This window comes from Theropithecus gelada, chromosome 3 (genome assembly GCF_003255815.1).
Source record: "Theropithecus gelada isolate Dixy chromosome 3, Tgel_1.0, whole genome shotgun sequence".
NCBI lineage: Eukaryota > Metazoa > Chordata > Mammalia > Primates > Cercopithecidae > Theropithecus > Theropithecus gelada.
Genome location: NC_037670.1, coordinates 130,448,116 through 130,520,204, shown reverse-complemented (window position 1 = coordinate 130,520,204; position 72,089 = coordinate 130,448,116). Strand labels below are relative to the sequence as shown.

Below are 72,089 nucleotides of genomic sequence, written 5' to 3'. Positions count from 1 at the left end.
AGAAGGAATACATTCTAATGTTTGTAGTAGAGTAGGGTGACTAGAGTTAACAACAATGTGTTATATATTTCAAAGCTGCTAGAAGAGAGGACTTGAAATACTCCCAACACCTAGAAATGACAAATGCTTGAGGCAGTGGATGTCCTAAATACTGACTTGATCATTACACAGTCTGTGTAACAAAATATTACACATTCCCAGTAAATATATACAAATATTATGTATCAAAAAAATTAGGGCAGGCATGGTGGCTCACACCTGTAATCCCAGCATTTTGGGAGCCCAAGGCCAGTGGATCACTTGAGGTCATGAGTTCGAGACCAGCCTGGCCAACATGGTGAAACCCCATCTCCACTAAAAATACAAAAATTAGCTGGGCATGGTGGCACATGCCTGTAATGCCATCTACTTGGGAAGCTGAGGTAGGAGAATTGCTTGAACCCGGGAGGCAGAGGTTGCAGTGAGCCAAGATGGAGCCCCTGCACTCCAGCCTGTGCAACAGAGCAAGACTCCATCTCAATTTAAAAAAAAAAAAAAATTAAGACTCAACCTTCTCTAACCGCTTTTCTTTTTAACATGGCTATTTTTAAGATCTCATCTTTGTGGTAGTGTTCCATGGTTTGTTTATGGTGTGTCTCGGTAGATTTCTTTTTTTTCTTCTTTGAGATGGAGTCTCGCTCTGTCACCCAGGCTGGAGTGCAGTGGCACAATCTCGGTTCACTGCAAGCTCTGCCTCCCAGGTTCATGGCATTCTCCTGCCTTAGCCTCCCGAGTGGCTGAGAATACAGGTGCCCACCACCACATCCAGCTAATTTTTTGTATTTTTAATAGAGACAGGGTTTCACCATGTTAGCCAGGATGATCTCGATCTCCTGACCTCGTGATCCACCTGCCTCGGCCTCCCAAAGTGCTGGGATTACAGGCGTGAGCCACCACGGTGGGCCTTATTTCTATCTATACTACTTGATATCTCTTGGGCTTTCTAAATCTGATGAAATCTGCTTTCATCAAATTTGGAAAATTCTCAGCCATTGTCTCTTCAACATTGCCTCATTGACATTTTCTCCTCAGCCATTGTCTATTCAACCTTGCCTCATTGACATTGTCTCCTTCTGAAACTCTAGCTGGTCATCTATTAGACACTCTTCTCTATCCTCTATGTCCTGTTACCTGTCTCATTTTTGTGTCTTTATCCTTCTGATCTGTTATGGATAACTTCTTTGAATTTATTTTCCCGTTCACTAGTTCTCTCCTCAGCTTCATCTAAAATCTGATATTTAATCTGTCCTTGGAGTTGTTTTCAATTATTAATTTTTTATTGCTAGAAATTTTATTTCATTTGCAAACTTGCTTGATCATGCCTTACAGTCTCTTTTCCAATCATATTTTCAAGTTGCTTTTATTTATTTAGATATATTACATATAGCTATTTTATACTTTGCATCTGATGATTTTAATACTCAAAGTCTTTAGAGTCTGTTTTGGATATCGATTTTTCCAACTGGCCTTCAGTCAGGTGTCTCATTTCCCTTTTCTTTTTAAGATTTTTGACCTTGAAATTCTCACTTACTTAAAAGTAAAGAAATTCACCATAGGAAATCTCAGAAGCCATTGTTCAGGTTGCAATCCTCCAGAAAGTTCTTATGTTTGCTTCTGCCATTTTCCTGAGGACACTATCAACCCAGAACCATTCCTTATTTTTTATTTATTTATTTATTTATTTGATGAAGTATCACTCTTTCTCCCAGGCTGGAGTGCAGTGGTGCGATCCCGGCTCACTGCAACCTCCACCTCCTGAGTTCAATCAATTCTCCTACCTGTCTCCCAAGTAGCTGGGCCTACAGGCGCACGCCACCACACCCAGCTAATTTTTGTATTTTTAGTAGAGATGGGGTCTCGCCATGTTAGCCAGGCTGGTCTTGAACTCCTGATCTCAGGTGATCTGCCCACATCAGCCTCCCAAAGTGCTGGGATTACAGGCATGAGCCACTGCACCCAGGCTCAACCCAGAACCATTCTAAATGTAATTATCTGTTTGGGGTTTTGTTTTCTATCACGTAGGTTACAAAAATTTGGACCACAACTCTAAGAGAGCCAGCTTGTCGTTACAAATTCTCATGGGAGAGATTTTTATTCCCTCCCATCCGGTGTCAAGGTTGAAACAGGGAATTCTCCTTACTATCCTCTTCAGCATATTAGGTTTATTTCTTGCTCACTCCTGCCATCACATTGTAGCCTGCTGGGTTCTCATCCTTATGCAGAAGAGTCTCCTAACATACACTCACCCCTTGGGCATGCCCTAGCCTTATCGCCTACCCGCCCCCCATCTCCCCTGCAACTAACAAAAAGGAAGCTGAAAGTCTCCTGTCTGTAGCGGAAACCCTTGGCATTACTTCACAGGATTCCTGCTTCCTTCTTGTTTTTTGACCTCTCCAGATTTCTTTTAAAGAAGCTCAGTATTACATGTTTTAAAGACATTGTTTTGTCTAGCATTTCATTTCTGGTTTCCAAGTGGAAGATAATTTAGAGTGTTTAATCTTCCATATGGACAGAAACAGCTATCCCAACCCATGAGGAGTAGGTCACTGGAAGAGTGGTGGGTGGGGTAGGAGTCCTCTGATTGTGTCCACAAATGGCCAGTGGCAGCAGTTCTGGGCCACTATTCCCGGGGCCATTTTGTCCTCTGCAAGATTCTGAGAGAGCCAGCTACTAAGGGCTCAGCCTTAGGAGGGTGTGACTATCCAAAACTACACAAGATGCTTAGAATTACCTTTTTCTAACGAACTGCTGCCGTGGCAAAGCTTCTCCTTATGGATGTATTCTAACTAACCAATGAAACAACAAAGAGATTATTGTTTCAGAGTATCACCATCCACGCAGACATTGAGAATCGATGGCTGCTAACATCATGCACATAAAAGAGAGATTATGAGATGAAAGAAGCCTCACCACCTAGCATCTTACCAAGGGCTCAAACCTGAAGGTGAGCCAGCCTCTGGATCCAGCTGCCCATCTGCAGGATCACAAAAGTCAGAGGAACATGAGAGATGACCACGTACACGCAATCTAAGATCAAGATCATGAGTCAAGTGGCCCAGATTCTTAAGCCCATACATTTAAAGGGAAAGGAAAAGATGGAGGGGAACATGTAAATTAAAAATAACTTGAGGACATATGACAATATTCAAAAGGGGGAACAATATTAAACTACAGTGTCTAGGACTACACATTTAGATGACAAACTAGAAAGAAATGCAAATAAGTAATTGCTATAAAAGTCAGAATAGTGGTTACTTACGGGTGTGGGAGGCTGCTGTGTTTGGGTGTCTATGTTGTAATCATTCATTAAGCTATACTTGTCTTTTGTGTGGTTTTCTATAGCTGGTTTTATTTCACAGTATAAAGGGTTTTGTTAAACAGTCAGAAGGGGGCAACTATTCCTATCTGAAAATATTATCTCACTGCTCAGTCTTTATTGGTCCAACTCTACCTGAAGCATTCAATAGCTTTTTGAATTAAACTCTAAGGAACCCAAGGCAATCTGATAACACCCTTTCCAAACATATAGGCACAGATATATAGTACTTTATACACACACACGTACATACACACACCATTCTTCCCTCCTGCTGAGACCTTGTCCCTGTTGTTTTCTCCCCAGAATGTTCGCACCTCCTCGTAGCCTGGCTGCATCGGCTGCTTTTCCACAACCTCCCTGATCTCTAGCTGAATGTGAGCCCATCACTATCTGGTACTCTTTCGTGGGATATATCTGGATCTGGCTCATTTTGTAATGACTTCCCCTCCTTCTGAGTTATATGATTATAAACTCCTGCAAGCAGAGAGTATATAACTTGTTTCATGTGTCCCTTTTAGTATGCGCACAATATTTTGCACAATATGGCCATTGAGAAGCATTTCTTAAGTACAAGAAATTTACGGTCTTTCTTGCCTGGTAATTAAGGTAAAAAGCAACTGATGTCTCTATCATTGCCTTTTTTTTTTTTTTTAGACAGTATCTCGCTGTGTCGCCAAGCTGGAGTGCAGTGGCGCCATTTCGGCTCACTGCAACCTCCCCTCCTGGGTTCAAGCGATTCCCCTGCCTCCGCCNTTTTTTTTTTTTTTTTTTTTTTTTTTTTTTTTTAGTAGAGACGGGGTTTCACCATGTTGGCCAGGATGGTCTGGATCTACTGACCTCGTGATCCGCCTGCCTTGGCCTCCCAAGGTGCTGGGATTACAGGCGTGAGCCACTGCGCCCGACCCTATCATTGCTTTTTTAACAGTCATGTTGCTCATTCTATGTTAATGGAGCATTGATTTTACTTAGCATTCAGTTCTAAGTCACAAAGGTCTGTAATTTGCTTGTCAGCTTCTCTCTGTTACAGACCAAAAAGTAGTACCAGGAATTGGCCAGAGCTTCGAGGATAAGCACTAGTGGTGTTGGCAGCAACATTCCAGCAGAGGGCAGCAGAGGGCTGAGCGCTGGGCAACTGCCTGCCGCAGGGCTCCCTGCTCCCGGGATGTATTTGAGAGCTGAGGCAAGGCGGGTGGACGTACCCCAGGAAATCTCCTATTTCAAGGCAGAAAATGTCTAGAATCAGAGAACAAGCAAAGCTAGAATGTACCATTCGGCTCTTTGATCTGAAAGAGATCATAGTTCTAATGGGATCTGTACTTGTTCTAAGTTCAGCCTCTGCTGGGGGTGGGGGTCAGATGACTTCTTGTTTTTTATCTGGTTGGTTGGTTTTGAAACAGTCTCGCTCTGTCGCCCACGCTGGAGTGCAGTGGCACGATCTCAGCTCACTGCAACCTCTGCCTCCCCGGTTCAAGCGATTCTCCTGCCTCAGCCTCCCGAGTAGCTGGGATTAAGGTGCCGGCCACCCCGCCCAGCTAATTTTTGTATTTTCAGTAGAGATGGGGTTTCACCATGTTAGCCAGTCTGGTCTTGAACTCCTGACCTCAAGTGATCCGCCCGCATTGACCTCCCAAAGTGCTGGGATTACAGGCGTGAGCCAGGGCGCCCGGCCTGGTTTTTGTTCTGTTTTAACATAACATCTTGAAGCAACCTTCCTCCTGACTCAACATCTGCCTCCTGGAAAGCCGCCTTCCTTCCTCTGAGGGGCAGCTTCTTCTCTGTTCTCTAAGACAGGAGTCAGTGCTTTGATGCAGCCTCCTGTTTTTCTTTTGTGGACTGCCCCTAATTGCAGCAGTCAGCAAGTTCTTTCCAGGGAAGGGCTGACTCACCTGCGTTTTAGAAGAAGCCATCCTTATTTTCAGGCACAGAGAACATCTATTAGCCCAAAATGTCTTCCAAATTTCAAGGAGTACATGTTTCAAAAGGAAATTTCATCACAGTTTTACTCCAAGCAGTTGGCTTCCAAGAAGCCTGTCTCTGGCCATTGGGGATGTTAAAATAACCTAAATTCGGCCTGAGGAAGCCTTTGCACCCAAGTCCTTACTTAAGTAACTGCAGGCAGCCTGGCTTACTACTTAACCCAATTGAAAGCCCAAATTTTGGAGTATGCTTTTGTAAGAAATAGTTGAGTCTCCGCCATCACAGCAACTGAGCTTCCTTCAATCACAGGCCACCAACGATCAAATAAGGCAAACGCTGAGCCAGAACCAGGTAAACGCTATACGTACCTCACTTCTGTTTTCCGTGCATCCATAACACCTGATCACATTGCCGACCGAGTTCTTAGAACCTGTTCTGAATCAGAGGGCTGCCTGATTTACACGTCATGTTTTTTTGGTTTTTGGAGGTTTTTTTTTTTTTTTCCTCACTTAAACTCTGCTAAACTTGTCTAAGGTTTTTCTTTTTAACAGGGTCTCTGGGACTCGCTGCTCAAAGATCTTCCCTCTTGTTTATTGAAAGGTGACAGGTCCCCTCTAAAAACTGCAAGATCCAGTATGTCTGTGACTTTAGCGACTGTCAAAAGAATGCAGGCAGACCCAACTGAGTGGGGACAGAAGGAAATATAGGGGATGACAAACAAGAACCGTCAGCTCTTGTGCCAGCTTCCTATGGACTGCCTGTGTTGGAACAATCATCCAGGCACTGACAGGTGCCAGCCTAGCTGCAGATCAGGCTAACCCCGACCCCACCAAGCCCTGAGGCTGAATGTGGAGCAAGACCCTGGCTCAGCAACTACAGTCAAAGAACCGCCTTGTCCAGCAAACTCTTCCCATAGGACTCTGTAATACCTTTGGTTTCCCAACTTTTTACAAATTTACTTTGATCCTGAAATCTCTGCAGCACTTAAAGATTATGGACTTTTCTGTGAGAATCAGAGCTTTTGGACTATGTGACACTACTTGTTGCCTGCCCAAAGTCTATTCTTCCTCCTCCTTTAGTAACAGAACTTTGGACAATATGTTTGTTTAAAAAGAAACAAAAACAAAAAACTGCATTCCAAGCCTCTTGCACAGATTAATGTCACTAAATATGCCGGCGAGCCTGGGGATGAGGCCTTTTGGAAGGTGCATCTGCCCCTGTTCCTGTCCAATCCCCACTGAAACAGGGACGCGGCCACAGCACAGATGGTCCAGCAGTCATTCCAGCAGTCATCTTGTGAGCTCAGTGCTGAGAGCCACCCACAGGAGTGGCAGGCGTACACAGGAGGAGTTGACACCAATAACATTTTGGAGCCACCATACCTGCCCTCAACTCCTCCCTCCTTCTGTTACTGGAGAAAGTAACTAAAACATTTATTCCCTAATTTTCTTAAGTCACTGACATCAACCCCACCACTATAAATGGCAGGAGGTTACCCTGCCCCATGCTCCATGAGCATCCAGCTAACAGTCACAGAGAAAACCCAGATGGAAGAAAGACACCCTCTCGCCTTTCCCTGATCCAGATAGGCAGCTTCTGTTTTTATTTCTCTCCCCACATTGAAATAGAAATAACATTAGAACCTTAGAGTGAGGGGCCGGGGGTCAGGAGAGAACTTCACATCTTAGGAGCTGGGCAGTGACCAACTTGTGTAGGCAACAGAGTGAGCCCTGACCATCAATGCCGACTCTAGGAGGAACAGCCCAGCTGGCCTCCCTGCCCTGTCCTCCACCCACCACAAGTTACATCTGAAGTTGAGGGAGGTGCAGCCAAATGATGCTTCTTCTCTTTTAAATTATAAACATAAACTCATTTAACCAGAAAGTTATGCAGATACATAGTACAAATACAAAAAAAAAACAAAAGAGGAATATCAAAAGTGCTAATAATTCCACCCAAAGACAATTTCTTTTAAAGCTGCAGAAATAACCTGGCAGATCTTTTTGGATATACATATACACAAATACGTATTTATCATAGAATGGGATACTATAGATAGAATACTGCAATTGTAAGTGTGCAATTCCAACCCCTCAACAATACATTGCTATTTTAATGTAACTAGAGCTGCCTGCCCTTCTGTCTGGCTCCACTGAGATACCAGACCTAGGTCTGCCCTCCCACGCCACCACCAGTCCATCTCCATTTCTAAAAGGACTTGAAAGGTGGTGGCATTCTTCAGAGGATGGCTTTGAGACCAGAAGCTGAAGCTACTTCTCTGCACCAGTATGGACTGGCTTGGCTTGGGACAATGGTGGGCTGGGCGTGCCGATGATTCTGCCTGACACTGACCATCCAGTGCAGTTCCCCCACCCCAGCCCCCAGCTTTCCCAGGATCACATCACCCTTCACCCTCTTCCAGTGCACTGAGGAGATGCCTCCCTTTTTAGTTTCTTTCCAGTCTTCTAAAGGGGTAAACTCATTGCTCTACTCCACTGGAGTCTTTCATTTTGGCTCTTCAGTAAACTGAATGTAAACTGTTTCTCCCCATGTTTGGCATCTGTAACAACTCTGCCTCCAGCGATGCGGCGCCACGGACCGGGAGAGGCACGAAGGGTGGCCAGTGCCCTACCCACAGCAGCAAGGTGGTCAAGCACAGAACAGGGCCTGGCCTATGCCTCTGACTCCTGCCATCTGTAACTTCTATGACCTCGGAAATGTAAGGTTCAAAGAACAAAAGGAGTCGAGTATATTAGATAACTATTAGCCAGGGGCAGAAAAGAGAGCTTTTATCTGAGGAATGCAGGTCCTTTTAATTATCAGGCCCAGAGAGACACTAAAATGAGACTACAATCATGCCCTACTCCCCGCTTTGAGCTACGTATTCATCTCTTGAGACTATTTGCTTTTTCCACATTTAGCTATAAATTAACCTAATAACGCCACGCCTCACACTAGAATACACACCCTATAGCTTAACAATAGATAGCCAATCACTAATCGATATTTCTGTAAACCCATGAGAATTCCTGACAACTTTGTGTCAGCCCATTCCCCATGCACCTTTTTTGCCTTTAAAAATTCACTCGTGGCCAGGTACGGTGGCTCACACCTGTAATCCCAAAACTTCGGGAGGCTGAAGTGGGAGGATTGCTTGAGCCCAGGAATTCAAGACCAGCCTAGACAACATGGCAAAATTTTATCTCTACAAAAAATAAGCCAGGCATGGTAGCATGTACCTGTAGTCTCAGCTACTCAGTAGGCTGGGGCAGGAGGATTACTTGAGCCCTGGATGTGGAGGCTGCAGTGAGCTGTGATCATCCCACTGCATGCCAGCCTAGGCAACACAGTGAGACCCTGTCTCACACACACACACACACACACACACACAAAATCCACTTGTAATCTCAGGGAAAAAAATTCCACTTGTAACTGCTGCTAATTGGAATGCATATTCAAGGCAACTTGAATCTGTGCTTCTGGCTGCAATCCTCAAATTTGGCCCAAATAAACTCTACTTGTATCAGTTTTGCCTCAGGTCAACAGCCACAAACAACTGCTTTTCTGAGTGCTGAGGGGCAGGTGGTAATGTTAGGACCATCATCATGGCCTGTGCTGAGTCTGCAACAAGTAAAGCCTCTGCACCTCAGAAACACAAGAGGAATGGGTTTTGCTACCTCCTAGGTTAGTCTCAAAGCCCTTGGAGGAAAGATGAATTCTTTTCAACAAAAAAAATCATGGCTAAGATTTACCAAGCACTTATTCTGTGCCAGGCCCTTTTCGTATATAATCACATTTAATCCTCACAAATACCCATGAGGTGGATTCTATTTCTATCCCCGTTTTACTGATGAGGAAACTGAGGCCAAGGTGGTCAATCAATGTCCCCAAGGTCATAGTAACTGATATATCCAGGAATTGAGCCCAAAAACCTGACTCTAGAGTTCGTTCTCTCTACAGCATGCAGCCCCCAAAGGAGGGATCAAAATAGCCTCTAAGGCACCCATTTTCAAAAATCAGGATTTTTCTTAAAAAGGTCACCAGCTATTTCAGATTCTGTGTTTCCTGTACTTCCATCTGTCCCAATAAGTAGAACATAACAGATATGGGCATTCCAAACACTGGACTTCCATGGTCTCAAATCAAACCTTTATTTAATAAGACACAAGTGAGAAGAGTCCCTGGAAAGGACCAACTGGAATATGTAGTTAGGTTACTTCCGAGATCACAGCCCAGGAAAGAATAGTAACCCCATAATCCTATCTCAAAAAAGCCTCATGAGGTTTGAGCCAAGTCTCCTGTGAAAAGGTCAAAATCCTACCCACAGCACCATTAAAGTAATTCAGAGGGAGAGCTTGCATAGGTGGGCATCAGGACTTATTATAAACCTATGGCAGCTAAGAAAGTATGCATTGTTATAAAAATTTAGAAAAATAGACCAATGGATAGAGTGGAGATCTCCAAAACAGACCCACGCACACAGGTGCCCTCAGGTTACAAGGAAGGGAGCACTGCGGAGGGCTAGGGAAAGGACCTTGTTCTTAATGTGGTTACAGGAGGAAATGAAACCTGGCCTCCGCCTCACACCATGCACCAACAACACTTCTCCGAGGACCTTAGACCCAGTTATGGAAGACGATCAGGGAGATAGCTATAATCATGTTTGTAACCCCAGATTAGGGAGGATTTATTTAACAGGTTACAGAAATATTGATAAATTGGACATTAAAATTTAAAACTTCTGCCCACCAAAGGATACACTTACAAAAATAAAAAGGCAGACCAGGCATGGTGGCTCACACCTGTAATCCCAGCAGTTTGGGAGGCCAAGGCAGGTGGATCACCTGAGGCTAGGAGTTCGAGACCAGCCTGGCCAACGTGGCAAAACTCCATCTCTACTAAAAATACAAAAATGAGCCAGGTGTGGTGGTGGGAACCTGTAATCCCAGCTACTCCAGTGGCTGAGGCAGAAGGATCGCTTCAGCCCAGGAGATGGAGGTTGTAATGAGCTGAGAGCATGCCACTGCACTCCAGCCTGGGTGTGAAATTAAAAAAAAAAAAAAAAAAAAAAGTAAAAAGGCAAACCACAGAGTGGGACAAGCCATTTTCAACACATGTGTAAGATAAAGAACTGCAAATCAACAGGAAAAAGACACATAGCGAACAGAAAAATAGGCAAAGACTTGAGCAGTCACCTCATGAGAGGAGAATTCCAAATGGCCACTAAATGCACGAAAAGGTGCTTGATCTCATTACAAATCCAACAGATGGGGCCAGGCACAGTGGCTCATGCCTGTAATTCCAGCACTTTGGGAGGCCAAGGCGGGCGGATCACTTGAGGTCAGGAGATCAAGACCAACCTGGCCAACACGCTGAAACCCCATCTCTACTAAAAGTACAAAAATTAGCTGAGTGTGGTGGCAGCCACCTGTAATCCCAGCTGCTCAGGAGGCTGAGACAGGAGAATCACTTGAACCCAGGAGGCGGAAATTGCAGTGAGCTGAGATCTCACCATTGCACTCCAGCCTAGGCAATGAGAGCAAAACTCCATCTCAAAAAAAAAAAAAAAAAAAAAATCCGACAGATGCGCATTAAAGCCACACTGAGATTTATCTAATGGAGCCTTTAGACCCAACTCCCAGCTTATAGAGAAGAACGAGTGGGACACCATGAGAAAATATCAGACAAATGCAGAACGTGGGACTTCTCAGGACAGCTGGCCTGGGCTTTTTAAAAAGCCCATGTCATGAAAAACAAAACAACAACAACAACAACAACAAGAGATTAAAAATTAAAAGAGACTTAATACACAATGACAAATGCAATACATAAACTTGGGGTGGATCCTGATTTCAAAAAATTAGCTATAAATGCATTTTCAGGTCAAATTGGGGAAACTTGAACATGGACAAAATATTGTATATGAAGAAATTGTTTATTTTCTTGATTATTGTCATAAAATGGTAGAACATCCCTTCTTTTAGGGGAGTTATGAAGAAATATTTTAAAATCAGTGACACACATACAAAATAGATAAACAAATATAATTAGATAGATAAGTAGATCAATTGACAAATAAATGATAGAGTAAATATGCCAGATGTTAATAATTTTTGATGTAGCCAGAGGCATGTGTTGTCTGTATTATTCTGTGTTTGAAATTTTTGGCCAGGTGCAGTGGCTCACACCTGCAATCCCAGCACTTTGAGAGACGAAGGCAAGTGGTCATTTGAGTCCAGGAGTTCAAGACCAGCCTGGGTAACATGGCGAAACCCCGTCTCCACAAAAAAATTAGCTGGGGCCGAGCACAGTGGCTCACGCCTGTAATCCCAACACTTTGGGAGGCTGAGGCAGGCAGATCCTAAGGTCAGGAGTTTGAGACCAGCCTGACCAACATGGTGAAACCCCGTCTGTACTAAAAATACAAAATTAGCTGGGCATGGTGGCGCATGCCTGTAGTCCCAGCTACTCAGGAGGCTAAGTCAGGAGAATCACTTGAACCTAGGAGGCAGAGATTGCAGTGAGCCAAGATCACACCACTGCACTCCAGCCTGGGCGACAGTGCAAGACTCCATCTCAAAAAAAAAAACAAAAAAAAAAACCACACACACAATTAGTTGGGCATGGTGGCATGTGCCTTTAGTCTTAGCTATTTAGCTATTCAGGAGGCTGAGGGTGGAGGATCACTTGAGCCCAGTTAAGCTGGTATTGTGCCACTGCGCTCCAGCCTGGGCAACAGAGTGAAACCCTATCTCAAAAAAAAAAAAAAAGAAAGAAATTTTTAATAAAAAATTAGGCTAATGCAATAATGAAAATTAGGTTAGAAAACCTCTCTCTCTCTCACACACACACACACACACACACACACACACACACACACACAGATATAGCCATGCACACCACCCAGAGTAGCTAACCTTACAGAATAGCATTCTCCAGTGTTGACAAAGATGTGGGGCACGAAGACCCCTCATGTATAGTTGCTGTGAGTATAAATCCACAGAATCACTTTGGCATCACCTAGCAAAGCCAATGGAGCACACCCCACGACCCAGCAATTTTACTGCAGAGTGGACACCCTACCGAAATATGCACAGGGAGGCAGGGACAAGAATGCTCAGAGCAGATCTCTTCATGAAATCCCCAAATTGGTAACAAGTAAATATGTGCAATGATATGAATTTGTGAAAACCTATTGACGTGATAAAATGCTACATTGACAATAAGTGAATAAACTACAGCTATGTGCAACAAGAATGAATCTCATGAACATCGTGCTGGTGAATGAAGTCAGATATGAAGAACACATCCTGTATGGACCTATTTTTATAAATTTCAAAAGTAGGTATAATCAAATAATAGTGGCCATGGACATATATGTATGTAGTAAAATTTTAAAGAAAAACAAAGAAGTGAATGACCATAAAAGTAGAGGCAGTGGGGGACCAGGTACAGTGGCTCACACCTGTAATCCCAGCACTTTGGGAGGCTGAGGCTGGTGGATCACCTGAGGTCAGGAGTTCAAGACAAGCCTGACCAACATGTTGAAACCCCATCTCTACTAAAAATACAAAAAATTAGCCGGGCATGGTGGCAGGTGCCCATAATCTCAGCTACTCAGGAGGCTGAGGCAGGAGAACCACTTGAACCTGGGAGGCGGAGGTTGCAGTGAGCTGAGATCACACCATTGCACTCCAGCCTGGGTGACAAGCACAAAACTCCGTCTCAAAAAAAAAAAAAAAAATAGAGGCTGTGGTTACCACGAAACAGGGGGGACTGAAATTGAGAAGGGATAGGCAGGAGGGCTCCAGGGGTCTTGCAAAGTTCTGTTTCTTGAACTAATAAGGGATTTACTTTATTTTAACAAACAGTAACTGTTCATTGTGTTTAACATACTTTTTTCTTTTGAGACAGGGTCTCACTCTGTCACCCAGGCTGGAGGGCAGGGGCACAGTCTCAGCTCACTGCAGCCTCAACCTCCCCAGGCTCAGGTGATCCTCCCATCTCAGCCTCCTGAGTAGCTGGGACTACAGGTGCATGCCACCACACCTGGCTAATGTGTTGATGTTTTGCTGAGTGGGGTCTCACTACCTGAACTCCTGAGTTCAAATGATCCTCCTGCCTCCGCCTCCCAAAGTTCTGGGATTACAGGTATCAGCCACTACAACCAGCTAGTATACTTTTCTAAATGTGTTTTATAGCTCACATAAAGAAGATTAAAATAAATGTCCAAAACTGCCTGCAGAAAAAAATCTGGCCCCAAAACCCTCAGTGTTATCGGTCAGGCCTCCTTTCCACCATGTTTGTCTCGGGGAAGGAAGATGGCTTTTGAAATGAGACAGCAGGTTTCCGGGCTCTTCCAGAGGAAGCCTTTCTGGATTCAACCAGCCTCACTGAGGAGGGACTGGTTGGTGGTCACTAGACTTTGAGCTTTGGTGGCCATGAGAAACAAGCAAATTATTTATTTCTTTTTACGAATTTGCCCATGCTGCTGGAGAGGAAATTCTCACTCCCTCAGCCTGCAAGCCCCGTGAAGAAAGGTGGAAATCTCCCATATATTTTATGCCCAGGCCTGGAGATTAAGGGGGCCTCAGAGCACAGTGGTCTTGCCTTGACACTGGACTTTTTAAGAGGAAGTGACTGACTCTGGGGCACAGGATGACAGAATGACAGATCTAGACCTCAAACCCAGGCTTAGGCCAGGCACGATGGCCCATGCCCGTAGTCCCAGCTACTCGGGAGGCTGAGGTGGGAGGATTGCTTAAGACCACGAGGTCAAGGCTGCACTAAGCTATCATCACACCACTGCACTTCAACCGGGGGAACAGAAGACCCTGCTCCAAAATTAAAAAAAAAAAAAAAGAAAGAAAAGAAAAGGAAAAAAAACCCAAGCCTGCTGTGTAATTTTGTGCATCTGTAAGGAAAGCTGATCTCCTATTTCTTGTTCACTCTCAGCTTTTCCTTAATATTTTCAGTCATCAGTAAGGAATCTGATCCAGCTGTGTTCAATCCAAAAACAAGGTGGGGTTTTCCTTTCCTCTCATGGAATGATAAATTTTGAAGTAGGTGAGCACTGGTGTTGGTTCAGTGACTGAAGCGGGAAGGGCCATGACTTCTGCAATTTTCATGGCCCCGAAGAGCCAGCTTTAGGGCATGTAATACGTTTGCACCAAGGACAAAAAGGATAAAGTACAAATGAAGCACATGTCTGTCCCTGTTTCAGATGCACAATTCACTAAAGGACACGCTTCCAGTAAAATCAGGGCTTATAGTGGCCAGGTGTGGTGGCTCACGCCTGTAATCCCAGCACTTTGGGAGGCCAAGGTGGGCAGATCACCTGAGGCCAGGAGTTCTAGACCAGCCTGACCAACATGGCAAAACTCTGTCTCTACCAAAAATACAAAAAATTAGCCGGGCATAATGGCGTACACTTGTAGTCCCAGCTACTCGGGAGGCTGAGGCAGGAGAATCACTTGAACCCAGGAGGTGGAGGTTGCACTCCAGCCTAGGTGGCAGAGATTGTCTCAAAATCAGGGCTTATAGGGTAGATGGCTGTTGAATAAGGAACCAGCAGTCTCTGCCATTCTCACCAGCGAGAATCAGGACATCTCAGAGGATCTGCCGAAGTTTGTCATGTGGGACTGAAATCTAAATAATATAAAGCCTAGGACCTGAGTTCTGAAATAAAAATGAATAGCACTCAAGCCCAAACTAATTGCTAGGAATTAAATATTTGGATTTTCATCTAGCAGCAGTTCCTAAAAGAAGGGTACATGGATATGCAAAAACGCATGTGTCTACCATGCTTGCACTAGCTCGAGCTGGGGCTAGTCCTAACCAATGTACTCCCATGTGCACACAAACATTTCAGCATGCATTTGCCCCACCCCCTTGGGGATGTGCGGTAGCTGTGCAGCCCTGCAGTGGGGGAGGCCATGTGGCTGCTCTGTTACTTGTGCTGAGTAGCAGGCACATCCCCTGGAGGTAGGTAGCAGAGAGGACACAGCTGACCCACGCCGTGTAAGGCATGGACTTCAGGTGACCAGGACCAGTTTCATCCACACTCACTTCTCTGCATCCTTGTGACCAGTGAATGAGCTTTCTAAGAAAGCTAGCCGGGATTAGGTGCTAATCCCCAGAAGGGAGGGCCACGCTGAGCCTCATTAGCACAACGAGCTATGCTGCAAACTCCGGCCTAACTCCAGAGCAGAGGCAGCAGACAAGTCTTACCTTCCATTACCAACACACGGGGATCAATACTGCCCGCCCGGAGCAGGGGTCAGCAACCTTTTTCCATAAAGGGTCAGGGAGTAAGTATTTGAGGTTTTGTGGACCATCTGCTCTCCGTGGCAATTACTCAGCTCTGCCTTTTTAGTGTGAAAAAACGTATGGATGATACATAACCAAGTGAGTGTGGCTGTGTCTCAAAAACAGGGGGCTGGCCAGATATGGCCAATGGGCTGTAATTTGCCAACCCTTGGCCTAGAAACCACGTGTCCACTTGTTGTAATGGAGGGTGAGGATGTCTCCAGGCCCATGGTGTTGTAGTCAATTAGCCCTGCCTACACAGGTGTTGTAAGGGGAGTACCAGGCTCTAGATCAGTGGTCTACAAAGTGGGCTATGCCTACCCAGGATGTGTACCATGTGATCCCATGGCATACAAGAAAAAGCATTAAATTTCTGTTCATTTTAAAATCTGATTTTAGACTATTGATCTTGTCTACCCTATCACGGGTCTGTAGAGTTGGCAGTGAGTCATGCCTTATATCTAACGTGCTAATGAGAAGTCAAGCTTATAAACCTCTGAAGAGGATCTCACAGCAGTTGTATCCTGGAATAGCAATATACCCATTGCCACTCCCTGCTTGTCAGGTCTGAGATATGCAGGTCTCTCAGGAATTCTCCTGAAAGGAGAGCAGTGGTCTCCGATTCCTCGAAGGCAGCTTCCTCAGGAACTATGGTGGACTTGCCACACTAAAGGAGTTTTGGATTCAAGGTTCTGTTTTGAATCTGATTAGTGGTTCAGCCATTGGTCAGAACACAAATAAAGGGAACTCCACCCATCCCGCAGCACAAACCATTCATAAGAGCATTAAATAACTTGTGCTTTCCTGATTTCTGGCGGTCTCTCTCTCCCTCAGTAGTTCAGGCCTGCCATATAAAGTAGACAGATTGTACACTGCACGAGAGTGCTGCATCTAACGAGGCATCCTTCACATTGTAGACATGGTAGACTTATATGCCCTGTGATAACTTCCTGGTACATAGCAACGTGTCATTCTAACAAACTCAGTACATTATGACCATCTCTGACCAATAGATGTAAAGTACTTTGAGGGAAGCTTGTCTCTTTAATTCCAGAAGAACTATATGGGTTTGTAGCAGCCACAACTAATAGGTGAAGGATAGAAAATAAGAAAAATGCACAAAGTCCAACAGATTCAAACTCTTCCAGGGCAGGGATGTCTTGTGAATGCCTTTTACAGTGTTGAGGGACCTCTTCAGAGTGAGGCAGCGTTCGAGTGCTCAATCATTAGTACAGACCCCCAAGAGCAAGGACTTGGAGGTAACCATCACCCTTCAAACAGTCACCTCTACCGAGGACTGGAGGTGAAGAGAGAAAAGACAAAAAAATATTTTTCCCCATCCCAGCTGTTCTCCCTCTTGTATAGAGGAGCTGGAAGAAGTCAAGAAAAACAGCACAGATGTGTTTTGATGTTGACTCACATGGAAGCAAGTAACAAAAGAAGAAAAATAAAACCGTACTTCAAGAAGAGCCAGTTGTTTTGTAGCTTCCCACTATTTATTCTCCTTCTACTGGTAACAGGTCTCCACTTTCCCTTTAGGAAATCAGTTCTGCCCCATGGTTCCAGATCTCTACAACTGACAAAATACCCTGCCTTCTACGAGCCAAAGGGGTGGGCACACGACTCAAGCTAGTTGCACTGTCTCTCTCCTTCTCTGTGATGGTTAATTTTGTGTGTAAACTTGACTGGGCCACAGGGTGCCCACATATTTGGTCAAACATTCTGAGTGTTTCTGCAAAGGTGGGTGTTTTTGAAAGAGATTAACATTTTAATCAGTCAAGAAGATTGCCCTCCATAGTGAGTGGTCCTATCCAACTACTTATAGAATAGAGTAGAATTTAATTCTACTAAATAGAATTAAAAGACCAAACTTTCCTCTAAGTAAGGAGAATTCTCTAGCAGACTGCCTTCATATGCAACATCAATTCTTCCTGTCTGATGGCCTTCAAATAGGAACATGGGTTCTGCTTGGGTCTCCAACCTGCCAGACTGGACTTACCAGTCTCTGCAATCACATGAGTCAATTCCTTCTTTTATACACACGGGGAGAGGGGGAGAGATGGTTCTATTTCTCTGGAGAGCCCTGATTAATATACACTCACTCTGTCTGGATTTTGAAGCATGAGTGTAGACACTTACAAATATAAGAATGTTTGGAAAGCAGTTATTACAGCAGTGGTGTCCTGATGAGACTGTCAGGGACCTAGTTCCTGCTACCTTAGCCCCTCCAGAGATGCTCTCATTCTTATCCTTTTCCAAAACTGGTTCTCAATCTTCCTAACAATGCTTTGATCCACCCTATAACTTCTTTTAGTCCATGAATATTTACTGAGCGCTATGATCTGAATGTTAGTGTCCCTCTAAAATTTATAGAACTTAATCCCTAATGTAATTGTATTAAGAGGTGGGACCTTTAGGAGGCCTCTCGAATGGGATTAGCGCCCTATAGAAAAGGTGTAAGGGAACCTGCAGGCCCCTTCTGCCATGTGAGGACACACAGAAGGCACTAACTATGAGGAACGGGCTCTCATCAGATACCGAATCTGCTGGCAACTTGATCTTGAACATCCCAGACTCCAGAACTGTGAGCAATAAATCTGTGTTGTTTATAAATTACCCAGTTTTAGGAATTTTGTAAAAAGTCTGAGCAGACTAAGACAATGAGTACCTACTATATTCAAGATACTGTTCTATTGAGGAAATACCAGTGAACAAGCTAGCCCTTGTTCTCAAGGAACTTATTTTCTAAAAAGTCCTTTTCTGCTTAAGTAGATTAACTCTTCTTGAGAGTTTATTTCTGTTGCTTGCCACCAAAGAATCCCAGCAAGTACTAACAATCTCCCTGCAGAGACTTCCAGCTCCGCCCCTTCCCTGGGTCATCTTAGATAAACCAGATGTCAATCTTCAGGAGTCAGAAGATCCCTGGATCGATGCAATTCTTGAGAGCTACTTCTTTATGATCACCCCATGAAAAAAAAAAAAAACCCCTGAGAACCCACCAGTGCATTTGTCTAATGTCCTAACTTTTGGATATAAATGACTCCACAGGAACATCTACATCAGAGGGGTTTCTCAACAGATGCCCTCCATCGAAACCATCTTTTCTCCTCTCCTGCTTAGAACCTGGGAAGATCCCTTACAATGAATATTACCTTGTTTATGCCTCATTATGACTTGTTTCAGGTTTAATCTTCTTCATCAGAGCCTTTTTAACGTCCTCCCCCAAGACCCAAAGGATTTATTCTGGGATTAGACAGGAGACAAGATCAGAGAAGCTGATCCAAACAGCCAGAGATGGCTTTCTCATCAGGTAGCACCAGGCAGTTATTTAACACAACTGAAACTCTATCTTGAAGCAAGTAAGCATGCTGTTTGGTTCACTGTGGGGGTGTGAGTGACTACGGCTGGGAATTGTCACAGTTTAGTTTAGCACTCCTGGCAAACTTTGGAGCCAGCTTGCATAATGCAGTGTCTAAAGAACATGATTCCAGTTGAACAGAGCATGTTTGCAGTTAAAAATAGAACTCTGTCGCATAACAACTCATATATAAACCATGAGGCTGGGGGAGGAACAAAATTAAATAATAGTCACTGGGGGTTCTTGAACACCTGTCTCAGTCCCTCAGAGCATAAGTTATCTGGGAATTGCCAGCACACTGAAGCCAACCCTGCCCTGAAATCAAACGGCAAAAATAAACAACCAAACTGACCCAGTTAAATCAGGGAACATGACCGCACCTTTAAGCAGGCCACCATTCAGGTGGCCTCTCCAACCCAGGCCTCCTTGGGGATTTAGCTCTGAATTCTGAAAGAATTAACTGCTGTAGATCCCATGACAGCCACGCTGGATTCACAGCAGGATTGAAAGCTGAGACTGTGTTAGGTCTGAATGCCACCCTCACGTTTGCATTTTCACTGCACGCACATGGGTTATACTTTGTACAGAATGCGTGAAACGTGGGCCCTGGCTCCTTCTAAACAGTTGTGGGAGTCTCATGACCCACTCCTCAGACTTGCAAAGAGTTAAGAATCAGAAACGAAATATTTGGGTTTCCCTGCCAGGAAACGCTTTACAACAGTGTGTAGGTCTAACTGGAGGGGTTGTCCAGTGACGGAGTGGAAATTTCATGGCTGAGTACATATAAAGCTAAGCTGTCAGAACAATTAATACTATAATATGCCACCAGAAAAAAAAAAAAGGGTATGGGGATGAAAAAGAAAATGAGGCTACCTCCTTCCCCAACCCTGCCACTGACCCAGGCAAATTGCTCCTCCTCTCAGGGTCCCACTTTCCCTCTTTAAAAATCTATCTATAATGCCTGCTCCCTTCCAAACTCACCGAAATGCTGGAAAGTTTCACTGGACACCTGTGTCACTTATTTGTTTCTGGTTCTGAAACTCTCGAGCAGTAATATGCTCTGTGCTTCAGTCACCTGAAGAGTTTTTAAAAACTTCCCTACCTCAGCCGCACTCCCGGAGGTTTCTGGGTGGGTCCCAGGCACGGGTGGATTTAAAAGCCCCTCAGGTGATTCTAATGTGTCTCCAGGCCTGCGAACCAGGAGCCAGGACTGGGAGAAGCACCGCCCCACTGCTTCCCCAGGGAGCGATGGAAGATGAAAGAGATGCAGATTCTCCCACCTGCTCCAATTCTTCCAGGGATTTCCTTTTATGGGGCTGGACAAATCGTCTCATTCCCAGACCTTTTCTCACCAACATCCCCCCTCACCTCTGCCAGGTTCAATCAGCAAGGAAACTAGCTAAATATCTCTTAACGGTGGTGAGTAACTGTTTGTTGCTTTTTAAAATTACTTTTAATTTTTATTTTAAGTTCCGGGGTACACACGCAAGATGTGCAGGTTTGTTACATAGGTAAATATGTGCCATGGTAGTTTGCTGCACAGATCAACCCATCACCTAGGTATTAAGCCCAGCATGCATTAGCTATTCTTCCTGATGCTCTCCTTCCCCCTCTCATCCCCCTCACAGGCCCCAGTGTGTGTTGTTCCCCTCCCTGTGTCCATGTGTTCTCATTGTTCAACTCCCATTTATAAGTGAGAACATGCAGTGTTTGGTTTTCTGTTCTTGTGTTAGTTTGTTGAGGATAACAGCTTCCAGCTCCATCCATGTCCCTGCAAAGGACATGATCTCATTCCTTTTTATGGCTGCATGGTATTGCATGGTGTGTATGTGCCACATTTTCTTTATCCAGTCTATCATTGATGGGCATTTGGGTTGATTCCATGTCTTTGCTATTGTGAATAGTGCTGCAATGAACATGCACATGCATATATGTTTATAATAGAATGATTTCTGTTCCTTTGAGTATATGCCCAGTAATGGGATTGCTGGGTTAAGTAACATTCAAGTGTATTATGGCCTTTCCGTCAAAGAAGTTCTACCTTTTAGGATTTACTTACTGCAGAAGCATTTGTAGCCAACGAGAGTCTCAGTCTGTGTTCACACTCTCAGTCTGTGTTCCCTGTCTGGAGCAGGCTGCTGCCTTCATAGGGTGTTTCCAGGGGCTTCCCGTACCCAGCTGGTGACCCTGAGCCCTCCACGTGCCTTATGATAGGTCATTGTTGGTAAGGAATGCCTTCGTGTTAAGTGCTGCCATCCTGCAATGAAATGCAAATGATTCAGGCCAGAGGATCCGTATGAAGTCCCCAATGCCTGGATGTGGGTTAATCCAGCCAGCTTTTTTCCAGTCCCCCAGTAGGCTCCATGTCCCTTCTGACTAATGCATCTGTTATTGTAGTGACTAAAAATGTATTTTCCTCACCCATCCTAGACTCATTGTTGAGGCCCCTCTAATAAAAGATAGATGAACAAAAGAAAAACATATAAATTTATTTAAATGTAAGTTTTGTGGGTACGGGAGCCTTCATAAGGAAATGAAGACCCGAAGAAACAGTGAAACCTGTTTTTTCTGGTAGGTTTGATGAAGAGTGGATGGTAATGGAGACATATGCAAGGGAAAAGAGTATGGTGTGACGGTAATAAGCTGGGGGAACTTAGGCAGGCCTGTTTGTTCAGATTTTTCTCTGTGTCCTGTGTCCTCAGAGGTAAGGATGCTCTTTTCCTCCAGATGTGGGGAGGGCACCTCTCACATGAGCACCTGAAGACCTGCTGCAGGGGACAGAGAGGCCTTAGGACCTGCCTCAGGAAAGAAGGTTGGACAAAGGTCACAGAGACCTTCCTGCTTATGTGTTTTTTTCCAATTCCTTCAGCTTACACTGTTCAATATGCCGAGGTACCATATTTTGGGGGTAGCCTGTCTGCACCCCATCGTTACTGTTTTGTTCTGTCAATCCTCATCTGCAGGTCAGTGGTGCTTCCCACTCTTACAAGTCCGGGAGAACCCATTGTTCATTCTCTGTGTCCTCCCAACAGCCTGTAGTTTGGTTCTTTGCCCTTGAAAGCAGCCTGTGTACTTCTGCTGTGTTGAATCAAACATTTGGACGAAGCCAGAAACCTTGGAAGAGAAACCAAAGAGACAACAAGGTCATAGAGTTGCATGTTTAAAAGCACGGACACCAAACAGGTCTAGATTTAAATGTTGTCTCCACCACCTACTAGCTATGACCCCTGGTCAACATACCCCACCTCTCTCAGGCTTACCTACCCTCTCTGAGCCTCAGTTTACTCAACTGTAAAATAAGATCAGTTATTAAGCCTGTATCATACAATTGGTGTGAGGATTAAATGGGATGTACTTGGTATCATGTGAATACCCCTCAAACATTGGCCACTATTACCCTTGTTGTTATTAATAAAAGTGAGAGGAGCATGGTGGACAAATGGTAGCTCCTCAGATTCAACGTGAACTGAGGAGCAACAGGACTTGGGATCAAAACACCTGAGCTGAGAGCCATTCCCTCTCTCTCTGAACTTAGGCAAGTCCTATCATCTCTTTAAGCTTTGTTTCCACAGTTGTGAAACTGTGATGATTATAATAACATAACACCTGCTTCACAGGGTTATTGGGAGGACTAAATGCAATAATGTATGTAAAGCTGCTTTGCAAACTACAAGGAACCATATAATATTGGTGATTATTACTCACACCCAGTTCTCAACATTTTCTGGGACTGGTCCTGGTAAATTGAAAAAGAATGAATGGATTATCTAAGAATAGGAATGGGAAAAAATGAGGCTCAATTCTCATGACTAATCTGGCAGCTCAATAAAGTCCAGGCCAAAGGGTGATCCCCACAGAGATTGAGGATTCTGACTAAAAGGGACCACCGGCACTGGGCTAATTGTGTTCCTAAGTGATCCTTTCCTTTGAGTCATCAATGGCCTACTGTTTACGTACCATATAATCTCATATTGCCTCAGGAGACACCCTAACATTAGTTACCATTATTGAATTTCATAAAAGATGACCTTCATAAAAGATGGACCAGTATCACAGGGCAAAAGAGAAAGAGTGCAAAAAATATCATGGCATGTGTTACCTCCCTCGAGGACCTTTATTCTTGGCTCTCAAGATTTGTTTTAATGTTTACCTTTTTTCAAAGTTGCATTTTGGATAATACTTTTCTGGTGTTTTATTGTTTATGAATTCTCCAATTTCTGCTGGCTTTGCTAACTTATCTTCTATTTTCCATTACTACCCTAAATAAACATTTTTAATTTGAAAGTTAAAGGCTAAGGAACAGCTTACACCTGCAAGGAGGAGGAGGATTTCACGGCCAAAATGTTACTAGCTGTAGGCAGGTCCGGGATGGCTCCTACCAAAGTTGGAGTTCTCTCTGAGTCCTGAGTTACCTAATTCCAGGCTCTCCTCCCCTCCACTCTGGGGCTGTCCTCAGAGCAGCCACTGACACAAGCTGTCTGCCATTCACATTAAGACACAGATGACTTAGTACAATTAAAATGCAGTCCTGGCCAGTGCAGTGGCTCATACCTGTAATCCCAGCACTTTGGGAGGCAGAGGCAGGCGGATTGCTTGAGTCCAGGAGTTCAAGACCAGTCTGGGAAACATGGCAAAACCCCATCTCTACTAAAAATACAAAAAATTAGCTGGGCGTGGTGGTGCACACCTGTAGACCCAGCTACTCAGGAGGCTGAGGTGGGAGAGCCCAGGAGGTTGAGGCTACAGTAAGCCATGATCGTGCCACTGCACTCGAATCTGGGCAACAGGAGTGAGAACCTGTCTCAAAAAAATAAATAAAATGTGGTCCTCTGGCATACTGATTTTTCAGGAACAATCAAATTTAGCCAAAGGAAAGTTCTAGCAGAATTCCAGAATTCCAGAATTGGGCTTTGCTCAAAAGGTCTTATGGGAAAGAGGCAGAAGATAATTTGTACAGTACTACTTTGCACAGTAGTACAAAACCTTTCAACAACATTCTACGCCTTTTACTCCTGCCCACTAGAAAGAAATTGGGGCCAACTGAATCTGCATTCACAAGAAGTGAGCCAGAATGGGGAGGCCAAATAAAATTCATGAGAGCATAAGGAGTGCCTCTTCTCCACAATTTTCTACGTGCTTGTGGAGGCCACAGGATTAACTCAAAGTGAACAGGGTCAACCTAGCGATCAGGAATGTTCTCTGTCCTCGAAACGGCGTCTTGGAGTTGGAGCGTGTATAAACATTACTGATATGAAGAGCTCCCTTTGAAAGTTTCCCCACTGCCCCCACCTAACTTCATTTTACCCCAAATTAGAAAACAAATTAAGAACCAGAAAGGAAAATTTTAACTTACTCATCTAAATCTACAAAATTAAAAACTTCACTTACACAATAGGATACTTCACCAGCAAAATAGCAGTGTGAATTTATTTCAGTCCCTGGTAAGTATTCAAATGCAAGATCCTATAGTTGTATTATGAAATACACGAGCACTTAAACGTATAAGACAGGCAATTCAGGAAATGAACGTTCTTACGTGATCAAAGAGTAAAAGTAATCCTGAATTACAGTGAAGCCTAGCAAGAGCTCTGGCTGACCTAGTCACCCTTTGTGGGGCTCTAGACATATAAGAAACAACCAGATGAACAGGTGGCATGGTAGCATGCCAGAAGAGGGCAGACATAGCCCTGAAATAAATTGGAAATCTGCCATCAATGGCGTTGGGCCTCCATTCCCAACCACTGACATATTGGGGAAAGATGCCTTTGTCCTGCTGGGCCAGTTTTGCCCCCAGCCAAAGTAAATATTAGACAAATATTTGATGAATATTATTTCCAGTGGACAGCAGCTTATATGCCTGCTTGGAGTACCCACCTCTGTTTGAGATCCCTCTTTAAACCCAGGGCACAGAGGAAAGGTGTAGCCTCAGGACTGTTGACCTTAGGAAGGGGGTGCAAAGCGTCTTTCTCCCCTTCATCCTTTAACACAGGGCCCAGTGCTCTTGGGTTGCCCAAGGCCAGGAAATGGGCCAGGTGGGACAAGGAGAGAAGGAGAATTAAGCCAGGTCTGCCTACCCTCAACCCCCAGTACTATCTCAGTTGTGCTTCATGGCAGGGGTAGGACGAAGGGGAGTTACATATTTTTAGCACTTATTAGATGCCAAAGATTCTGCTGGTTGCATTATGTACATTATCCCTTTCTAATATGAGAAACAACACTTGGAGGTAGTTATCACTACTCCCACATTCTAGATGAGGCTCCAGGGAAGTTAAGAAATTGATCCAAGTTCACATGGAGATTCAAACGTGGGTCTGACTCCCAAGCTCCTGCTCACATGGCATCCCATAGACGCTCGGCTGCCAGATATGACTCAGTTGCCTCCATACCACCAACTTACTCTGCCTGGGGCCAGCCAGCGTCTTGCCAGGGAGGGCTGGGACCATGCCCTTGCTGCTGTTGGGCAGCTAGGCAGAAAAGTCACAGGCTTGAGATTCTGGCATCTCCCACCACTTCTAGACTTAACTAAAACACAAGATGTGAGATTTAGTTTCCCGGCTGCCACCAAAAGAGGCCAGATAAGCAACCCAGAGGTAGTGCCCCAGAGAAGTTACCTTCCAGTCAGAGACCCAATCTACTCATTTCCTCTCCCTTCTTCCACCCAAGGACTGCTCCAAGGCAGACCTGTCCCACCTGAAGACTCCCATGTGGCTGGACAGGCTCACCTGCCAACTCACCAGCAGAGCTCTTCATGAAGCAAGGCCAAAGCACCCCCGGCATTAATCCCTATCCTTTCTCCTCGCCTCACTCTCCCCTACTATCAATGCTCTGAGATTGCACTTTCCAAATAAAGCATCAGCCTCAGACAGTTTCCTAGGAAAGTCAGGCTTTCTAGTCATGTTTGTGCGTAGTTTCTTATTTCATTATTCTTAATAAGTACCTGGAAGCCTACCATCCAAAACAAAATCTGGAACCTTGACATAAACTTCATCTAACCATACAATGTCCACATCCCACACCCCACACCCCACCCCCACCCCCTCACCCCCCACCACACACACACACACAGGGTCACCATCATCCAGAGAATTCCTTAGTTTTTTGAAATATAGTTTTATTGCACCTATATGTATTTCTATAAAGCTTATTTTTATATTAATTGTAACTCTAGAAAAATAGATTGTGCATCGTTTAACGACAGGAATACATTCTAAAAAATGCATCATTAGGTGATTTCGTCATTGTGTGAACATCACAGAGAGCACTTACACAAACCTAGATGGTGTAGACTGCTACACACCTAGGCTCACGCTAGCAATGGCATAACCCATTGTTCCTAGGCTACAAACCTGCACAGCATGTCACCGCACTGAATATTGTAGGCAACTATAACATGATGCTAAGTATGTGGGTATCTAAACATACAAAAGGTAAAGTAACAGACAGTATTAAAGATTCATATATTGTATACCTATATAGGGCAGTTACCATAGGTAGAGCTTGCAGGACTGGTAGTTGTTCTGGATGAGTGGGTGAGTGAGTGCTGAGTAAATGTGAAGACCTAGGACATTACTATAGAGTACTGCAGAGATTATAAACCCTGGACACTTAGGCAATGGGAAATTTATTTTAAAAATATTTTCCTTCTTCAATAATAAATTAGCTTACTGTAACTTTTTAACTTTATAAACTTTTTTAAACTTTGAAACTCTCGAAATAACACTTAGCTTAAAACAGGAACACATTGTATTTTCTTTCTTTATATCCTTATTCTATCAGCTTTTTTTCAAATTTTCCATTTTTAAATTTTTATTTTCTACTTCTTAAACTTTTTTGTTAAAAACTAACATTAAAACATGCACTTTAGCCTAGGCCTACACAGCGTCCTGATCAATGTCACTGTCTTCCACCTCCTCAACTTGTCCCAGTGGAAGGTCTTCAGGGGCAATAACATGCACAGAGCTGTCATCTCCTATGATAACAGTGCCTTCTTCCGGAATTCCTCCTGAAGGTCCTGCCTGTGGTTCTTCTTGAGGAGGGTCACTCTTCAGAAATACGTGCATGGTGGTATTCTTGGTTTGTTTCTTTTTTCTTTTTTTTTTTTTTGTCAAAGATTTGCTTATAAGCAGATACTGCACTATGAACATTCCTCTCTATTAATGAAAACTTCAGTGTTGGGGTCTGTGATTTAAACATTTTAAGGAGCTTGTTGAGGTTTGCAAACGTTCTGCTAAACCCTTCATGAATTTTCTTGGGGATTCTTCTTTTTCCTCTCCTGCAATTTCCTTTTCTCTTGCCTCTTCTTCAGCCACGCATTCCTGTTCCATTTCCGAAAACTTCTTGTTAGTCAATTCCTCAGGACATCACTAGGTGATAGGAATTTTTCAGCTCCATTATAATCTTATGAGACCACTGTCTCATAGAGTCCATCATTGACTGCAATGCCATTATGTGGTGTATGACTATATGTCGTATCATATAAATTTGGGGCATTTATTTTCTTCACTTCATGTTATTGCTAGGAGTTTTCCACATTGTTGTGAATCAGTGTGGTTTGTTTGTTTTTATGGTCCTACAATAGTTGTGTAAATACACCGCAATTTATTCATCTACTCTCCTGTTAACAGGCATTTCAGTTGTTTCCAAGTTTCTGCATCAAAAACAGGGCAGCTATGAACATTCTTGTACACATCTCCTGTTTTACATGTGTAAAAGTTTCTATCTTGGTCCTTGTTATGCAGCTATAACACAATATCACACACTGGGTAGTTTATAAGGAACAGAGATTTATTTGGCTCACAGTTCTGGAGGTTAGAAAGTCCCAGATCAAGGGGATGAATCTCCTGCATCACAACATGGTGGAAGGCATCACATGGCAAGAGAAAGTGCTCACACAAAAGAAGGGGGCCAAACTCATCCCTCAGGAACCCACCCCTGAGATAACTAACCCAGTCCCACAACAACAGCATTACTCCCTCACCTCTTAAAAGTCCCACCTATCAACACTCTTGCATTGGAGATTCAGTTTCCAGAACCTGACATCTGGGGAACACAATTGAACCATAGCAGTTTCCTTTGGTCCCATCCCTAGGAGTGAAATTTTTGGGTCATACATAGATGAATGTTCAGCTTTAGGAAATAATGGCAAACTATTTTTCAAATTAGTTACACATATCTATGGCCTTTCTTTCATACAAACAGTGTTCTTTAAAATCCAATTTTGTTTTTGTTTGTGTTTTGAGACAGAGTCTCACTCTGTCACCCAGGCTGGGGTGCAGTGGTGCAATCTTGGCTCACTGCAACCTCCACTTCCCGGGTTCAAGCGATTCTCCTGCCTCAGCCTCCCGAGTAGCTGGGATTACAGGCATGCACCACCACATCTGGTGAATTTTTGTAATTTTTTTTTTGTAGAGACGGAGTTTCACCATGTTGGGCAGGCTGGTCTCAAACTCCTGACCTCAGGTGATCCGCCCATCTCAGCCTCCCAAAGTGCTGGGAATACAGGTGTGAGCCACTGCACCTGGCCTAAAATCCAATTTTTATAGTTCCCTTTGTTACAGGAAAGGAATCCCAATCCAGACCCCAAGAGAGGGTTCTTGACTCTCACACAAGAAAGAATTCAGGGTGAATCCACACAATAAAGTGAAAGCGAGTTTATTAAGAAAGTAAAGGAATAAAAGAATGGCTACTCCATAGACAGAGCAGCCCCGAGAGCTGCTGGTTGCCCCTTTTTATGGTTATTTCTTGATGATATGCCAAACAAGGGGTGGATTATTCATGCCTCCCCATTTTCAGACCTCCTTGGGTAACTTCCTGACATTGCCATGGCATTTGTAAACTGTCATGGTGCTGGTGAGAGTGTGGTAGTGAGGATAACCAGAGGTCACTCTTGTCACCATCTTGGTTTTGGTGGGTTTTTGCTGGCTTCTTTCCTGTAACCCGTTTTATCAGCAAGGTCTTTATGACCTGTATTTTGCACTGATCTTCTATCTTGTCCTGTGACTTAGAATGCCTTAACTATCCAGGAATGCAGCCCAGTAGGTTTCAGCCTTATTTTACCTACCTCCTATTCAAGATGAAGTTGTTTTGTTTAACACCTCTGACACCTTCATTCTGATAACTGCCAAAAATGAGAATTGTTGGTCATCAGTTAAACATGTTATGTTTCCTCTGGGTATTTGTATTTTTCAAGAGGATGCTTGGAGAGGCAGTACTTTAATGCAAAGCCATGAATTTTTCAGGCTAATATTTCAGGGCTTCTGTTTCTATATGCCTTATCAGATTCACTCATTCAAGCATCACTGAAATGCTTACTGGGTTCTGGGGCTGTGCAAAACATGAAAATGCAGAAGTGGGAGATACAGGCCCTGCCTCCAAACATCTTAAAGTCTGATGCTTGAGTAAGACAACAAAACCATTATGTTGGACTTTGACAGGATCTTAGGTGAATCAGGTAACTCAAGTTGACATTAAGGCAGCAGAGGGCACAAGAAGGCTTCCAGGAAAGTGGGTGCATATTCAGCAGTCTTGAAGTTACCGAAAGGCAAATAAATTCAAGTAAGTCCCAGACTGGTTATTTGTTATCATCATTCCCCTACCACTGTAAATTTCCTGGGGGAGCTTAGCCCCTCCTGACAAGGACAAGTGGTTCTACGGTGAGTCATACCCCCTCCGCCCCACCAACTGTCCCCTTGCTAATAGGCTAATAGGAATCTATCCTTCTACTGAATTTCATTCACACAAGGATCTCTTAGCATGGACAAAATGTCTGTTTGGACTCTTTCTTCCCCCGTTCCCTATTCTTCCAGCATTCTTTGCGTCTACTTTGCTTCATCTTCAAGTTAGCCCCTTCCATGTAGCAGCAAGATGGTTGGTCCTGGCTGCTCCAGACCTCTAGAGATTTTAGAGCCTATGATCCAAAAAAGGGACATTTTTCTGGAAAGTCTCTGGTAAAACACCCAGAGACTTTCAAATGGTCCATCATATACTACATACTCTTTCATGAGCCAGTCACTGTGATGAGAGGAATAAAATATACTGATTGCCTGAGCCTACATCACATACTTATCCCTGGCCCAAACCACATGACCAGAAATACTTTGGAGTGTTGGAGGAGGAGCATGTTTCCCACAAGGAATGCTAGGCAGACAAAAATGTGTGCCACTAAAAGACCTGAGGAGATAGTTTTATTTGATTGCTCTAATTAATTATCTTGCCTCTTTCACTAGTAGATACATGAGAACAAGGCATAAACATATTTTACATAGTTCCTTGGTATTCTATTAATGACAGTACAATTAACCTTTTAACATAAAAATAACATTAAGTTATCTCCCTGTCTTCTTACTTCTAATGGCTTTAGTAATCACATGCTTAGCTAAGAAAGTGTTTAGGACTCTGCATGCATAGTACCTATTTATAGTACCTCCTTAACGCTGAGCAACAAGTCCTCAAAGGCTTACTTTGGAGTTTCGTGCATGGGATCCCCATGCTATGCTCTTTTTTTTTTTTTTTTTTTTTTTTGAGACAGGGTCTTTCTTGATTGCTCAGGCTGCAGTGCAGTGATGCAATCACAGCTCACTGCAGTCTTGACTTCCCAGGCTCAAGCAATCCTCCCACCTCGGCCTCCCAAGTAGCTGGGACTACAGGCGTACACCACCATGCCCAGCTAATTTTTTTTTTTTTTTTATTTTTAGTAGAGAGAAGGTCTTGCCGTGTTCCCCAGGATGGTCTTGAATTCCTGGGCTCCAGCAATCCTCCCAAAGTGCTGGGATTACAGGAATGAGCCACTGCACGCAGCCCCTACACTATTAAACTTAAAAGGAATTCTGTTGACCACTCTCCCTCTTCTCATTACCTAAGTTACTGATGTTGAAATGGTGTGAATTCACTCTCCTACGTGGAGTATCTTCAGTCAGTTTTCTTGTTCCTTTTTTTCCACAGCTCTGGGCATATTCCTCATTCCTCTCTCCTTGTCACTAGCTACTTCATGACTAATCACATTTCCCTGTTTTCTTCTTTTTAGGCCAGTCTGTTAGAATTCTCAAGCCTGGAATTGCGGGATATGTAACAGGAGGGTGGGCATTGTATAGGAGGTGGTCATAGCAAACAGAAGGTAGGGTTTAACATCGAACCACACAGGCAGCAGTTAATCTCACCTCTTTAATTATTAGAATTGGCTCTGAGGAGCCCCTCAGTGTTTAGAACACTGAGTCTACAGAATTTCTTTTTTTTTTTTTAATACTGAAAGGAAGTTTTATTATCTTAACTTGACCCAAATTATAATATTATTTATAAAAGTTATATAAATGCAGGCTGATTGTTTTGAAAGGGTCAAAAAGCCAAATAAAAATAAAGCAATAGAAATAAATTCAGTTATAAAAAGTTGACATCATTCTTCTAAATGTTATGTGGAATCATAGGAAGAAACATCATTGCAATCATTTTCAAAGTAATATTAAAGGTATTAGAAGAAATGTTTGGTCTTAAATGTCAATTCAAATGTAAAGTGTCTATGACAATAGATCAGAGAGAAAGTAAGTATATCTGTAAAGGAAAAAAGGCCAGGCATGGTGGCTCATGACTGTAATTCCAGCACTTTGGGAGACCAAAGCGGGCAGATCACGAGGTCAGGAGTTCGAGACCAGCCTGTCCAACATAATGAAACCCTGTCTCTACTAAAAATACAAAAAAAAAAATTAGCTGGGCATGGTGTCGGGCACCTGTAATCCCAGCTACTCAAGAGGCTAAGGCAGGAGAATCGCTTGAACCCGGGAGGTGGAGGTTGCAGTGAGTCAAGATCACACCATTGCACTCCAGCCTGGGCAACAAGAGCAAGACTCCATCTCAAAAAAAAAAAAGACAGGAAAAAATGACTGGGTGTGGTGGCTCACACCTGTAATCCCAGCACTTTGGGAGGTCGAGGCAGGAGGATCACAAGGTCAGGAGTTCAAGACCAGCCTGACCAACATGGTGAAACCCTGTCTCTACTAAAAACACAAAAATTAGCTGGGCGTGGTGGCACGCACCTGTAGTCCCAGCTACTCGGGAGGCTGAGGCAGGAGAATTGCTTGAATCTGGGAGACAGAGGTTGCAGTGAGCCAAGATTGCACCACTGCACTCCAGCTTGGGTGACACAGCGAGACTCTGTCTCAAAAAAAAAAAAAAAACAAAAACAAAAAACAAAAAAACAAAAACAGAAAAAATGAGTTAGTTGCAAGTACTGTAAGTACTGTATCCTTCAATGAAAGAAGAACACAGATTAAGGATAAAACAGTTAGACAGTCTTATCAATTAGGCCACCTTTAAGAATCATTTATCAGGGTAGCTAAAAGGAGCAACGATAAAGCTCTACATATATAACTGAAATGTTTACAATTAATCTAGTCCCAGCACTTTTATTTGTAGAGTTCTCAAATCAAAAGTAACAAGTAATTATACATCAGGATTGTTAGGAATACCAAATATTTTACAACTGCCACTATGTGTTTCTTCTTCTCTGACACAATTGGCACAGATCCAGGCTTGCTGTGTTTAATGTGATTCACTTCCTTTCGTCAACAAGCTTCCTTCATGATGCACTGTTCCTGAATTGGGCTGTAGACAGAATTTGGTAGATGTCAATGATGAGCTGTTGGTTGTATATGAGGATGATGCTGAAATTTCTCCTTCAGTTTCTGGTTATAATATTTGGCTGCTTTTTCTTGTGATGTAAGCACACCCAATTTTTCAGAAGCATTAGCTTTCCATAGGTGAATGTTCATTTCATCAGATCCATACATAATATACTTGCTGTCAGAAGTCCATTTTACACAGATAACATGTTGCTTTCACTTTGTGTGATATACCTCCCTGCTTTGACTTTTGTCTACAGGAAAGATTCAAATAGATTTATCGAAACTAGCAGACACAAACTCTTTCCCAGTGGGAGAGTAATCCACATCAAGCACTGCAGATACATGATCCATATGGACCATTACAGGAGTGTCCAGTGCACACATATCAAAAGTAAATACGTTATAATCATTTGTTGCCATAAAAACGAAAGCTTCCATAGGGTTCCAACAGATTGTATTTGTTCTCATTTCTAAGATAACCTTTTTCAGAGGAGTAGCTTGCTTCATATCACATAGTACTATATTCCTGTTAGACGTGCAACTTTCCAAGATAAGTGTCTTAATTGCATTAAATTTACCACTACTTATACTGTCAAATCTCCAGGTCATTGAACATATAGGATTAGTTCTTTGTTTACCCCAAATGTCTAGTTGCTGTCCATATGTGGCAAAAACAGCTTCTTTCCAGTGATGATCAATCCCAGTATCTTTCCTAATATTGTATGTAATGGCTCTTCCTCCTGTCTTTCCTGTCAATCCCACTGTCTTTCCTAATATTGTATGTAATGGCTCTTCCTCCTCTCTATAGCCTGGCCTATCTATTTTCCACTGCTTCACAGTTTTGTCATCACCAACAGTGAAAAGAAGTCCCACAAAAGCGAGTACATATTCCTCATACAAAGCCTTCATGTGCTTGTATTATACGGATACATTTCAGTTGAGTCAGGTTCCAAATTCTAACCTCTCCATCACATACCCCAGAAGGGACAGTAGCCAGGCTCTTTGGATGCTTTGCCAAGCAACTGACTCCATCTCGGTGACCATCCAGCCAAGCAAGGAATGGTTTTGCAAATAATCCTTCCAGTTTGGTAGCATTTAAAACTCTTACATATTCTTGCAGGACCTCAAAAGGATGTAAGGTAGGATCATAGTTTCTTGGAACAATCTATAAGTCCAATTGGGTTTTGCAGACATAGTTGTCCAGATTCCAGCTCAACATCTTCACCTTCACCTTGATTGCTCTTCCTGCCAGAATCCACAACCTCTTCGCTCTACAGAATTTCAAAGAGTACTGAGAGTGTCATAGGATTATCCCCAGAAATTTCCTTATATAGGACCTGAGTCAATCATAGTTTTTATGTAGATTGTGAAGACTGCAGCCCTTACCAATTTATCTCTGTTTTGCCATAGATTTCACAGGGAAATCTAATTGTAAAGCAGAAAACAAAAAAAATATACAAAAAGTACATGTTTTGTGTTCTTCACTGCACTTATCACAACTTGAAAATATATATAGTTTTTGTCCTATCTTTCCCTTTATTTATTGTATTTTGTTGAGACAGGGCCTGGGTCTGTCACCCAGGCTGGAGTGCAGTGGTGTGATCTTGGCTCACTGCAACCTCCGCCTCCTGGGCTCAAGCCATCCTCCCACCTCAGCCTCCCGAGTAGCTGGGACTACAAGCTCAGGCCACCATGCCCAGCTGATTTTTGTATTTTTTGTAGAGATGGGGTTTCACCATGTTGCCCAGGCTGAGCTCAAACCACAGAGCTCAAGCAATCCACCTGCCTTGGTCTTCCAAAGTGTTGGGATTACAGGCATGAGCCACTGCATCCAGCCCTATCTCTCCCTTTAAAATATAAACTCTCTAAGGACAAGAATATCTTGTTCTACTTTGTATGATCAGTACTTAACAAAGTGTCCAGTACATATGAGTGATCAATAAATACTAGAAGGAATGTATGAAATGTTCAGGTTTTTCTTCTCAAATGATTGGCAAACAATGAAATTAAAGATGCTAAGAGTTCAGTCTTCCCTAAGCTAACTTGTATCATAAATCCAAGTTTGCTTTAACTGTACTTTGCATTTTCCTTTTCTTCAATACTGAGCAGCTTCTCCATCATACTTCCCAGGCATTCAGTATCCCTTTTACAGCTCCTCGGCAGCCTAGAACTTTTCCCTTTAGTTAAGTCTGTCTTCCTGGGATGGTGCCCAGATTCCAAGACCATCTCCTTCTTGGTATACTCCCATTAAAACTCCCTTTTTTTTTTTTTTTCTTTTTTACGGCCAGGAGAAAAATATTCAGATAATTTCTCATTAAAGCATTATGCTGTAATAAACCATTTAATCCAATAATTCTCCAGGGTATTTATATTTTAGAACATGAAGCCGTTAGCCTAAGATAATGTATTATGATGGCAGTTCAGGGTCAGTGTGACAGTGGCATAGGGTATATATATATTTCCGTAGGTGGGTGGGGGGATGATTGAGACTTTTCTTATTCTCTCAGGCCTCATCAAAAAGGTGGTCATCTACCTCGATTACAAAATCAAAGTCAGTAAATTCCTAGTCAAAGTCAATAAACTCAGGCTTCTCACCATTGGTCATACTAGGAGAGGAAAAAATCAACAAAGAAAAATAAGAGGTCGGGTGCAGTGGCTCACACGTGTAATCCCAGCACTTTGGGAGGCTGAGGTGGGTGGATCACGAGGTCAGGAGATCGAGACCATCTTGGCTAACATGGTGAAACCCTGTCTCTACTAAAAATACAAAAAAAAAAAAAAAAATTAGCCAGGCATGATGGCAGGCACCTGTAATCCCAGCTACTCGGGAGGCTGAGGCAGGAGAATGGTGTGAACCCGGGAGGCGGAACTTGCAGTAAGCCGAGATCGCGCCACTGCACCACTTCAGCCTGGGCGACAGAGTGAGACTCTGTCTCAAAAAAAAAAAAAAAAAGAAAAATAAGAAAGCAGAGGGGTTTAAATACAAACACAGAAACTTGCTTTTCCCTCAAGGAAAATAGCAACGATAATAAATTGCTTCAGAAAGCAAAGACCAATTTATTGAGCTTGTAAGACAATGACAAATGTTTATCACTTTAAAAAATTCAAATGGGTGGAAAGTATAAAAAAATACAAGCCCATGAAATATAAACAATGTTCACAAGCAGGCCAGGTGTGGGGGCTCACGCCTGTAATCCCACCACTTTGGGAGTCTGAGGTGGATGGATCACCTGAGGTCAGGAATTCGAGATCAGCCTGACCAACACAGTGAAACCCCATCTCTACTAAAAATACAAAAATCAGCCAGGCATGGTGGCACGCACCTGTAATCCCAGCTACTCAGGAAGCTGAGGCAGGAAAATCGCTTGAACCTGGGAGGTGGGGGTTGCAGTGAGCCAAGATCGTGCCACTGCACTCCAGTCTGGGCAACAGAGTGAGACCCTCAGGAAAAAAAAAAAAGAATGTTCACACGCAGATTCTCCAAAACATTCCTTTAAGTGACCAAGTCCTAAAGTATATTTAAAAGAAAATTCCATTTGAAAAAATTACAGTTATAGTTAAGTCTCTACCAGCACTTTGGGAGGCTGAGGTGGATGGATCACCTGAGGTCAGGAGTTCAAGACTGGCCTGGCCAACATGGCGAAACCCCATCTCTACTGAAAATACAAAAATTAGCTGGGTGCAGTGGCGCATGCCTGTAGTTCCAGCTACTTGGGAGGCTGAGGCAAGAGAATCGCTTGAACCTGGAAGGCGAGGTTGCAGTGAGCTGAGATCGTGCCACTGCACTCCAGCCTGGGCAACAGAGCAAGACTCAAAAATAAATAAATAAAAATAGTTAACTTTCTAGAAACCCACCTACTGTGCAAAGTACCTTCCTATGCCTGCTAGAGAAATGATATACAAACTTCCATTGCCTTCAGTTCATCAGCATTGGAATCTTCCTGGCCAGCCTCCACTCAGGCATTTCTTTCTTTCCCCTCTTTGCATCATGTTAGAAGACTGATTTCTGTTGTTGATAAGATTATAGACGTCCTGGGTATGTGACTAGCTAATATTGAAAGTGGTCACCTTCAGTAATCTGTTCTCTCCTAATAAATGCTCTGATGTCACTCAGAATCTGATCTTGGTGGTTCTGACACAAATTCTGCAGGGTTAGAATTAGGAGGGAAGGGCTACTGTACATTTCTCTGGGCTTCCCACCCTAGATACGGGAAGTTCAGATCCTGGAGAAATTCTGTCTAGCAGGCTTAAAACAAAGCCCCTCGTTCACCCAGTTTATTGTCTCAGAAGATCTGTCAACAGTTTTCTCCTTCGTAGGAAGTCAGTTCTCTGTGCAATTGCAAATAGGATAAATAAACCATTCATTCAGAACTAGTGGACATTTTGTTTTGCTTCCCACCTGATTTCAAGAGACAGTGCTGGCTATAACACAATGCTAAACTTGAAAACTCTGTATAAATCTTTGTGGGTACTCTGCTTTTCAGGAAGACAATAAAACATGGAAGTCCTTTGAATAATTATTTATGATACAGACTGCTCAAAACTGGATCTTAAAACCTCTTATCAACCCTGCTTATATAGCATAGGCAACCTGCTAAGCCTTCCACCCTTAGCTATGATTTTGGGACCAGCCTGTAGCATATTCATATCTATCTTCATTCCCAAGTTCTGATTTGTTTTATTTGAAGTATTTCATCAATGTTAACATATGCAAAGCTGGTGCCATACAAATACCCTCATTACACAGATGAGGTAAGCCAAAGGAAATTAAACAGTAAATGCTCCAGGAAAATTTGTAGATCTGACAAATCTAGGACAGCAGCCAGTGGTTTCTGTGTCTAAATGCTGTGCTTTTGTCACAAGCAGTTTATGCAGCTAGTGCCAACCTGGCTGTCTACACTTGCTCATTGTCACCATACCTGGGAACTGAGACCTCACGATCAATAGGATTAGAAAATATCAGCTAGCTTGAACCTACCACCTAAACATCTTTCCAGTTCAGCTTCTACACTACTGACATAGTAATCTTCCTAAACTGAAATCTAATCATATTACTCTCCTTTGCCTGAAAGCACTTCCCTGGCAGAGAATAAAGTCCAAACTCCTAGCCTGATACACAAAGCCCTGACTCTACACTGCTCCCCTTACCCAAAGCATCGGATATATCAAAGTATTTGGTCTCACTATAGAACTCCCCCTCCTCTAGCACTATGCCCTACCTGCCCTACCCTCTGCAGCATCTCTGCTGAAAACCCCTCAGCCCCCATCTACTTGAGGAATCACCTACACATCTCTCAAGCTACAATGCTGTGTCACTTCCCCTACGAAGCCTTTCCTAATACACTTTCTTCCCTCTGAACTTCAGTTTCTGCATTAGCAAAATGTGGATTACAATTCCTACACCATCCTTTAACTCAAAGATCACATAAAAAAATGACCCTGAAAGTTCTGTGAAAAAGGCAAAACACTATTCAAAGGCCAAGTTATGTTATTATAAAATAGTTATTATATAATAAGCCTTTTTTAAATAACTTAATTACAGTACTTGTAATGATTATTATAAAAATAACCTCAGCCAGCACGGTGGCTCATGCCTGTAATCCCAGCACTTTGGGAGGATGAGGCGGGTGGATCACTTGAGGCCAGGAGTTTGAGACTAGCTTGGTCAACATGGTGAAACCCTGTCTCTACTAAAAATATAAAAATTAGCTGGGCATGGTGGCAGGTGCCTGTAATCCCAGCTACTTTTGAGGCTGAGGCACGAGAATCGCTTGAACCTGGGAGGCGGAGCTTGCAGTGAGCTGAGACTGGGACAGTGCACTCCAGCCTGGGTGACAGAGTGAGACTCGGGCTCAAAAATATAAAAATAAAAATAAAATTAACCTCTACAAATTAGAGGGTTTTCCCTGTTTATTCATTGCTTAAATGTGAGCTAAGCTTGAAATGGTGATGACACAAATAGATTAAAAGTAGACCCACACAGGGAGGATTAGCAAGACCTCTGCCCCACATAGCTTTCAGTAAGGAAAAACTGCATTTAATTTGCTTTCAAGAATTATATTCTTATTTCATATTTCTTTCATTTTATCAATGGAACATTCTTCCTTACAACTCTAATTCGCTCTAGCCAAAGTCTGATTTCCTTAAATGACTTTTGTTCTAGCACTAAGTCTTTGCTGCTTCTTACCCACCCGATCAGAAGGTTGATGCATCCACTCCACTGTTTCTGGAACACAGTGGCAAGAATGGGTAATATTTCCTCAGTTCTTAGTCTGTACCAGACGCTCTTCTAAATGATCTCTTATGATTATACAATTTAAATCCCACTACAACTCTCGTTTCCCGTCTGCAAAATGGGGATGAGAAAATGGAAACTTAGGAAAGTGAAACCTCTTGTCAAAGTGTAGGGTAAACGCCCCTGAGAGGAATAACTTGAGCATACCCTTAGAATGGCCCTGTACAGCAGATACACCAGAAAATGTATTCCCAGTGAGGGAATACAGGAGTGGCCAACCCAGAGATTCATTCCTTGTATAAAAGGAACATTCGAGCCTCAGGCCCATCTGGTAGAAGGAGAGCCAGCCATACAGGGGTTTGAGTCCTGAGTTTTGGGTTGGATGTGTAACTACCCGAGGAGTTTTTCCTGCCTGCTGTACAAAGAAAGAGTACAGCATTACAGTACAGAAAAAGTTTAATAGACATGAGGCCAGCCATGCCACGTGGGAGATGGAGTTAGTATTTAAATCAACCTTGTCCAAAGATCGTAGTTTAGGGGTTTTTCAAAGGCAGTTCAGGGGAGGGGTGGGGTGGCTGGGGTTGCTGCTGATTGGTTGGGGTAGAGATGAAATCACAGGGAGTGGAAGCTGTCCTCCTGCACACTGAATCGCTTTTGGGTGAAGTCACAGGAGTGGGATTGGTGGGTCCAGGTAGAGCCATGGGTGTCAGACTTCAAAAAACCTGAAAAGATACCTCAAAAGGCAAACCTACAATAGTGGTGTTATCTACAGGAATGGCTGGCAGTCTGTGTCTACGCCTTAGCAGAAATCAGGCTCCTCTCCACCCCCTGGCCTGATGGTCATTCATTAGCTTTAAAAAGGTGTTTGAGTTTGGGGGAAGGGCTATTATCATTAAACTATAACCTAGATGTCTTCTAAAATTAACTCAGCCCAAAAGCCCCAGAATGATTAAGGCAGCTTACAAGCTAAAGGCAAGAGGGGCAGGTGGGCTAGATCGGATCTCTTTCACTATTATAATTTTGTGCACATTTAAACTGATGGGCAAACTACAACAAAAAAATTCATAGCTCAAATGGTTAACCTGCACTATAGAGTTAAGTAGAGTCTTCTAAAGCTCTCTATCTTCCTCTCTTTTTTTCTGCCTGCTTTAAACCTGCTGTTACTCAGCTGCTACTGCTGAGATGATACTCATTATTTACGGTCTAACTAGAAGGTAAACATTGGAAACTCATTTAAATTTAAAAAAAAGGTAAAAGAGGTTTTGTTAAACCAAACAACCTAGAATTTTTAAATCTCCCTTAAAGTTGATGGAAATAAATCCAGCACCTCCTTTAAACCTTATTCTTTTTTTTTCTTTTTTTTTTTTCTTTTTTTTTTTTTTTTTTTTTTGAGACAGAGACTCACTCTGTCACCCAGGCTGGAGTACAGTGGCCCAGTCTTGGCTCACTGCAACCTCCGCCTCCCGGGTTCAGGTGATTCTCCTGCCTCAGCCTCCCAAGTAGCTGGGACTACTGGTGTGTGTCACTACGCTCAGCTAATTTTTGTAGTTTTTTTAGTAGAGACAGGGTTTCACCATTTTGACCAGGCTGGTTTCGAACTCCTGACCTCAGGTTATCTGCCCACCTTGGCCTCCCAAAGTGTTGGGATTACAGGTGTGAGTCACCATGCCCGGCCCTTAAACGTTATTCTTAAAGCTGACTCTTTTTATTCAATTCTACTGCAAGCTCTCAGTAACTATCCAACTGCCTCTCTTGAGCAGCTTCACCCTCTTGATATTAATGCTTTTATAAGGGAGATAGTACACTATTACTATTTGCAGGGGGGACCTCCAAAACTACTGCCCAGGGGATATTTCTTCATCTTTGTCCTAGTAATGTTATTTACCCCCATATCACAACATTGATATGCTGAGGCACTAAGTGTTTGGTTTTTTTCATACTCTTTACAGTCTTTCTTCTTTCCTGTCTCCCTGAGTTTACTGTATATTGTCATTTTCCTTAAATATCCTTCTGCGTTTACTCTGTCTATTATGGCTAACTATTGCTTCCATGGCTGCACCAAGCACCCAGTCTAACCAGTAATATCTCAGGTTGCTAACACAACACACAGCACTAACCGCTGGATATGCTCACGTTGGCAGTGACTCGAGAATGACATTACTCTCCTAGCAGTCCCACTATCTATAGCAGAAATTGCTAACACAGAAGCCCAATGCTTTGGATTCAACTACACCAGGTACACACACACCAAAAATACAGGTTTATGAGGTAAACCTAGGCCAACTGATCCCTCATGCCAATCATCCACAGTGACCGAGCAAATAGGAAGGTCACCAGAGATGGCCTGTAAGGCTAGAAATTCCAAGGAATCTGGCCCTTTCCCAGGGGCTTTAACACACAAGCCCATTGCAATTACACTCTCAGCTATAACCAAACAAACCAGAATGGAAGCCATATAATGACTCTTAACAAGTTCACTGTGCACCTCCAGTTTTTCTCTGTGATGAGGAAACAACAAAGTTCATGCCAGAAAGATTTATAACAATTCCTTTATGCCTATAAATAGTTCAGCAACCAAGATGGAATATATAGAAATAGCAGTCAAAACTGGATGACTTCTCAACTTCACTAATACATCTACATCTTTTCCTCAATTTTCTCTTATCTCATTAATATTCAAAAATCATATCTGTCCGGCCCCACATTCACATAACACTACAAGTCTAACTTTTACCCCTTATGCATGGATAACTACTTTCTGGGTCACCGCCCATCCACATTTAATCCTGGGGGACCATGGGATCCCTCTATTTATGCAAATCATACTGGAATCTAAACTGATCACACCTATGCCTGGTTATGAGGTTCCTCTTCAGGAGTTTCATGAAAAGGAACTGGGTTCTTCTTTGTATACAGATCTAACGTATTTCTAGCCTTGCCTATTAAGTGAAGAAGCACTTGCACTATAGTTGCAGCAATATCTGGAGTGCATATATATAACTCCTCAGACTTTGTAACCTCTGGCCAAGTTCAAAAGTTAAAATCCTTCTTATGTTGGTCCCTCCAAAGGACATCAGAAGCAGTACTTAGTCTCCCATCACGTGGCATCCTCGCCAATAATAATCCTGCCATAGAGAAAAATGACCTAGGACATTCTGTAGCCTGTGCAATATTTTGGTTTGCAGATATACCCATGCTTAAGTGCAGTATTCATAATCTCACCATCCTAGTCCAGCAATCTTGGGAAGCTACAGTCACAGCCATTGAAGCGCAACGGCAGGCCCTAAACTCATTGGCAGGGGATGTTTTGCAGAACCAACTCATGTTGGACGTGCTTCCTGCTGAAGCAGGAGGCACCTGCATGCTGTCAAATAAACCTTGTTGCTTTTACATCAATAACTCAGGTCAGGTAGAAGAAAGTTTAGAAAAGATAACAGAGAGCATAAAAATATTAAAGGGCCTTCAAAAAAGAGTTCCTCAAGATTCCTTTTTAGCACAACTATTTCAAAGGTTCTCCAGTTAAATTTGGCCATGGGTTGCTCAACTTCTTCTGCCTATAATAAAGCTCATATTAGTTTGTTTATTTGCATCATGTATTGTTAACACTACATCTGGTTTTGTGTTTTCTAGGATACAACAATTTCAAACCAAAATAGTACTACAGCAAATCTATCTACTAAGAAAACTCCATAACTTTCCTTTGAATGCAGCAGAACAAAATTTTAGGCTACAAATGCTGTTCCCCCATAGTCTCATAGCAACCCTGCCCAATTTAGGTCTTAATTCCAGGATTTAGGCCCACATAACCTCCTGACCGACTAACAATCCTAGGGAGGGCCAACTCTACAGCCCTGGTCAGCAAGAAGCAGTTGGAAGATGAGACATTCAACCACATGCCAAAGATTAGTCATTGTTGCTCTGTCGGGGCGTGAAGAAAGGTAGAGTCCTAATTCGGGAAAAGGATTCAGGCTGGCAGGACCAGGGGAAAGCAAAACGAGAAAGCAGATAGATAAGCTATAAGTCTGCCTTTCTTCATGGTCCAGGACACATAGCCCTCCTGCGTAATCACCCACAATCTTCCTGTGCCCAGCTATCATCAGATTCTTGGCTGATAGAAAAATTCAAGTTAACTCACTGCAACTTCAGCATTATTATTACTACACAAAGTCTTCTTCAAGCGCAGAGCAGAAGCACCATCCTATAAAATTCCTAGCAAGCTTTTGTCTCTTTGCAGTCAGCTCCTCTTTCGCTGACCTGCCTGTTGCACCCTTGCAATACATTTTCCTACTTTCTCAAATAAATCTGCCTTTCTTTACCTACAACTATCTTGGTAAATTCTTCTTACTGCCTGCACCACTGGCCCCAGACAGTTGCTGATCACCTATGATACTCATTACATTAAATGTGGTTTCCTGGATGAGATCCTGGGGCAGTAAAAAAGACATTAGTGGACAACTGATAAAGCTTGAAAAATTCTTTAGTTTAGTCAGTAGTAATACACCAATACTTATTTTTTTGTTTTGACAAATATATGATGGTTAGAGAAGATGTTAACATTAGGGGAAACTGGGTGAAGTGTATAAATAACTCTTTGTACTTTGCAATTTGTAAATCAAAATATGTTTTAAAATGAAAAGTTTAAAAGGCTTCAAATTAATTATTTTGAGATTAATTTACTGAGCCTATCGAACCAATCTATTGCACAATTTAAATATAGTTATTTTAAAATTTTTCTAAAATGATTATTGAATTCATTAGTGAAAACAAAACACTTATTTGAGTTTATAAGCAAAAGTCAGGTTTTGAATTTGGTATTAAACAATATCTTTTCAGAAAAGGAGATAAACATTGGTCAGGAATGAGTTACAAAGTCTCATCTTGCCAATAAGCTGACCAAAACTTTGTATTCCCATTGAGAAAAACAAAAAATAGTATAGTTAGCCAATGAGTTGCCTAATATAGCTATATGTAGTTGCCTAATATAGCTAATATATGGTTGCCTAAATACACTTTTCTTTCTGGCCTTCTGAGCATTCCTAAATCCCAAGTGTCACAGTCTGGCACATGTGTTCAAAGCCACAGAGAGAAAGTAAAACAATGACAAATTATGTAAGTAACTTAGCCATAATTACACCACGACAGATATAGTTCAATAATACTACCCCAGATAGACAGAACCATTTTATATTACAGGGATTATTTTCCAAATAGCCCTAGTAGAGTAGACCTGGAACACGTTGTTCCCAGAGCATCCGGCTCTTTCCTCAGATTTGAGGAACAAATCAGAAAATGACCAGTGTTGTAATCAGTGTGATATAGTCATCTGAACATTCTTCTCAGATTTTGAACAGTTGTGCCTTCAATGAGATGCTGTTGTTTAAACACTCTTGTCTGGGGAAGATTTAAAAAAAAAAATCACAATGATCTTGTCACCCAATCAGATCTCACTGGCTCTGCCAGTCACGGCCAGTTCCTTCTCAGGAAGGTAGGCCCCTGAGCTTGGCTGACTGGCAGAAGCAGTGCTGGGTTGTGACTGAAGGTGAGCAGTGGTGGCTCACTTCTGTTTTGTTCTGCTCAGAGAGATTGTCCAAATGAGTTCTGATAAGTGACCAGATGTGGTTCCGCTCACCCTCAGTGGTCTCCATCTTTAAAACTGAGTGCCACAGGGCCAAGGACGGAACCTTCTTAAAGTTCAAGGAGTTACTCTAACACTGAAGGTTTCCTGAGGAAAAGTAACCACCACGCCTTCCACTGGTGGGCTTGAACAAGAAGCAGGAGAGGCAGACAGAAGCAACAGAAAGTTTAGCACAGAAGCTGAGAAAGGGCCTGGCCAATTCCAATTTCTAAGGCCTTCAATAAACAAAAAGAAGAAGAGATGCCAATATTGGTTTACTAAGTTATGGTATGTTTTAGATCTTTAAAGTTAATTAATAAAGCTGCATGTGAACATATCTCTAATCTGTCAAGGCATATCTCATTTTGAAATAACATTAAGAGCTGGCACGGTGGCTTACGCCTGTAATCCCAGCACTTTGGGTGGCCAAGGAGGGCAGATCATGAGGTCAGGACTTCAAGGCCAACCACCTGGCCAACATGATGAAACCCCGTCTCTAATAAAGATACAAAAAAAATTAGCTGGATGTGGTGGCGCCCGCCTGTAATCCCAGCTACTCAGGAGGCTGAGGCAGGAGAATCGCTTGAACCCCGGGGGCAGAGGTTGCAGTGAGCTGAGATCACGCCATTGCACTCCAGCCTGGGTGACAGGGTGAGACTCTGTCTCAAAAAAAAAAAAAAAAAAAGAAAGAAAGAACGAACTCAAGCTAAATAGTCCTACTATTCACTAGTCCGTCCCCAGGTGCCTACCCAGAAGACCTCAACAGAATGAGAGTAAAAGCTTAGAAAAACGGGCTAAAGAGAACAAAAAGAGAAGTACTGAGAGGAAGATTCAGAAACAAAGTAGAAAAAAAAGGGAGAGACAGAAAGCTGAAAGACCTGGAACACCGCTCATCGTGGTCTCAGATGCACCAGGTAGCAGTGTATGGTCACCTTGCACTCACCTAGCCCTAAGGGGTATTTATGATGCTTTGTTGCTTTAGTGGGAGAAATCTGCAACCATCCATTTGGTATTAGGTGCTCACTGAGGACTGACTGTGCTGGGGACTGAGGAACCGGAGCCAAGGTAAAAATAAAGATTGTCTCGGTCTGCATAGAAAATGAAAAGTATTTTTTGCACTCTCTGGACAGCAAACAAGGAGATAAACAGGTCTCGAAAGAGAAAGGGTTCGCTTACTAGAAAGACGTTCAATAACAGTTGTCAACCCTGACGGAATAACCTCAGTGGCAAGTAGCCTGCTAAATCATATTCGTGCTTGAAATTCAGGTAAGTACTTGGAAGCTGATTTTTCATATACACCAATATGCCACATTCCGGCTGTCCAGAAACTTTCCAGGTACTGAGGAAGCCAGCAAGGAGATCACACTACCTTGGGGCTCCCGTAACAGGGTGCCAAGAGGAAAGTATTACCTAAGCCGAATCTTAAAGGAGTTAGCTTCTTGAAGAAAGAGACCAACAATGCCTCAAAAAGAGTACTCTCGACTGACAGGGTAGAAGAGGTGAAAGTGTAGGTCACTGAGGGCCTGTCCGGCCACGCCTTGTCTTTTAGGTATAACCTTTCTTCATTTTTCAACCATGGCTGCGATGCTAACTTTGAAAATAAACCTAATTTCCGTAGGAATCTTTGGTGATTCACACTTCCGAGGCACCCCACAGCATGGTCGCCAGAAGTCTGTCGTTTTGCAATTTTAATCAAAGGCCCCTAACACATGTCTTGAAACGCGACTTCATCTGTGCCAATACATTGTAAATTCATATAAAAGTTGAGATCCGTGAAGGGGAGGAGAGGCCGGCTTCGGTGTAGTGAGGTCAGCTGTGGTGAGCTCTGGGTCAAGTGAGGGTTTCTCTGAGGGCAGCACCCCCCAGCTGCGCAGGCGCGGACGTGGGAGCCCCCAGGTCCAGGGCGCTCCGCAGTCGCGCGGGTCCGGAAGCGCGGCGCGTGCCCGAGGAGCGCACGCGTGCACGCGTGCGCAGGAGGAGACCGAGCGCCAGGGGCTGAACTGCAGAGAAGGGGGCGCGGGGCACGCAGCATGGCGCCCAACATCTACTTGGTTCGCCAGCGGATCAGTCGACTTGGCCAGGTGCGGCCTGAGGCGGAGCCTCCCGGTCCCCGCCCCGGCCCGCCCCTCGCTTCCCCAGCCGCCCTTCTCAGTCTCCATCCCAGAGTCTCAGCCAGCTGCTCAACCGCCGCTGCTCCCCGCCCCCTCGCCCCGCCCCGCCCCGCCCCGCCCCGCCCCGCCCCACGGCCGCCCGGGCCCGCCTCCGAGCCCGGCCAGCGCGCCCGCCCCGCCTGCCCTTCCTCGCCGCCGGGCTGCTCGGGTCTCGTCGGTCCCCTCCTTCTCCGCCCCGTCGTCCTGACTCTCTCTCCCTCCTTCCCTCAGAGAATGTCCGGCTTCCAGATCAATCTCAACCCTCTCAAGGAGCCACTCGGCTTCATCAAGGTCCTCGAGTGGGTGAGTGCAGCCCGCGCCTGCCAGGCCGGCAGCCGTTCTGCGCGGCGCCCTAGGCAGGGAGACGGGGGCCTGCGAGCCGGGACGCTGCCCTGCCGCGCGGGCTTTGAGGCCGCCGCCCCGGGACTGGGAGTGGACGGTAGGGAGGGCAGGGAGGCCGCGGCCTGGGCCCGCGCTGGGCGGAGACGCCGCGGCAGGCGTCGAATCACGAGCTCCTCGGCCGCCTGGCTCCCCTGGGAGCACCCTCCCACACCGGAGCTCCCCTCTGGGTGCCCCGGTGGAGTGGGAGTTCAAATTTCCCCTTGGCTCCACTGCTTCCCGCAGAGGAAGGGAAAACTTCCTGCTGCGGTCTAACCGAAACCCGGCGGCCGGTGTCGCGCTCTGCGGAGAGGCTCAGCGGGTACGTCCCAGCCGGTGCCCACTCGAGGTCCAGCTCCCTGGGAAGCCGATTTTGTCTTGTAGACTTGATTTGGCGAGCATTCCGTTCTTAATTTGTTTTTAAGATGGGCTCCGAGTTAAAAATAGTCAAAAATAAACTGTGGGCCAGGGGAACGAAGGAAAGGCCTTTTAACAAAACGCATGGAGTCAGATCGGTTCACTTAATAACACGTTAGGAATGAACATCGAGTTTGTTTTCGGTATTTCCAAGCAACATCCTGCTTGGAAAGTCAGCTTTTAGTCCTTTCCTGAGAACACTCACAATCATTAACATCAAAGAACACTTATTAATTCGACCTTGGCAATGATCAGTCACTTGGAGGAGTTGGTGAATATACCTGGCACTGCGGGCTTCCTTCAAACTTCGTGGCCCACTACGTATTTCTGCAGGCAAGTTGTGTTTATAGACAGCAGCATTTACATCCATAGCTTTTTCGCCCTTTTCTTTAGTGATAGAGTGGTGAAGAAGAATAAGAACTTTCAATTTCCTGTTCTAAATAACCTACCGAGGATGTTTTTAAAAGCAACTGAAACTCAGTTTCTCTGATGGGTACCTAATGTGATTTTCTACTTAGACCATTGTAACCGCCCAAGGGGTTAGAGGGTTTCACCATTCACTGAACGTTTTGTGTGTTTTCTGAAAACTGAAGTAGTGCTGACTTCACACAAATGACTACTTTAAAGACGCATAAATAAATATACCTGATTTTTTTAAACCTAAGTCCAGATTTAAGTATAAAGAAAACCATGATTAAAGCATTTAAAAATGGCAAGAGGAAAATCGCATTAACGAGGCTAATCAAATATAAACGTTAAGAAAGTCTTACATCTAGATTTAGTCTCATTGAGGATTATAGTTAAATTTATAACTAATAATTTAGATTTCCACTTAAATGAAGAGGCAGCTGTTTATATCTGTGCTTATATTATTTGTCAAGTTTTTAAACAACTGTAAATTTAGCTTTTTCCTTACTATTTCAAGCACTAGTGATAAGTTCATTCGTGTTCTGATGTATTTTGAAAAATACCCTTTTTAAGCATCTTACGGAAATACTACTTTTAGTTTGAACAGCTTGTTATTACACAGGAGAGCCTTTTATGAAAAGACTACACATTGTTAATGGTGTGGTAAATATTTATTCAATGAATATTTGACTATTTTATGCCAGATCTGTACTAAACGCTAGCATACCAACATGAATAAAACATGGTCTTTTTCTCATGATCTATTAAGGATGAAGGACATAAAAATATGAAAATGCCATATAATAAACTGAAATAAAGGTGTATGCAAAGAATAGTAGAAGAAATGAGGGAGAGAGCATTTGCTTGGAGGAACTAGGGAGGACTTCATAGCTGAAGGAACACTTGAAGGATGGGTACTGGTTCACTTGGGGAGTGACTTTCTAGGCAGAAGGAATCTTACATTCAGTGGTAGGAAATGCTGAAGCAGCATAACCCTGTATGAGAACTTAAAAGTAATTGGGGGTTAGTTGGAATATATACTGGGTTGGAGGATACAGTTTGGGATTATTCTGCAAACACTTCAAAGAGGTTCGCTGCTTCTAGGGTTAATCTTTGGGAATCTGGGCCCTTAAGAAAATGCATATGTGCAGGGTACAGAATATTGGAGTGTTTATTCCACTCAAGCCCAGAATCCCTGCCGTAGGGGATGGGAACTTACTTACTTAAAGGCTTTAAACAAGTCAATAATATGACTAATTTTAGGCCCTCATAATTCCTCAATGAACAAATTTCTCTTCCTCCAATTCTGACCTTTCCAAACCATCCCTATACACTGCTGACAAAATGAAAATTTCTAAAAGGATGGATTGGAAAGGTCAGAATTGGAGGAAGGGAAATCTGTTGATTGAGGAATTATGAGGACCTAAAATTAGTTTCAGTAGAACTGAAGGGGTTTACAAAAGGGGGTTACAAATTATGTATGGAAGGTAACGAAGAGGGAGGACCCTAAGATGACTGCTGTCTTTCTGACTTGGTTGCCATTAGCATCATTATTCAAGGTATGTCAGGAGGAGGAGGAGGAGCAGATTTTTGTGGAAGGTCAGAGGTTTCAGATGTATTGAGTTTGTGGTCTTTTTAGATCTTTTGGAGGTATCCTATAGGATACAGTTGTATATATGGATCTAGAATTTAAAATATGAGTTTGGGCTGCAGATACAGCAGATATCTGCCTGCAAAGGAGAGAAGGAATGTTAGGAAAATTGAGGGAAATAGTGCCTTGACATCACTATTAGAATTTCAAGAAAAGAGTACCCCAAAACATTAGGTGCAATAGAATGGTTAAGTAAAATAAGGACTAAAATGCATCCCTTGGTTTTACTAATCATACTGTTGGTGGCTTTAGCAAGAGCAGTTTCAGTAAAATCAAAAAGCCAGATTTTAGTAGGCTGAATGAAAGTGTGGTAAGAAAGTGAAGACAGCATAAACTGCTCTTTGACTGTGAAGATGGGAGAAATTTGGTGTTTACAAAAAAAAGCCACTAGTTCAGCTTACAACTCAGTTGCTTAAATGCATTCTCTGGAGACAACCGTTGTATTTGGTATGCAACAAAAGTCTTTATTTGCATTTCCCATTTTATCATACTGAGAAGAGAACTCAAGGGTCAAGGTTTAATAAAATTTTTACTGCTTCATCAGACATTCTTAAGTAAAACCGGTGTTTGTTGTTGTTGTTGTTCGTTTTTGGTTTTTGGTTTTGGTTTTTTTTTAACTACAAGTGTGTGGCAATGAAATAGAGTTTGGTATTCTTCTTGATTCTTACTAAGCCCGGCAGTTTTCCCCACCAGTATGTCTGCTTCATCGGTACAAATGTCAACACAGTCTAAAAGGCAAATAATGTCTTAGTATTGTTAGGAAAATGTTTTACCTCCATGAACTCCTGAAAGACTCTTGGGAGCTTTCAGGGGTCCACAGACCACACATTGAGAATTGATGAGGTAAACATCACTGGGGACCAGAAACAGAACAGAAAATATGGCAAAGAGAAAGACTATTCCCAAATTTGGTAATTATTAATAAATCTGGAGAAAACTCAACTGACTGTCTGGATTTATGACTTAAATAAAGCTGAGTACTTAAAAGTGTAGAAATAAAGAGATATATATAGCCACTCAAGACCTGGACCAATCTACTTGCAGGCTTAAGGTCTGGATTTGTGATAACTTGTATGTTCACTTATGTTGGTGGTTTGGGGGTCCCGTCATAAGGTGTGGTGTTTGTGGACTAGGGGATTCAGAAGACCAAGCAGAAATGACCATGACCATAAAGCCACTAGACAGGGATAGAAGCAGGAGAGGACAATCAAGTTGAGCCTATATCAAATATCCTAAAACACATGAAGAAAACTAATTTTTACTTAAAAACCCAAATTATGTCAGTGGCAACAAATGCTGTCAGTTTTCCACAAAGTGACAGGCTTATTTCAAGACAGCCAGCCAGATCAACAGTCAGGATATTGATTCACTCCAGAAGACATGAAAATAGTAGAGCTATTAGAAAATGATTTTTATTTTTCTGTATTTATTTATTTTGAGACAGAGTCTCTCTCTTGTCCAGGTGGAGTGCAGTGGTGTGGTCTCGGCTCAATGCAACCTCGCCTTCCAGGTTCCAGAGATTCTTCTACCTTAGTCTCCCGAGTAGCTGAGATTACAGGCACTCGCCACTATACCCAGCTAAGTTTTGTATTTTTAATAGAGACGGGGTTTCACCATGCTGGCTAGCCTGGACTCTTAGCTCCTGACCTCAAGTGATCCACCCGCCTCAGCCTCCCCAAGTGTTGGGATTACAGGCATGAGCCACAGCACCTGGCTGATAAGTGATTTTTAAATAAATATATTTAGGTTCCTCGGAGATTTAAGGTGACATAAAGATGTTTTCAACATACAATGATTAGGAGTTAGCAAAAAACTAGCCGTTTATTTCAGCAGGAACTCTAGAGTTTACTTCTCATTATCCAATTTTTTTTTTTTTTTGGAGATGGAGTCTTGCTCTGTCACCCAGGCTGGAGTGCAGTGGCATGATCTCGGTTCACTGCAACCTCCATCTCCCAGGTTCAAGTGATTCTCCTGCCTCAGCCTCCCAAGTAGCTGGCACTACAGGCATGTGCCACCTCGCCCAGCTAATTTTTGTGTTTTTAGTAGAGACAGGGTTTTACCTGGTTTCACTAGGATGGTCTCAAACTCCTGACCTCAGGTAGTCCATCTGCCCCAGCCTCCCAAAGTGCTGGGATTACAGGCATGAGCCACTGCACGCAGCCATAATCCAAATTTTTAAGGGTTATTGAATTATCTTGGCAGGCTATTTAGAATTTTCTACTATTGTACATTAGAAGCAAACGGAGATAGAGTGAAACCGAAGCACTTTGTAACTGACTTTATTGCCCAGTGGGAATAAACTGAAATATCACCATCAAAAACAATACATGTTATAAAATGAATAACTTTAGCAAACATTTCAGACTTTGACTCATAAAAATCAATACCTTGGCTCTAGGCATCTAATCTTTTGATTGTAAAGGCAAACGTGCTGTAATAGTTCATTTTAAGTATTGAATGATCATTTGACTTATTAAAACCAGCATACATTTGTTTTGCATGTAAACACTCATACATAATATACTTTTATATCTATTTTTGAAGATTTAAGTTATTGCTTTGATAAACTAAACCTTGGACAGAAAGAAATTTAAGTAGATGATTTCAGATTAATGACGAAATTAAATAGCAGTGAGGATCCTGCAGCTAGAAACGTGTAAACAACACTCATAAACCAGGTGAATACTAGTATTCTCCTGTAGAATCCTCAGAATGAGCATGGTCTAGCAATAGAAGTTAGGTCTCCAAACTCTTTTTAAATTTTATTTATTTTTTGAGACAGGGTCTCACTCTGTCACCCAGGCTGGAGTGCGGAAGCACGATCACGACTAATTGCAGCCTTGACTTCCCCAGGCTCAAGCTTTTCTCTCACTTCAGCCTCCCTGGTAGCTGGGACTACAGGTACACACCACCATACCCAGCTACTTTTATAATTTTTTATAGAGACAGAGTCCCACCATGTCACCCAGGCCAGTCTCGAACTCGTGGACTCAAGTAATCCTGCTGCCTTGGCCTCCCAAAATGCTGAGATGAGCCACTGCACCCAGCCTCCAGAGTCTTTTTTGTTTGTTTGTTTCTTTGAGCTGTAGTCTTGCTCTGTCACCCAGGCTGGAGTACAGTGGCGTGATCTTGGCTCACTTCAACCTCACCTCCCAGGTTCAAGCAATTCTCCTGCTTCAGCCTCCCAAGTAGCTAGGATTACAGGTGCCCACCACCACACCCAGCTAATTTTTTTTTTAATTTTTAGTAGAGACGGGGTTTCACCATGTTGGCCAGGTTGGTCTCGGAACACCTGACCTCAGGTGATCCACCCGGCTCAGCCTCCCAAAGTGCTGGGATTACAGGAGTGAGCCACCGTGCCCAGCCTGCAGAGTCTTTTTTATCATAAATGCCTATTAGTACAAAATTTTATGGACAGAGCCACAATATGCATCTACAACTTAAGATGCATGTTTTACTATGTCAGTTAGTATCTTAAGGTATATTATATACTCAGTGCAAATTTTGTTTATATTTTTAAATCCTTGTTTCAGATACTATTCTGATTATTTTTTGTTTTGCCACCTTCTTGTGATCTCATTAAGTAGTCTTTTTTTATCTTGTAATGTGGCTGATGAATGTAATCATAGAGTATACCTAGAGTATGAATGCTTCCATTTTCTCTTTTATACATGAGTGTGTGTGTTACCAATCTGTAGTTTCTTTGAAGACATTTTAAAGCCACAGGACAATTTTGTGAAGGTTAGTTTGGTTAAAACTAGACAATTTATTCCATAAATCCAGGCCCACTCACATTGTAATGCATGAACACTAAAAGTGAATGAATAGGTGAGGTTATCACTGTCTGTCCTTCCATGTGTGAGATTCCCCTTACCTTCAGGATATCCACATGCTGTACTGACATGTGACCTTCTGATGTGCATGCCTAGCATGGGTTTCAGTGGTATATTAATTGCAATAAAGCTTCAATTCCTTATTTAAGTCTGAAAGTAGATCTAAATAGAAGTTTATATCTTTTCTTCTGGTGCACCAGTTAATTGACTACTCCAGTCTACTTTGGAGACTAGTGCTCCAGAAAACCAGGCTGTAATTTTCACCCTGAGGTTACAATTCTGTGAATAAGATCTGCCATGGTGGTCGTCTAGTATGGGTCTGGTGGGCAGAGAGGTAAGTGGGACTGTTTCTCTGGATACTTGGGGCTGTATGTGAACATGTAACTTTTCTGACCTAAACAGAAGCTTGCTGTCACCCTGCCCCTGGATTCTTACTAGTTACTCTGCAGATAGAATTCCATGTCAGTAGTTTCAGTCATTCTTCATGGGGTAGGAGTGTATGGGAAAATGAGTTTCAAAAGTGGCCAGAAAATATAAATCAGAACACCAGTACTCCTTCATTTTAGACTAGGGTTAGAAATTGATATGGTCATAGGAACCACCCTCTAAAGTAAATGAGTGAAGCAAGATGTTTGGAAGAAAAACAATAGTATGTCATTGATTACTTACTGGCAACTAACACACATCCTGAGGGCTGTTAAGACAATGGAGAAGCAGATAACCTAGAAAGCACATGCTCTGCCATAAGTGACATCTGTCACTCAGTTCTCTCTGATTGTTGCTTTATGAGAATGTGGGTCTGATGTTGCCATTCTTCAGCTTTCCCATACACACTCGGGAAAAGCAGGAAATCCAAATTTTTATATGTAATATTAAAATTAAATTAATAATAATTAAATTAATTTAATTTATTAAATTAGCGATATTAAAACAATGACAGCAACTTCACATTTTTTGTAATACTGCAAAGGCCTCACAAATATATTTGCAGGCCAGGTTTTACCAACAGGCTGCCAGTATATAACTTCCAGTCTAGATCAAAATAGCAGTAGAATATAGGAAGAAGTGAGATAGTTGGATATTTTGCCCTCATAATTTTGTGCTTTGTTTAATATAAAATATGTGCTTTTGTCCCTTCTTTCTATAAGATAAAGACCAGAACTGCTGTCGTGATATTTATCTATCCTTATAACAAAAAGCTTTAAAATGATAATTATGTAAGATTCAAAATATGGTTTTACTTATAAGTTATTGGAAATTATTTTTTCCTTAAGCAGTTATTTAGTGAGCATTTGCTATGTGTCAGGTTTTCTGCTAGTCATTGAAAATTGAAAATGCTAAACAAAACCAGGTGCAAAGACATGACAGTCTGGCAAAGGAGCAGTAGAAGTAATAGTCTTGAAAGCAACAAGCTGTAGTGCTGTATGCTATTTATTTGCTACTTGTTATATTAGGAAATTCATTTTTCTATTTAATTTTTTAATTTAATTTAATTTTATTTTATTTTTAAGACAGGGTCTCACTGTGTTGCCCAATCTGGTATTGAACTTCTGGGCTCAAACGATCGTCCTGCCATGGCCTCCCAAAGTGCTGGAATTACAGGCATAAGCCACTGCACCCGGCCCCATTTTATTTTTTATAAAGCAAGTTACACAAGAAAAATGCCTATAGTAGAGTTCATATATAATAGAGTTAATGTCTGTGATAGCTCAAGAGAAGAATCATGAGTTCTACCACAAGGAATGAGCTAATTAGAGATGGGGCATTCCCAGAAGAAGCAGCATATACATTTAAGACGTAAATACATGGTATGTTTCAGGAACAGTAAGCAGTAAAATGTGACAGAATCATACAGTACCTGGCAGTGATACACTACAGATAAATCTATCTATAAAGTTGAGCATCAATCAGCCATGCTTTTTATGCCAAATTAAGAAGTTTGAGCATTTTTTGTTTAATTTAGGTTGAAAAACAATTGAGGAAATTCCTTTAAATGGGAAGGACATGATCAGATTTTTATTTCAGATCAGTGTGACATCATTCTAAACTAGCTCTGTCCAGTACAAAAAAATACAATGGAAATCAAAAATGCAAACCACATAGTAATTTTCAGTGTTCTATTAATCACACTAAAATAAGAGGAAACAGGTGAAATTAATTTTAACAATATATTTTACTTAATCCAATCTATCCAAATTATTGTTTGAGCAAGTCATCAATATAAAAATTAACAAAATATTTTACATCTTATTCATACTAAATCTTGAAAATCTAGTGTGTATTTTGCAGTTGGAGTACATATCAATTTAGATTAGTGGCATGTAAAGTGTTCAAGACTCACAAGTAGCATTACTGGGTACTGCAGCTGTACTGCCCACATTATAGAAGATGAGTATCAATTGGAATGAAATTGGAAATGAGAGGAAGCGTCTGCTGGGTTACGCCCAGTGAAAAATGGTGACGGCCTGAACAAAAATAGTGGCAGGTGTAATGTAGTCAGGTAAACAGAGCTTTTTAAAAAATGGTTTTATACTCTAGGTAGCCATATGCAACATGTTTTTGTTTTGTTTTTGTTTTAACTCAGCATTGGATTTCTATGATTCATCTATGTTGATGTAGGCAGTTGTAATTCTTATATCTTTTTTGCCATATGACTTCCCATTGTAAGAATATACTATGGTGTTTTATCCATTTTCCTGTTGCCTTTCCCCTCCCCGTTTTTTATGAACATTCTTATACATCTCTTAGTACACGTGAGCAAGGGTTTCTCTTAGATCCATATACTAGTAAATCCTTTGTGACATTACGTTTATTATAAATATGTTCACCTAATTGGTAGCTTGTTTTACGTTCAACAGCTGACTTGATTACAATTTTTTTTCTGTAGTTGAATTTAACAATCTTTTATGGTTCTTTTAAAGACTTTTTACTTTTGTGTGCAGCTCATCTGGACCATTTACTGAACAACTCTTCCTTGTATTAGTTATCTATTGCTGTATAACAAATTACGCTGAACTTAGCAGTTTAAAACAAAGGTCTGTTGACCTTTATTAGGTGAGATAATAAATCTCACCCATTCTTCTGTGGGTCAGGAATCTGGGAGCAGCTTAGCTATGGTTTGGGCATAGGGTCTCCCATAAGATTGCAGTCTAGCTGTTGGCTGGGGTTGCTGTTATCTCAGGGTCTCCAGCTCATTCTCATGACTGTTGGCAAACCTCAGAGCTCAGTCATGTGGTTACTGGCAGTCCTCAATTCCACACCATGTGAGTCTCTAAAAGTTGCCTCAGTATCCTCCCAACATGGCCACTGGCTTCCCCCAGAGAATGAGAAAGTTCAGGAGTGAGAAAGGAAGACAGAAGCAGTCTTTGGCTGGGTGCGGTGGCCAAGCCTGTAATCCCAGCACTTTGGGAGGCCAAGGCCGGTGGATCACTGGAGGTCAGGAGTTCGAGACTGGCCTCACCAACATGGTGAAACCCTGTCTCTATTGAAAATACAAAAATTAACCAGACATGGTGGTGGGCACCTGTAATTACCCCTGCTACTCCTGAGGCTGAAGAAGGAGAATTGCTTGAACCTGGGAGGTGGAGGTTGCAGTGAGCCGAGATTGCACCATTGCACTCCAGCCTGGGTGACAGAGCGAGACTGTGTCTCAAAAAAAAAAAAAAAAAAAAAAAAAAGTTGCAATGTTTTTATAACTGAGTCTCAGAAAGGACATCCCATTTCTTCGCAGTACCATATTCTATTCTGTAGAAGCAAGTCACTATATTTAGTTCACACTCAAGGGAAGGGAAATCAAACTCCACCTCTTGATGGGAGTTTTATCAAAGAGTTGGTGGGCATATCTTTAAAACCACCACATTCCTTTCCTCTGTGATCTACAAATCAACTCTGTTAGATACAATTTGTCTTATACACACTAGTCTATTCCTGGCCTCCTTATTCTGCTCCATTGGTTCAATTTGTATATCTAATTTCTTTTCTTTTATTTTATATGCTCAGGACTCATTTTCTGGCCTTTTCACTCTGTGTATTCATGCATATTTATTCTGAGAGAGTATTGATTCTTCTATCTTTACCTTTTTTTTTTTAACATAAAACATTATTTAGTACGAATAATGAAAAATGACTTCATGACACATTTTCCAAGGAAAGTTATTTTTACATATTTTGAAATCCTATGAAAACCAGGGATCACCTCTTAACAGTTAAGACCCCAAACTATGTGCTGGACATTACCTCAGACTCTTCCCTTCTGTAACCAGATTCTTTTCATGTATCTCTTCTTTGTGGGGGCAGGGAGGGGAAACAAACCCTTGACAATTATTATAATGTGGATTATGGCCTACAAGACTTAAGGCCCTGGAATAATCCATGGGAGGCATTATATCAAGTGTTCAACAGTGAAGGTTTGATATCAAATCTGCATTGAATTTTATCTACTACCACTTGCTAAGTGTGTATGATCTTGAACAAAACCAAGTCCCTGACCTCTTTAAGTTTCTATTCTAGGGAAAGACAGACAAATTAAGTACTGTGTCAAGCAGTGGTAATTAGAACAGAGGAGAAATAGAGTAGAGGGAATAGGTTGTGTAGGAGTGCTGTTATTTGATATAGTGTAGTGAGGGGAAGATCTCTCGGAGAAGGTCATACTGGAACAGGAAGCTATGGAAGTGAGGGAGTGAACCATGTATTCTAGGCAGAGGAAATAGCCAGTGCAAAGGTCCTGAAGGAAGAGTTTATCCCATGTCACTAAAGGTGTTGCACGGAAAGCAGTTTGTGTATACAGATTAGGTAAAGGAAAAAGTAGCAACATGAGGTCAGAAATATAAGGGAAGAAAGGATCTTGCAGGCCTTTATATGAACTTTGGTTTTATTCATAGAGAGCTCAAAAGCCATTGGAGGGTTTTCAGCAAAGGATAACATTTTCTGCCTTACATTTTTAAAAGATTGTCTTGGCTGTTATGTTGATAACAGACTGAAGCTGGGGCAAGGGCAGAAGCAGAGAGACCATTTAGTGCAAAATTCAGGCAAGAGGTGATGGTAGTTCAGATCAGGAGGCAGTACAAGTGGTCAGATTGCAAATGTATTTTGAAAATAGAGCCATCACCACTTGCTGAAAGATTGAGCTCTTGGACTTTAACAGCACATCTGGAGTTTTTTGCTTACTTGTGTTGTTTTGTAGAAAATTCACAAGTACAAAAATAAAAAGGAATTATTTTTTATCTTCCTTTGAGAGGTGACCGTGAAATTTTGATGCATAACCTTTCTAGTTTTTGTTGTTTAAATTTACTTTATATGTAATGAACACTTTCTATGTTGTTAATCTCCAACAGCTATATAATGTTTCATTGCATGAATGAATGAGTGGATGAATTCTAGTTTGATTCCCTCTCAACATTTAGGTTGCTTCCACGTTTTTTGTGTTTTAGATAGTATTTGAGAGAACATCATTCATTTTTTTAAGCATATGCATGATTAGGAAAATAAGTCTGCAACAACTTTTTGATACCTGGAAATACCCACAAGGGAGGCTGAACAGGCTCATGAAATAGTGTTTCTTCTTTGCTTACAGCCTCTTGGCTTTACAAATTACTGGTAACTTGCGTTCCAAATAAAAATACCTCCAATTTACTCATTTTGATTTTGATACTAATAAATGAGTCTCCCTCTATATTTCATACTAATACTTAGTAGGATACACTAAAGTATGAACAAATGAATTGTCATATGGGCTGGTACATTAATTTCTGTATTATACTCAGGGGAAAATAAAATCACATTTGTCGAGGTTTGCAAATGAATGTTTTAATGTCTTTCACCATTTTAGTTTGTGTTTAAGGATTTCTAGAATGTAGCCAGGCATGGTGGCACACTCCTTAGTCCCAGCTCCTTGGGAGGATCACTTTAGAGTTCAGGGCTGCAGTAAGCTGTGATTGTGCCACTACACTTGAGTCTATACAACGGAGTGAGACTCATCTCTTTAAAAAAGGGTAGTGGGGAGCTGGTCACAGTGACTCACACCTATAATCCCAGCATTTTGGGAGGCCAAGATGGGAGGATTGCTTGAGTTCAGGAGTTCAAGACCAACCTGGGCAACACAGCGAGGCCTCATCTCTAATAAAATTCAAAAAAAGATTAGCCGGGTGTGGTAGTGCACACCTGTGATGCAGCTGCTTGGGGGGTGAGGTGGGAGGACGGCTTGAGCCTAGGAGGCCAAGGCTGCAGTGAGCCCTGATCATGCCGGTGTACTCCAGCCTGGGCGACAGAAACCCTGTCTCAAAAAAAGAAGAATTTCTAGAATGTTAGTGAGCCAATTTTTAATAATCAGTGTGCTTACAGTTTTAGTGACCCTTGTTTGGGGTGTAGTAATGCTTATCTTGTTTTTTCTTTTGTCTTTTTTCATCTTACTTTGTATAGATTGCTTCTATCTTTGCTTTTGCCACCTGTGGAGGTTTTAAGGGCCAAATAGAAATGCAAGTGAGTTGTCCTCCCACAATTACCGAGAATAAAACTATTACAGCTACTTTTGGTTATCCATTCAGGTGAGTTATATTTATTTTAATGGTTTCACTACTCTTTTTACTTTCACAGTGAGTCATTAAGGTTTCCAGCAATTTATTGATTGTAGAGGGTAGAAAATTTAGATTGCATGCTCATTGGTAAGTGATCATTACCTCCCAAACTGTGGTACACAGACCCATGCCTGTCTAAAAACATCTCCTGGTCTGTAACAAAATAGGACAGAAAGTGAGAGTAAGTGTTCAGAAACTTTTATAACAATGTGATGTTGCCTTGATAATTTTATTCTAACAGAGTAGAAATAAAGCAAACTAGAGATTGTTCTATCACCTTAATATAGGAAGCCCTAATGTAGAAGGAAACATAACTTAGAAAAATCCAGATTCTCAATGTTTTTTGCAATTACTGAATATTTATGTCTTTATATAGGTTTAAGACATAGATGTATATAAAGAGATTCCATATTTCATTCATTAGCATAAAGCCATACTTTCTTACTCTTAAAGTAAGTGACTTTACTTACAGAAGAATATTTCATCTGTGAAGTCTTGTTTAACATCAGTATCCATTGAAAAGTTTACTGAATATGTCCTATGTTTAAGCCAGGGTGAGAATCTTCTTTCACTTACTAACTTTACTTACTTGACCCTAGACTCAATTTTTTGGTCCAGTAATTGGAAGTATTATCTTGTAAGGCTGTTTTGGTGATTAAATAAAATCTCCATATTAAAGATAAGTCAGATAATAAGTGGTTAGTAATCATCAAAACCTCTCTATCTTGTATCCTTTCTCCTAGACACTTCTCACATAAGGAACTGTTACAGCATCTTTAGTGACAAGTCTTTTACAATTTATGGTTGGGAAAAATGAAAGGCAATATTTATTGTTAGCAACTATTGATCCAGGGTTAAAAATGTAAATCATTGTTGTAATTGGCTCTCTTGGGGCTAGCCACACATACTCTGCCACACAAAATGAAATATGATGTCTCAAAGTATAAACCATGTGGTATAATCCCTCCTACCTAATTTTTTACTGCAGGAAGATAGTATCTGGGTATGAAAGTATTTAATTCAGTCTATATTCAGTGTATCGTAAACCAATACCACGTATAACTTATATACACTTATTATGAAAATTTCAGTTTACTTAAATATAATATTTGAATTTTACTTTTTTTCCCCAAAGGAATGTTTTTAATATATTTGGGGAGTATTTTTTGAAGTGTCATTCATTGTTTTGCATAAATGTTTCTGTCTCTGCTGGGAAAGTTCAATAATTCATACGTTTATTTTAATAGGTTGAATGAGGCATCATTTCAGCCACCTCCAGGTGTAAACATATGTGATGTAAATTGGAAAAGTTACGTTCTCATAGGCGATTACTCTTCTTCTGCACAATTCTATGTTACCTTTGCAGTGTTTGTGTTCTTGTACTGCATTGCTGCCCTTCTGCTTTATGTTGGCTACACGAGTCTGTATCTGGATAGTCGTAAACTTCCTATGATTGTAAGTAATCACTTTATTTTTTTAATACAAAAATAATTTGTATAAGCTAAATATAGATTTTCTTATACTGGAAATAAAAATTCTTGGTGTAAGCCAGTTCAGCATATTTTGGCCTGTGTTTGCCACAAGGTTGAGCTCTCTCCCATTAAGTTTAACTCAATTATTTTAGCCTATTTGCACTATAAAGAAAGTTTGTTTCTTTTTTAACTCCATTTTAACTTGGAAGAAACTCACATATGTAATAAAGCACATCAGGTTACAAATAGCAAAAAAATTAAGTCGAAATTAACTCTTTTAATTTGAAGAATTACATATCACAACAGAGTCTCATAACTCTTTCTGCTTCTTACTTTTTTTCTTTCCCTGAAGGCTCACTTTATACTTCTACAAAACTTATTGAGCTTAATTATCTATATCTTGGGTTCGCAAACTATGTCCCAGAGGTCACTGTCTTATTTTTTATTTTTACTTCTTTATTTATGTATTTACTTTTTGAGACAAGGTCTCGCTCTGTCGCCCAGGCTGGAATGCAGTAGCACTATCTTGGCTTGCTGCAGCCTCAACCTCCTGGGCTCAAATGATCCTCCTGAGTAGCTGGCACAAGCCACCATACTCAGTTACTTTTTGTGTATTTTTGTAAAGACAGAGTTTTACCTTGTTGCCCAGGCTGGTCTCAAACTCCTGGGCTCAAGTGATCTGCCTGCCTTGCCTCCCAAAGTCCTGGGGGTTATAGGTGTGGCCACCGAGCCTGGCCTTGTTTTTTTTAAATAAAGTTTTTTTGGAACTCAGCCATACAAAATCATTTACACATTGCCTGTGGCTGCTTCAGTGGTTAAGTTGAGTAGTTGTAACAGAGATAAAAAATAGATTGGCTATTTGGCCCTTTTCGAAAGAAGTTTGTTGATTCCTGGTCTATGTCCCTAAACTCCTTAATTTAAAATCAGACCCAGATAATTCTTATACTCAGCCTTAGTGGCAGCCATGAACTAATTTTGAATCTTTGAGGTATCAACAAAGGACTTAGATTTGAAGTCCTGATACTTTTGGCTTCAGCGCCTACTGAGCTAGAAATATTCTCTGAGATTTAGTTAGTAGGATCTGCCCTGGATTATTGGTGGCAAATCCAGAGATAAATCATGGTTTTAAGTTACACCTCCACTATAAAAGAGTAACTATAGGCCAGGTGCGGTGGCTCAAGCCTGTAATCCCAGCACTTTGGGAGGCCGAGAGGGATGGATCACAAGGTCAGGAGATCGAGACCATCCTGGCTAACATGGTGAAACCCCGTCTCTACTAAAAACTACAAAAAACTAGCCGGGTGAGGTCGCGGGCACCTATAGTCCCAGCTACTCGGGAGGCTGAGGCAGGAGAATGGCGTGAACCCGGGAGGCGGCGCTTGCAGTGAGCAGAAATCCGGCTACTGCACTCCAGCCTGGGCGACAGAGCAAGACTCTATCTCAAAAAAAAGAGTAACTACAAAGTCAGTTATTAGTAACTTAAAGGGAGAACAGAGGTGTTTTTTATGTGTGATACTGGTCATTCATATGTATGAGAAAACACATCTGCTAATTATTGTGAAGTTACTTTAAAGGGAAGGCTATTTAAATATGAAGGAATATTAAATAAGATTACAAATTTTATTTACTTATTTATTTTTAATTTTTGCTGCTGGATCATAAGAATGGAAATGGTAAGTAAGTAATACAACAGTCTTTTATCATTCAGATTCATTCTGTTTCTTATGTCATAGGAGACATAAGAAAACTAGAGGTTTGCATAAAATACTTCTCGGTTGTTAAAAAGATGAGATGTCAACTGTTTTAATTTGCAGTGCTTATCCAACATACATGTTAGGAATCTATGTTTTCTGCAGACTTTTCAAATCTTATTGAAAAGGGAACTAGAATGATCTTATAGATAATTACATTTCGTTAAAATTCTTTATAACTAGAAGCTATTTCTCGCCATTTTGTCATTATCCCAACAAATTTTTTTACTAAATCTATCAATGTGCCCTTTATTTCTCATATTTTGTCTAGTAAACTTTTAAAAATACTACACTTCTTAAAGCAGCATTCAGACCTGTTTTTGTAGGTGGTTTTTCTGTCTGATAAAACTATAAAACTGACGTAGTTGTATCATTCAGAAAAGTAAAAAGTAATTTTCCACCTCAGAATGACCAATTAGTGGTCATATAAAGAAATAATCCAGAATTGGTTCCTTAAGTAGGTTTTTATTGTTACATAATGGGTGCTTCTTGTCTATAAAAGTCTAGCTTCTAAATTTAATTTTCAGTTCTATTTTTAATTTAACCATAAAAATATTTAAAAGTTTTCTTTGAGAGACTGAGTGCAGTGGGTCATGCCTGTAATCCCAGCACTTTGGGAGGCTGAGGTGGGTGGATCACTCCAGGAGGTCAGGAGTTTGAGACCAGCCTGGCCAACATGGTGAAACCCCATCTCTGCTAAAAATACAAAAATTAGCTAGACATGGTGGTGGGTCCCTGTAATCCCAGCTACTCTCGAGGCTGAGGCAGGAGAATCACTTGAACCCAGGAGGTGGAGGTTATAGTGAGCCAAGATCACACCACTGCACTCTAGCCTAGGTGACAGAGCAAGACTCCATCTCAGGGGAAAAAAAAAGTAGAGGGTGGGGGGTGGGTTGAGATACCCAAAATTAAAGATATAGCCAAATATGACATTAATTTTTAGGTACTATTAATGAGGACAAGCCCTTTTAGCAATATTCCAATTCTGTGCTAAGGTGTTTCTAGGAGTATTTCAATTTTGAAAATTTAAATCTACTTCAATTCTCTTTTGAAGTAAATACAGCACTTTTTTTGTTAAGTAGCAGGAGTTTAAGGTTTCAAGGCAATGTGGAAAATTGAGAATACCAGAAAATGAATCCAAACAAAAATAGGGTATCCCAAATTCTAAAAATCTATGAATCACATTATGAATTGTTGGGAGGAGTAGAGCTGCCCTGGGCAGCTGCAGGTCGTGCATTGCAGAGCTCCAGGTGGCACCATTCACTTAAGAGTGCAGTGTGACTAGAGTCCTGAGTAGAGCAAATACTATCTGAAGGGACCAGAATTCCCCCACGTTCCTTCAACCTAGGTTACTTTGTGCATCATTTTCAGAAAAGTTCCTGCTTTTGAAATAGAAGAATGTCATACCCCAAGCCATCCAAGTGGATTTAAGAGCATAACCAGAAAAAAAAAAAAAAAAAAAAAGAATTTGGAAGGAAGAAAATACCTGAAAATTCGGAGGATTTGACATATATTGATCAAAGTTGTGAACTTTTCCGTAAAGAGAAATTATTTAACATGCGATATAACCTCATGTTACTCATCAGTTTTCCAAAAGACACTATTTCTAGCAAGTGTTTAGAAAATGTCTACCTGCAGCAGAATATATAGCAGATGTACAGCAGTAAAAAGGGGAGTACTTCCACAGTGCAGAAAATATAAGCTATATTTCTAGGCTTTTCTCTTTGATCTAGGTTTTTTAAAAGGACAAGTAGCAGCAGAGAGCTCAGATACAAAGTGCATGTACTTTCGTGTTTGTGTAATTAGTAATTATTTTTGGTTCTCTAATCTTAAGTATTCATTCAGTGTTGTCTTGACCAAGTGGGCAAGCTATATAGCATAGCTTCTATATCTCGTAAGAGGTCACTGGTATTTATCCTAAATATTAGGTTGGTACAAAAATAATTGTGGTTTTTATCATTAAAATAAATAGCAAAAACTGCAATAACTTTTGCACCAACCTAATAAATGACTAAAAGGTGGCTGGCAAAATAATTAAAAACTAATTGGGTTTATTTAAAAAACAAAATGCTTCTGTGATAAGCTCCAAAACCCATTCAGAGGTTAGAAAGATTTTTGCTGCAGATGTATAAGAGCTCCTGTCCTTGAGTGTATGTATATGTTTAGCATATATAGCATCCAAAAGATAAAAATTTTATGTTATTCCTACCCTGGTCATTAATTGGAAGGAAGATCAAACAAGATTGGACTTATGATCTAAAATATTAAAACCACCCATTAGAACCATTTATTCTAAAATATTAAAACCATCCCATTCTTTGCAATAAATAGCAAAGGATTCAGTACAGAGTTAATAGTGATAAGGTGTCTTGGGAGATTTTTGTTGTTGCCTTTTTTTTAATATAATGAGCATTCTTAAAATTTGTGGTTAGGAAATTTAAAAGAGATACCGTTCTGGTGTGTGCTTTTCACCATTTTATTATCCATCTCGTGGAGAATTCAGTTTAAAGTTAGAGTTTTGCAGAAGAAGGATAAGGGAGTTGAGAGCATATGCAAGGGATGATAACGAAGGCCCTTAGAGTAGAAATGGATTAAAAGAAGTGAGAATGGCCGGGCGCAGTGGCTCACGCCTGTAATCCCAGCACTTTGGGAGGCCGAGGTGGGCAAATCACCTGAGGTCAGGAGTTCGAGACCAGCCTGACTAACATGGTGAAACCCCATCTCTACTAAAAATACAAAAAAAATTAGCTGGGTGTAGTGGTGGGCACCTGTAATCCCAGCTACTTGGGAGATTGAGGCAGGAGAATCACTTGAACCCGGGAAGCAGAGGTTGCTGTGAGCCAAGATCATGCCATTGCACTCCAACCTGGGCAACAGAGCGAGACTCTGTCTCAAAAAAAAAAAAAAAAAGTGAGTACATTAGTGAGGTGGTGAGACAGTAAGAAAGCAGTAGGATCAGATTGTAGGTCTTGGTGGGGTCAAAGGAGTTTTAGGATTGGGGTGCCAGAGAGAGTGAGCTGGAAAGAGGTGTTATCGGAAAATGGGATGATCAAAAACAGAGTATGGAAGGATACAGTTATTGGTGATGACAAGGTCCAAGGTATGATCCTGGGAGTAAGTGGCTGAGGTGAGGTTATGATGAAGGGTGTATAAAACTTTGGTTTCTAGTGTGAAAATCTTAGACTTCTGAGGAGATGACTGAGTCTTATTTACTGTTGTAACTCGGGCACTGTGCTTGTAACACTAACAGCAATGTTTACTATGCTCACTGACTTTTTTAATAAAGTATATCATGAAGGCCATTTCTCAGTACCATAAGGTTGAATGTAATCTCAGTTTCTTCATCATGGATTTGAAATTTAGTATTAAAATTAATTGTTCATTATTAACTCTTACTGATTTTTGCTTTAGGACTTTGTTGTTACACTTGTTGCCACTTTTTTGTGGTTGGTGAGCACTTCTGCCTGGGCTAAAGCTCTGACAGATATTAAAATAGCTACCGGTCACAATATTGTTCAGGAACTTTCGCCTTGTAAGAAGAAAGAAGTACTGTGTTACTTTGGCTCTGTGACCAGTATGGGATCCCTCAATGTATCTGTGGTATGTATGCATTATTTATAATTTATTTCATATACTTGTTTAAAGTACTAGTAATTCAAGAAAGCAATAGCTTTCAGTAAATCTCTGGATGATTTTTATTTTTACTCAGCTATCTGAATTCTAGTTACAATATAGTGGTTAGTGAAGAAAAGTTTGTTTAAAAAAAGTATTGCCTGTAAACAAGATCATGATTTTATTCATCTCTGAGACTTTCTTTCATCTAGTCAGATTTATATCTGAGAAGATTAATTTCTTTTTTTTTTTTTTTTTGAGATAGATTTTCACTGTGTCGCTCAGGCTGGAATGCAGTGGCATGATCTTGGCACACTGCAACCTCCACCTCCTGGGTTCAAGTGATTCTCCTGCCTCAGCCTCCCAAGTAGCTGGGATTACAGGCATGTGCCTCCACTCCCGGCTAATTCTTTTGTATCTTCAGTAGAGACAGGGTTTCACCATGTTGGTCAGGTGGTCTCAAACTCCTCCTGACCTCAAGTGATCTGCCTGCTTCAGCCTCTCAAAGTGCTGGGGTTTCTGGCGTGAGCCATCACACCCAGCCAGGAAGATTAATTTCTTTGAGGTTGACTAATTGGGATGGGAAGTAAAGTTGTGTGACTCCTCTTTTTTTGTAGCTACAACTGTTGGATTGGAGTAGAAGAGAGGTAGGAGGGGGTGATAAGAGGTAAATGGGAAAAGGTACACGAGCAGTTGATAATCATTCTAAATAGGAGGAAAGTGAAAGCATTCGGAAGAATAGCTAAATCTCTTAGCCATGATTTTATATGTTACAGATTTAGAGATTTAGCCTTATTTCATTGGGAATAAGTCATTTATATAACCACATTTTGTACGTTGAAATACAGTCTTCCTTCTTTATTTCACATTGTGTTTAGTATTAAACTTTAAGTGAAATAATGGCGTACTGCCTAAAAATATTTAAAGAAGAAGTGAGATTTTTTTAAGTAGGGCATGAATTTTTATAAGTAGGTATTTGATTTTCATGTTTATTTTTCTCTTTCGTAGATCTTTGGCTTTCTGAATATGATACTTTGGGGAGGAAATGCTTGGTTTGTATACAAAGAGACCAGCCTACACAGTCCATCAAATACGTCTGCCCCTCATAGCCAAGGAGGTATTCCACCTCCTACCGGAATATAATTAAAGGGAAAAATACACTGTATGAAGTATATGTTGATACTATGACATGTTGCCAACATCTTGAGAAGCATTATTTGTTTCTAATAAAAGTAATGGCTTTGTCAATATATTGGTGGGTTTAAAATTTTGCTGCTTTTTTACATAAAGCCTGTGCCTTTCCTAGAAAGTTAAGATGTAAATGTGTTCTCACATGTAAATTTGAAACTTCAGGGGCCTATTATGAAATGATACACATTTTGAAATGAACCATAATTTTTTTCACTAAGCTGTTTGCCTTCCAAAGTGTTTACACCTTAAGCCTTAACATGTATCTTCATTCAGAAAGCAGTTATATTGTCATACCATAGTAGGAAGAAAAATCTTTATTTGGAATATACACTACTGTAAGTTTGTACAGATCATATACCTAAGACCCGTCTTTGCTTAAAAAGCCTTGATTACATAAATATGTAGGAAAAACATATTGAGTTCAAAATGTATATCTAACATTGTTTATGTTATGATGATTTTAATTGCAAAGACTAGGTGTATATTTTTTTCTGTTTTTCTAAATGACCCGTGGTACTTAATAGGTGAACTAAAATTGTGTTGGGAGCAGGGATTTGGAAATTTCTGATAGATGTGTAGTTAATATAGTAATTCTGTTTCATGAGATATAATCTATTATGCTAGTGGTTTAATAGGCTTGCTATATAAGTAGAAAGAACGTGGCTCAACTAGATATCTTTATATGTATGGGCATTACTCTTAGTGATATTTGTTTCTTGTCCTTTGTTGCTCATGCTATTTAAGTGCAGGCTGAGACCCAGCCTCTTTGTAATCAAAATAATCCACTGTTTTTTGCAGACCCTATTCACAGGGTTAAAAAAAATTAAGATTGCTTTCCATGTTTGAAATTTACCATTGAGAGTCAATGAAGTTGCTATTTTGAGTTTAGCATTGATATTGTGAAAATAAATGCAATTTGGATTTCATGTTTCTTAATATTCATTCTTGTTTCACAAATGAATGATTAAGGAATTATGCATCATAAAGGAACCTAAGTGAGGTATATGATGAGTGTATTGTCTTTGCACACACACATATAGGTATATTCTGAATACAAGCTTATTCACATTTTGCTTCCTAATCTTTTTGTTGTACAGGGATTCAGGTTTCTTATTCTTACAACATGATTGTTTGTATGTGAAGCACATCTTGCTGTTGCCTTATTTTTGATGCTTTTATTCATGATAAGAATTGTCAATATAAGAATGTATATCTTTTTTGCAACCAATTTAATAAAGGAGTTGAAAGAAAGAGTGCACTGATTGTTAATATTACAAAGAAACCTTCATCTTAAAGGCATTGAGCAGTACAAAACAGAACTGATTTTCAAAGCAGGAAACAGAATCACAGTTTTATTGTTTGGCAAGGAATACAACAGACAGAAGTGCTTTGGAGACTCTAGTTTTACCCTTTTTTCTTCCGACCTCATTCAGAAAATACTTATTTGTAACTCTCAGATTAAGTTTTCCTGATACACCTTTTCTCATTAATTGTCTAATTAACTAGCAAAGATTCCTGGTTAAGAGTATATGCTCTGCAACCAAACTGCCTGGATTTGAATCTTGTCTACACCACTTACTAGCTATTTAACTGTAGGCAAATTGCCCTCTGTGTGCCTCAGTTTGCTTATGTGGATATTGGAAATAAGTAGTTCCCTCCTGTTTACTAGGAATATGTTTCAAGACCCCCTGGGATGCCTGAAACCAAGTTTAGTACCAAGCCCTATACGAACTGTTTTTTTTTTCCTATCCATACATACACCTATAATAAAGGTAGGCACAGTAAGAGATTAACAAGGACTAATAATAAAGTGGCAGAATTAAAACCATACTGTAGTAAAAGTTACGTGAATATGATCTTTCTCAAAATATCTTATTGTAGTGTTCTACGGGGAACTGAAACTAAGAATAGTTAAACCAATTTCCTGATCTCTGTGTTTATTATTTAAAAGTGACTTAATAAATGTAAAGCCCTTAGAACAGTGTTCCGCATTTAGTAGGCACTCTATAAAAGTTAGCTACAATTACTAACTTTTGATAGCCTCTAATATAGAGATTCTTAAACTAGGAATTCATGGGGCTGGAGCCGTTAAGGTGGTGGTTTTGGACAAAGGGAGGATTGACTTCAGGCTTTCAAGCTTCTCCCTTTACAGTCCTTAAAGAGTTCTGAATCTTTTGGTGTGTTTTATTTTTCTGTTGGTTGACATTCGTAAGGTTAATGAGATCAAAATTTAAAACTTAAAAGTATTGAGATTAGAGTAGATTTTAAAAGGAGTTCTATTGCCTTTTCACTTCTGCTTTTGAATCAGCATTACAAGGTTAACCCATTTATAGGATAATTTCCAGGAGAGAAGCAATAAAAGCTTTACTTACTAGGTGTTAAGTTGTAGAGAATTATTTATAAAAAGATGAGCATTCCTAATGTTTTTGTGAACAGAGGTCACTTCAATAGATGTTTAACCTACTGTAAATGTTAAAGGCAATATTGCTTATGTTTCACATTTAAAATGTTTTCATATAGTATTTGAGATTAATGGGTAAGCATACAAAATAATATTTAACAAATGCTTTATTTGCATCAGATGTTTGTTTGTTGAGACAGGGTCTTACTCTGTCACCCAAGCTAGAATGCAGTGGTGCCATCTCAGCTCCCTGTTAACCTCCACCTGCCAAGCTTCAGTGATCCTCCCACCTTGGCCTCAGTATCTGGGACTACAGGCACGTGTCACCATGCTTGGTAATTGAAAACATTTTTGTAAAGACAAGTTCTCACTGTATTACCCAGGCTGGTCTCAAACTCATGGGCACAAGCAATCCTCCTGCCTCGGCCTCCCATAGTGCTGGGATTACAGGTGTGAGCCACCATACCCAGCCTTGCATCAGATTTATTTATTTTTTTTTTTTTTTTGAGATGGAGTTTCACTCTTGTTGCCCTGGCTGGAGTGCAGTTGTGCGATCTCAGCTCACTGCAACCCCCGCCTCCCGGGTTCAAGTGATTCTCCTGCCTCAACCTCCCGAGTAGCTGGGATTACAGGTGCTTGCCACCATGCCCAGCTAATTTTTGTATTTTTAGTAGAGATGGGGTTTCATCATGTTGACCAGGCTGGTCTCAAACTCCTGACCTCAGACAGTCCACCCACCTCGACCTCCGAAAGTGCTGGGATTACAGGCATAAGCCATCACACCTGGCTTTGCATCAGATTTTTTTTAAAGGAAAGAAAATATTACAGATAAATCCTTTTCCTTACTGAGGTACAGTTACATTTTTCCAACTTTCACTATTAAAAATAGCACACAAATACTCTTTTGCAGTGTGTGAGGGGTTCTCTAAGACCTATCCCTGTAAGTGGGAACTATTGGAATGTGAGATGTTCATGTTTTCCATTGTAACCTAAGTATTTCAAAATTGTTCAGCGAAATGCTTATAAAAAGTCTCCCACCAGCAATAAGATTTCCTCTTGCCCCATATTGCCAGTAACCTGATGTTTTTGGACTATTGCCAATCTGATAAGTTTGAAATTGTCTTTGATGCTTTCAAATTTATGTTACTCTGATTGCTATTTAGGTTGGTGGTCCTTTCCTGTATTTATTGGCCATTTGGTTTCCACTACCCTGTACTGCCTATTCATATCCTTTGCAAATTTTTTTGTTGTGATGCTTTTTCCTGTTGAATTGACATGCTCTTTATGTATTATTGATACTAACCTCTTGACATTTATAGAGGTTGCAAATGTCTTCTCTCTGTTCCCGGCTTGGATTTTCACTTTGTGATTTTTGTCATATAAAAGTTCTTTATGGCCAGGGGCGGTAGCTCACGCCTGTAATCCCAGCACTTTGGGAGGCCAAGGCAGGCGGACCACGAGGTCAACAGATTGAGACCATCCTGGCCAACATGGTGAAACCCCGTCTCTACTAAAAATACCAAAATTAGCTGAGCATGATGGTGCATGCCTGTAGTCCCAGCTACTCGGGAGGCTGAGGCAAGAGAATCGCTTGAACTCAGGAGGCAGAGTTTGCAGTGAGCCTAGATCGTGCCACTGCACTCCAGCCTGGTGACAGAGCAAGACTCTGTCTCAAAAAAAAAAAACTTTAATATTAATGTAACTAACTTCTTCACTGTTGGTGCATGTTTATGTGTTAAGAAATCCTCAATGTCATAAGGATATTAACCTTTTTTCTTCTGAATATGGTTTTTCACTTTTTAGTTGTTAAGTAGTTTGGGAATATATTTTTTGTATGTTCATGGTGTCTG

At 41.5% G+C, this 72,089-nt stretch overlaps 1 protein-coding gene and 1 pseudogene across 2 annotated transcripts; one reads left to right on the top strand and one right to left on the bottom strand.

Annotated features, from left to right (window-relative positions):
- Window positions 1–32,350: 32,350 nt before the first annotated feature.
- On the bottom strand, window positions 32,351–34,672 carry LOC112621668 (annotated as a pseudogene).
- Window positions 34,673–46,321: 11,649 nt separating this feature from the next.
- Window positions 46,322–69,089, top strand: SYPL1 (synaptophysin like 1). Of its 2 annotated transcripts, XM_025378319.1 has the most exons (7): window positions 46,322–46,484; window positions 46,785–46,856; window positions 59,658–59,782; window positions 61,060–61,267; window positions 66,447–66,635; window positions 66,909–67,014; window positions 67,656–69,089. In XM_025378319.1, exons 1-6 carry the CDS (start codon window positions 46,434–46,436, stop codon window positions 66,990–66,992), a joined length of 729 nt encoding a protein of 242 aa, XP_025234104.1. In that variant the 5' UTR covers window positions 46,322–46,433; the 3' UTR covers window positions 66,993–67,014; window positions 67,656–69,089. The 2 variants fall into 2 exon arrangements, with proteins under 2 accessions (XP_025234104.1, XP_025234103.1); XM_025378318.1 differs by lacking the exon at window positions 66,909–67,014.
- The last annotated feature ends 3,000 nt before the right edge of the window (window positions 69,090–72,089 follow it).

Coding starts and splice junctions, on each gene's coding strand:
- SYPL1 (XM_025378318.1), top strand. CDS start 46,434: ATGGCGCCCAACATCTACTTGGTTCGCCAGCGGATCAGTCGACTTGGC. Junction 46,857..59,657: donor TCATCAAGGTCCTCGAGTGG/GTGAGTGCAGCC, acceptor TACTTTGTATAG/ATTGCTTCTATCTTTGCTTT. Junction 66,636..67,655: donor GATCCCTCAATGTATCTGTG/GTATGTATGCAT, acceptor TCTCTTTCGTAG/ATCTTTGGCTTTCTGAATAT.